At 31.1% G+C, this 72,089-nt stretch overlaps 2 protein-coding genes across 3 annotated transcripts; one reads left to right on the top strand and one right to left on the bottom strand.

The window, feature by feature from the left end:
• Positions 1-28,063: 28,063 nt before the first annotated feature.
• On the top strand, positions 28,064-39,686 carry LOC124919890 (TBC1 domain family member 10B-like). Its single transcript, XM_047460256.1, has 18 exons — positions 28,064-28,336; positions 28,801-28,870; positions 29,281-29,832; positions 29,920-30,081; positions 30,185-30,298; positions 31,770-31,828; positions 32,182-32,248; positions 32,911-32,962; positions 33,074-33,166; positions 33,307-33,390; positions 33,487-33,902; positions 35,531-35,592; positions 35,928-35,997; positions 36,119-36,199; positions 36,296-36,397; positions 37,070-37,194; positions 37,994-38,111; positions 39,327-39,686. The coding sequence occupies exons 1-18, from the start codon at positions 28,269-28,271 to the stop codon at positions 39,363-39,365; spliced, it is 2,334 nt and encodes a 777-aa protein (XP_047316212.1). The 5' UTR covers positions 28,064-28,268; the 3' UTR covers positions 39,366-39,686.
• A 2,640-nt stretch (positions 39,687-42,326) lies between these two features.
• On the bottom strand, positions 42,327-50,058 carry LOC124919889. Of its 2 annotated transcripts, none has more exons than XM_047460255.1 (4): positions 49,916-50,058; positions 45,342-49,757; positions 43,460-43,516; positions 42,327-42,602 (listed from the first exon to the last, which is right to left on the bottom strand). In XM_047460255.1, the coding sequence occupies exon 2, from the start codon at positions 49,721-49,723 to the stop codon at positions 45,344-45,346; it is 4,380 nt and encodes a 1,459-aa protein (XP_047316211.1). In that variant the 5' UTR covers positions 49,724-49,757; positions 49,916-50,058; the 3' UTR covers positions 42,327-42,602; positions 43,460-43,516; positions 45,342-45,343. The 2 variants fall into 2 exon arrangements, with proteins under 2 accessions (XP_047316211.1, XP_047316210.1); XM_047460254.1 differs by having other exon boundaries at positions 45,342-49,753; positions 49,916-50,046.
• Positions 50,059-72,089: the final 22,031 nt, after the last annotated feature.

Raw genomic sequence — 72,089 nt, 5'->3', positions numbered from 1 at the left:
ACCCGGCAGGTTTGTCTTACACACCGGAAGAACAGACCGCCAGGTCTGAGACATAATACCAGGTCTGAGATTGACCATCAGGTCTGAGGAAACGACCGCAGGTCTGAACCTCTGAAACACTGAATCACTGCACTTCTGATCAGCCAATCAGATTCAAGGCAGTGAAATATGACCGTTGGCATATTTCACCTATAAAAGGGGTAGCTGAAGAAGAGTAAATGCAGTGACTTAAGCGGGACATTAAGAGACAACAGTGTGATATTGAGATAGCGCTAAGAGCATTTACTACAAGTGATAAGAGTGTGCTGTTTTAGAAAGCCTAAGTGTTGAAAGTTAAAGTGTGTTTTACAATTTCGGTGTAAATTGTAAGAGTGTTATCGAGCAGGAAATAAGTCTCGATCGGCCTGTACTTGTATTCCTTAGTGAATATTCTTCTCGCAGTTTCGAGAGGAAGGGGTGACGTAGGAGTTTTATCTCCGAACATCCATAAAATCCGTCTTGTTACTTACTTTCTGTCGGCTTCATTATCTAACCGACTAACTTAACCACACCGCTCCAAACCGACTTTATACTAACCATACCGAATATCCAGATTACCGAAACCGACCCACCATTTCCAAATCCCCATCATCCGAAGCCGACCGTGCCTATCATACAAGAGTACCTCTTCAACCTGAAAGCAAACCTCTTCCGCGCTTGAACCTAGTTCAAGGGTTTGTGACAGGTTGTGTAGTATTGAAACCCCGGTGTTAATCTCTAACCGGATTAACCACCACCCTTCGAGTGTGAACCGCTAACCGGTCCAACCCCCGGTTCACCAGCGACGATCTAGATCCTAACAATATGTTATATATTCATTATACAAATACTATATAGGAAGTACATTAAAATACAATAATTCTTTCTCCTTTTAAATTAAAGATTTGGTTGGTTACTAAAATTATTATTAATATTAAATGAAAATATAAAAAAACTGAAAATTTAACTTTTAATTTTTATAGAATTTATTGGTAATTAATAATAACTAGCATGAATCCCGTGTATTTAAGAATATATACAAAATATTATTTACCTATAAATATTTTAGATAAAATAATATTATTCAAATTTAATTAATTTAAAATTGATTTTAGTTTATAAAAATCAAGTAAATTAAATACAATAATTCTTTCTCCTTCTAAATTAAAGATTTGGTTGGTTACTAAAATTATTATTAATATTAAATGAAAATATAAAAAAACTGAAAAATTAACTTTTAATTTTTATAGAATTAATTGGTAATTAATAATAACTAGCATGAATCCCGTGCATTTAAGAATATATACAAAATATTATTTATCTATAAATATTTTTGATAAAATAATATTATTCAAATTTAATTAAGTTGACCTTAGTTTAAACGTTTAATGTTAACATATATTTTATTCCCTCAACACCCACTCTTAGTTGACCTCAATTGATGACACACATATTATATCTCGTCAAACTCAACCACTAATCCCCTAATTGACCCTCATCACGTGACTTACACTTTTTTATATGTCTTTTTATACTCTCACAAACCACCCACTAATCATAATTTTGTGAGTCACATTTTTTCATATGCCTCTTTATCCATCGACAAAACATTCACCAGTCTTAGTCGACCTCTATTTTTTACTCTCACTTCAACAACCAATTTCAATTAATCACACATCTCTTATCCATTTTCAAAACCCAACCACTAACCCCTAATTGACTCTCATCTTGTGACTCACACTTTTTTTATATGTATAATACTCATATATATAATTTATGAGTATAAATTATTTATACTCATAAAGCATATATATATATATAAATAAAAATAAAAATAAAAATAAAAATAAAATGAGAGAGAAAATAACGAAGAAAGAAAAATTAGTTATTATTTTTAATATTTATAAAAGTTATATATATATATATATATATATATATATATATATATATATATATATATATATATATATATATATATATATATATATATATATATATATATATATATATATATATATATATATATATATATACTATAGCATTATTATATATATAATTATTGATATTATATATTATATAAATATTTATAATATATCTAATAATACTATATAATATATATAATAACATTTAATATGATAATCTCACAATAAAATTATAAATTTCTTTTTCCTAAATAATAATCATATATATATATATATATATAAATATAATAACGTTTAATATGTTACTCCCACTTCAACAAATCAATAATCAATCTCAATTGATCACAGACCTCTTATCCAACATCAAACCCACAATTAACCTCCAATTGACTTTCATCTTGTGACTCACACATTTTCATATGTCTCTTTATCTCCTCGATCGACAAACCACTCATCACATGACATTCATCTTGTGACCTCACACTTTCAAATGCTCGCCAAACCAACCACTATTTACGACCTCACACTCGACAAACCACACACTACATCACCTCCATCTCATTACCTCACACTTTCAAATGTTCTCCAAACCAACCACTAATTCTGACCTCATACTTTCAGATGTCTCGTATTATTTGTTTAAAAATTGTGTCATCATATATTATAGTCAAGAATGCATTCTTGAAAATCTAAATTTCCATGTTTTAAGATTCGAACTCTCGTCTTAAACATTAAATATTTTGAAATAATTTTATTATTTTGTGTATGTATATATATATTTTGTATTTAATATTTATTATCAATTGATTAATTTTTATAATAAATAAAAAATTATTTATACCCATCAAGAAAATTATATATATATATATATATATATATATATATATATATATAATTAATGAGAGAGAAAATAATATAGAAAGAAAAGTTAGTTATTATTATTAATATTTAAATTTTGTTTTATATATTATATATATATATTATAGTGATATTATATATATAATTAATGATAAGATAATATATATAATATAAATATTTATAATATACATAATAATATATATATATATATATATATATATATATATATATATATATATATATATGATGATGCTAAAAGTCAACAAGAACCTTATTAATCCACATCATCAGATTTTATAAAAGTCCTCATTATGTATTTTCTTTCTTTTCTCTTTTTCTTAATTAAATTTTATTTTTCATTACTATATATATATAAAAAAAATATATTGTTAGATTAAGTTAAATAAAGAAAAATAGAAAATTAATTAAAAAATAATAATTAATTAAGTTGAAATAAAAAATGTTTTTAATTCATTAAAATGAATTTAAAACAATAAAACTAAGTTTAAGCAATACAACATAGTTTTGATGATGAATTCATAAGTGAATAAAATTAAGTTGTGCAATTGTTTAATGCGCAGGTAAAGTATAAAGAAGCGCGAGCAGCCTTGCTTCAGTAGTAGTTTGAAAAAGCGCGAGCAGACGCTGAAACTAAATTATAAATAAAAAAAGTTAATGATAACATCAATGGTTTGAATGCAACTGTAAATGTACCAGCGATTAAGAATTCATATCAAAATTCATAAACAATGTATATAAAGAATGTAATTACTGTTTCGAAATTAAGCACAACAAAAATAACAGAGTTACTATCAAATAAAGTTCATTTTTAGTTATTCTAAATTTGGATTTTAAAAGCCTCCAAATTTTAATCTGAAAGATAATACAATAACATAATATATTAATTAAGAAAATATATCTTTTGTACATAATCATTTTGTCTATCAAAAACAACTTTAAATAAGAAAGTAGCAGCTACAGAGACAACAAATCCTAATCCTAACCCTAAATCCTCTATATATTATATTAAATCTAGAATTATTGTGCTAACCATAAAATGATAATGGATAAATTGAGAATTTAAACAAGGGTACAACACATACAAAGTTGTTTGTCTGAGCACTTTAAAAGAACTGAGACCACCAACAGCAACAACAAGCAGACCTACATCTTTGTCAATGGGTAGACGATATGATGGGGTTTAGTCTTTTTTTACTTAGAACATGTTTGATTCATCAAGGGAAGGGTGAGAAAAAGAAGTTGCTAGAGATTTCTCAAAATCTCTAGTAATTGAGCTGAGGCAAATCCCAAACCACAATGGAAGTTATTCTGAGAGAAGAGGCAGGGCAATGTCGGTTGTTGGTTGAAGCCTTCTGATAGAAGTAGTGAAGTTGGATAGGATGAATGCTTTGGCTTGGTATAATCTTGGAGTTCTTTATAGAAGTCATTCATAATATCACCCACTTATATTATTTAATTTGGTGAAATCTAAATGACATATCCAAACATATAATGATCTTTAGCTCATAGTATATCTCTTGTATGAACATTCAAAAATAGTTGAAGGAGACAACTAATTGATTTCAATTTTACAGTTTATTCAATAATCAATCATACATGAATAAATGTATTTTACTAAACAATAAATCCAAAATATAGTTAGATTCACCAATTTTAGGGAAATAGGAAAAATTTGCTTCCCACATACTTCTACTTCTAGATATGATAAATAAGAATTTAGCTGTAATTTGTATTAATTGTTTAAGTTGTCATTAGTCTCAAATAGTTTTTGAATAAGACAAAGAATAAGTCCTTGTGGACATTTTGTCAAACACTTTGTGGACATATAATTGACAAATATGAATAATCAACTATGGTAGAAACTGAAGAATATGAATATTCAAACTAGTATAAAACAAACAAAATAAACAGGATGGACTTTATTTTTGTATGACCAAGAAGATAGAAGAATAACAAACCTAACTATCATACCTTCGAAGTGATCTCTTCGTAATAATGTAGAAGTATTTACGGAACGATCTCAACAGAAAAAAATGTTGTCAGCTCTGACTGCATCTTCTGACTTCGTCATCGTCAAAGTTTAACCGTCGTCCGAAGATCAAAAGAAGCAAGAGAGAAGTTGGTGTTTATCACGCAATCAAGGAGATCGCGCAAGTAAAAATTGACGAATTGAACGATAGACAGAGAATCAAGGAGATCGCAACCTCTTTTTTTAACGCTTTGGAATTTCTGTTTTTCCTTCCTTCCTTCAATAACTCTAGATTTTGTATCATCTAAACGGCTGAAGTTTTTATTCTTAAGGAAGATCAAATAACCCCTAAACTTATATGTAAAGATAAAACAAATATGTAAGATTTACACAATACAAATTTCTATCTTATGTTTAATTAAGAATTGTTCAAATTAAAATAATAATAAAAAAACAATTTCTCACTTCTATAAAGTATATTTTTACAATTGATTGAATAATAAATAATTAATTACTTGATAAAGGGATTATCGATTTATGCGATATCATATTTTAATAAAATTAAAAAAAATGAAATAAAATTATTTTAATTAATAAATTTAATAATTGAATAATTATACATAAAATGTGACAAGGATGTTTTAATAAAAGTAAAAAAAAATTGTAAAATTTAGAAGCAGGATATAATAAATGTGGCTATTGATACATAGTTAATGTAACTATTATTATTTGTTTACCCATAGCGACAGTAAAAGAATACTGCTGTTAAGTTTCAATAAATTAATATTAATAAAAAATCAACATTAATAATATAATAATAATTCATTCATATATATATATATAATGAATTTTAGAAAAAAAAAATTATGAATTTTAAAAATAAAAGTTTAATTTAAATATATTAAAATAATAATTATTTATTAAATATTTGATATATATAAGTATTTTTTAATTGTTAGTAATATAAATTATATATGCAATACACAAAATTATAAATATAAATTTATAATCTTAAGTGATTTAATGGTTGAAGTGTTAATGCTACATAATGGAGACCATGATTCAAATCTCGATATGGTGGGTGGGTAAATGACATTCAACATATGGAAAGAGATGGTTTGTTGTTTGTTGATTTGATGGGAGTGAAAGTGTAAGGTCACAAGATTAGAGGTCAATTGAGGTGGATAAAAATATGGAATGAGATGGTTGGTTAGTCGAAGTAAGTATGTCATAAGATGAGAGGTCAATTGAGAATTGGTGGGACAAAGTGAGGGTAAAAGAGATTGATAATGTACCAAAGTAAAAGTTTAAGGTCATGGTATGAGATGTCCGATTAGGGTAGATAAATGTGAAATGAGATGGGTTGGTCAGTCGAAGTGATGATAAGTAAGTCGAGTTGTTTATTTTCAAATATGTGAGAAGATGAGTTTTTTTGTTGAAGTGATAATAAGGTCTTCAAGAGAAAAGATGTCGATTGTGATTGGTGGATAAATATGGAATGAGATAATTTTTGATTAGTTAAAGTGAAAATAAGATAAAGAGAAGAAGATTAGTTGTTTGACCGAAGTGAAAGTTAAGGTCACGAGATGAAAAATTTGATTTGAATTGATAGATAAATGTGGAATAAGATGGTTGGCCAATCTGAGTGTTTTAAGGTCACGAGATGAGAGGTCTATTGAGCATTGATAGGTTAAAGTGAGGGTAAAAAAGAGATAGGTAATGTTTGATATTTTTTATTTGATCAAAGTGAAAGTGTAAGGTCACGAGATTAGAGGTTCATTGAGAAAAAAAAATATGTGAGAAGATGAGTTGTTTTATCGAATTAAATAAAATGTGGAAGTTTTATTTTTTATTTTTAATATATTATTCGTGATTTATTAAAAACTTTAAACATTGAAATACATATTATTATAACTTTTTTAGTAATTTATTTTGTTTATATTTTTATCCGTGTGTATCGCACGAGAATCTTGCTAGTTATAATAAGATATATTGAAATTCAATACAACCCTTTTGTTGAAGGTGGTTCGAGCTTTTCCTGGTATTTCGTCGACTAATCCTGCCTAATTCATATCTTTGTTGAAAAAAATTCTTTTATAATTTACTTTTTCAATTATGTTGGTTCATTATTTAAACTATGACGGTGCCAAAATATTGGAAAACCGATAACCCAATTGAACCGATAGCTTACTGGTTTATTGGTTAACCGGTTATAACAATTTGAGTTAATCGGTTTTTTATCGGTTAAACGGTTCAGTTATCGGTTGAACTATTTTTCTACCGGTAAACCGGTAATAATTTAATCATATATTTATATTAGTTATTTTTGTAAATATTAGATATATTATAAATAATATTTAATAATATATATATGACTTATTTTTAATTTTTTAATTTTAAATAATAATTTCTATAGAATTATTTTAAAAAAAAAACTAATTTATATGCATATTAGTTTGAAAATGGAACTTTTAAAATATATTATATTATTACAATAATATAATATATTATAACATATTTATTTTATGAAATATTATTATAATATATATATATATATATATATTATAACAATAATATATAATATTATAATATAGATAAAAAAATATAAAATAACATAAAAGTACATTACAAACAAGAATTTTGAAAAAAATTTCTTTTAATAAGTTTAATAATTAATTTTAAAAATTGAAATATCAATTCACGGTTAACCAACCGGCCGGAATTCGGTAGAACAAAACCAGTAAAACCGATATCAATATTAGCCGGTTAATCGGTTTGTAAAATAAGAGATAAAATAAGATTTAACCGTAACCATTTCTAAATATAATAACTAATCATAACATTGAAATATAAGAAACACTAAATTAATCTCCACAAATATGGTTGAGAATATGCATGTCAATATTTAATATTTAAGCATAATATACTCAATATTTAAGCATAATATAACATCTTTGTAATTATATTATTGTCGTTTATTTCAGGTATATAAGGTTTTTTTGATATTATTTTTACTATAGATATTTCAACAATAAAATAGTTAAACTAATATTTTAAAGAAAGTTAAAATATATTATATATATATATAAATATTAAATAAATTCAGTTTTTATTTAACTTAAATGTCAAAATAATTTTTAAAAGACCAAAGGTTAATAAAAAAAAAAGTTAAATTCAATTTCTATCTTTATTTCAGTTAGAACTTAAAATTCAATATTATATTATATTATATTATAATTTTTTTTAGTATATATTAAATATTGATTATATTATATTATATAGTTAATAAAACTAGAAAAGCACATACTCTTTTTCTTTTCTATCTCTCGACCCTCTTCTAGTTTTGCTGTAATTAATTAAATGGACGATCAATTTAGAAGTGTATCAATTATTGAGGAGCAGATTTGATCCTACGTATCCTTAAATCCGACTGCTTGACCGTCTCTGATTTTGATTATCTAGAGATTGTTGGAATTAAATTAATTCCATTAATTAAATGGAAATGATATTTGGGCTAATGAAATTCACACCAAATTCAAATGTGAATTAAGTGTGAAATTAATCCAAATGAAATTCACATGAAATTCAAATGTGAATTAAAGTGAAATTAATCCAAATGAAATTCACATGAAATTCAAATGTGAATTAAAGTGAAATTAATCCAAATGAAATTCACATGAAATTCAAATGTGAATTAAAGTGAAATTAATCCAAATTAAATTCACATGAAATTCAAATGTGAATTAAGGTGAAATTTCATCCAAATTAAATTCACATCAAATTCATTGTGAATTAAATTTGTTAATTGTTACAATTAACATAAATGTCTTGAATGAGGCAATTAACAAATGATGTTAATTGCCATTGTAACTACAAAATATTTATTGTAGGATGTAACTTGCAAAGATGATGAAAAGGCAAGCAACGATAACCGTTGGATGAATGGATGATGGATTAGTGACCGTTGGATTACAGAATTGATTATGAGTTTAATTTTCAACTATAAATATCCCTTCACATTATATTCTTCTCCACACATTATCTTATCACTTCTCTCTCTAGAATTCTAAAGTCTTTCATTGTTCTTGTGTGTATTCTTGTGAGTGTTCTTGTGAGCGTTCTTCGAGTTTCTTGACTCGATCATTTCTGTGCGAAACCCGGTGATTGTAATTCAGGTACTTTTGTTTAGTTCGCTGTTGTAGTGGTTTTTCTGTGCTAAATCATTGCAGGTTCCGTTGTACCCTGGGAAGCAGCCACCGACGAAACTCTCCAGCACAAACGGGAGACGGTGAAACTGTTTTAAGGGAACTGTGATTCCACAGGCCTCGGAGCAAACGAGAAGATTTTTCTTCATTTCTTAAATAATCTGTTGTATTTGTTTTATTATCATTGTATTATTTTCATATATCATTTACGTGTAATTTTTATGAGATAAGATTACCAACAATCTTAAAACAGTCAAAAATATTACTTATGTTAGATTCTTACACGTTTCTGATTGTGATTCAGAAATGACTACCGAAACACCTACTTCTAACATGAGGATGTTAGTTCCAGCTAACCATCTGGATAAGCCAGAAAAGTTTGATGGCTCAAACTTTAAGAGATGGCAACAGAAGATGTTCTTCTACCTCACGACCCTAAGTCTTGCGCGATTCCTCACGGAGGATCCTCCCACTCCCAAAATCGATGAGCCAAACGTGGCTTCATCGTCGGATGCAAACGTGCATTCGAAAGTTGATGTGCAAGCGGCTTCGGCCATTGATGCTTGGCACCATTCAAATTTCTTATGTAGAAATTACGTGTTGAATGGTTTATCAGATTCATTGTACAATGTGTACAGTGAAAAGAATACGGCCAAAGAACTATGGCAATCTCTTGAACGTAAGTACAAAACAGAAGATGCGGGTGCAAAAAAGTTTATGGTCGGTCGATTTTTGGACTACAAAATGGTAGATTCAAGATCAGTCATTAAACAAGTTCAAGAGATCCAAGTAATTTTGCACGAAATTCATGCTGAGGGCATGAATTTGGGAGAAACTTTCCAAGTGGCTGCTATTATTGAGAAGTTGCCACCGTCTTGGAACGATTTCAAGAACTACCTTAAACACAAGCGAAAGGAGATGAACGTAGAAGAATTGATGATTCGTCTACGCATTGAAGAGGAAAATAAAAGCGCCTCAAAGAAATACTTTAGTCAACATGTGGCTAAAGCAAATGTGGTTGAGCATGGTAAAGACAAGAAGAAACATAATTCTTTTGTCAAAAACCGGAGCCTTAATCCTAAAGGAGGAATCTCTAAGAAGTTCACGGGCAAGTGTTTCAATTGCAATGGCATGGGCCATAGATCTTCCGATTGCAAGAAGCCGAGAAGAATTCGAGAGGCTAACTTGACTCAATGATTATCGGACATGGATCTATGTGCGATGATATCTGAGGTTAACTTGGTGGGATCTAATCCACGAGAGTGGTGGGTTGATACAAGAGCTACAAGACATGTTTGTTCCAACAAAGAAGTATTTTCAAGCCTCGAAGAAGTGAAGAATGGTGAAAAGCTGTTCATGGGGAATTCTGCCACTTCTGATATACAAGGTGAAGGAAAAGTGGTGTTAAGGTTGTCTTCAGGGAAAGATTTAACTTTAACTAATGTGTTGTATGTTCCAGAGATTCGGAAAAATTTGATATCCGGATCTCTTCTAAGTAAGCATAGTTTTAGAATTGTGATTGAGTCGGATAAAATTATTTTATCCAAAGGTGGAATGTTTGTAGGTAGAGGTTATGCTACTGATGGGCTTTTTAAGCTAAATGTAATGGCAGTTAAGCTAAGTATGAATGAAAAGAATAAGTCTTCTATTTATTTGTTGGAGTCTTCCATTTTATGGCATGGTAGACTAGGTCATATTAATTATGATTCGATGCATCAATTAATAAAACTGAATAGTATACCTACATTCGAAATTAATAAGAAACACAAGTGTGAAATTTGTGTTGAAGCGAAATTGACGAGATCATCCTTTCGAAACGTTGAAAGAAGTAATAGACCGCTTGATTTAATTCATACAGATGTGTGTGATTTAAAAGGAACACCAACACGTGGTGGAGGAAAATATTTCATTACTTTTATTGATGATAACACAAAATATTGTTATGTGTATATTCTTAAAAGTAAAGATGAAGCCATAGAAAAATTCACTTTTTATAAAAATGAGGTTAAAAACCAACTTGGTAAAAAGATCAAGGTGTTAAGAAGTGATAGAGGAGGTGAATATGAATCACCTTTTGCCGAGCTATGTGCTCAACATGGTATAATCCATGAGACGACAACACCTTATTCTCCTCAGCAAAATGGTACGGCTGAGAGAAAAAATAGAACATTAAAAGAAATGATGAATTCACTTCTATTAAGTTCTGGTCTACCACATAACATGTGGGGAGAAGCTATTTTGACAGCTAATTACCTTTTAAATAAGGTTTCACGAAAGAAGCTAGATAAGAGTCCATATGAATTATGGCATAAAAGAAAACCATCATATGAATACTTACGAATGTGGGGGTGTCTAGCTAAGGTAGCCGTACCATTACCTAAAAAGGTGAAAGTTGGACCAAAAACGGTTGATTGTATATTTATTGGATATGCACATAACAGTAGTGCTTATCGCTTTCTTGTGTTTAAATCGGACATTCCGGATATTCATAAGAATACGATAATGGAATCGAGAAATGCATCGTTCTTTGAACATGTACTTCCATATAAGTCTAATGAAGAACAACGTTCTCCAAAAAGATTTATTGAACTAGATGAACAAGAAAAGGAGAATGAAGTTGAGGTTGAACTTAGACAAAGTAAACGAGCTAGAACCGAAAAATCATTTGGTCCAGATTTTATTACTTTCATGATGAAAAGTGAACCTCAAACGTATAATGAGGCAATTAACTCGTCTGAAGGGCCTCAATGGAAAGAGGCAATTAATAGTGAGATAGAATCTATCTTACAAAATCATACATGGGAACTAGTGGATCTGCCTCCGGGAAATAAACCACTAGGTTGCCGATGGATTTTCAAAAGGAAAATGAAAGCTGATGGATCAATTGATAAATATAAGGCAAGACTGGTGGTAAAAGGATATCGCCAACGAGAAGGTCTTGATTATTTTGATACATATTCTCCAGTTACGAGAATAACTTCTATTCGATTGATTCTTGCGATTGCTTCTTTGCACAATCTAGAAGTTCATCAAATGGACGTAAAAACAGTTTTCTTAAATGGAGACTTGGAAGAAGAAATTTACATAGATCAACCTCAAGGGTTTTCTTCTCAAGGGCAAGAAAATAAAGTTTGTAAATTAGTTAAGTCATTGTATGGCTTAAAACAAGCTCCAAAACAATGGCATGAGAAATTTGATCATGCTATGATCTCAAGTGGATTTAAGATCAATGAATGTGATAAATGTATTTATATTAAAGACACAAAAAATGGTTATGTCATTTTATGTCTTTATGTAGATGACATACTTATCATTGGAAGTAATGATAAAATGGTTAAATCCACTAAAGATATGTTAAATTCAAAATTTGACATGAAAGATATGGATTGGCTGATGTGATTCTTGGAATCAAAGTGATTAGAACATCGGAAGGGATAGTTCTAAGTCAACCACATTATGTGGATAAAATCCTCGAAAAATTTAACAATGATGATTCTGCATTGGCTAAGACTCCGATAGATACGAGTCAACATCTATCTAAAAATCGCGGAGAGAGTGTTTCTCAATTAGAATATTCTCGAATAATTGGGAGTCTAATGTACTTAATGAGTTGTACAAGACCAGATATAGCATATGCAGTAAGCAAACTAAGTAGATACACGAGTAATCCGGGTAATAATCATTGGAAAGCCATTGTACGATTACTTAGGTATTTAAGAAATACTCGTGATTATGGTCTGCACTACACGAGACATCCTGCTGTTATCGAAGGGTACACTGATGCTAATTGGATTTCAGATATGAAAGACTCTAAGTCAACAAGTGGATATGTATTTACACTTGGAGGTGCAGCCATATCTTGGAAATCTTCTAAACAGTCTGTTATTGCTAGATCCACGATGGAATCTGAATTTATAGCTCTTGACAAATGTGGTGAAGAAGCTGAATGACTACGTCTATTCTTAGAAGATATTCCAATATGGTCTAAGCCCGTACCATCAATTTCTATTCATTGTGATAGTCAATCTGCGATTGGACGAGCTAAGAGTCATATGTATAATGGTAAGTCTAGACATATACGTCGTAGACATAATACCATTAGACAATTACTCTCTACTAGAATTGTCTCTATTGATTACGTAAAATCAAAAGATAATATTGCGGATCCACTAACCAAAGGGTTAAATAGAGAGTTGGTGTTAAAGTCCTCACAAGGATTGGGACTTAAGCCTACAATAAGTTAGTATGAAGGGAAACCCAACCTATGATGACTGGAGATCCCAAGAACTAGGTTCAATGGGACAACCTAATTGTACTAAACTTGGTAGATTGCTATGGGTAAAAATCCTATGATAAAATAGCATTTCGGGAAAGGATAAACCCACAGGCTTTTAATGATTCTTTATGAATAAAGAGATCACCTATGTGAGAGAGAAGTGGGGCCGCTTCGAAAGAATTGCACGGCTCAATTCTAGACCCTTTCACTAAACCAGGCGAGTGTTCATGGCCAAAACGAACACAATCATGAGAACTGACATGTATCAGGAAGAATTTTATGTGAAAGTGTGTAATCGTTTACACAAAAGGCAGAATAGTTCAAGGACATCGAGTCTACTAATCGGCTAGTAAAGTTATATACTTTCATAAGGGAAGGTTCAAAGGGTTACACCTACCTATCCTATGTAAAATACAACTGTTGAACCTTTCACCGGGTTAATCTTTCAATTTCCATTAATGTGGGGGATTGTTGGAATTAAACTAATTCCATTAATTAAATGGAAATGATATTTGGGCTAATGAAATTCACACCAAATTCAAATGTGAATTAAGTGTGAAATTAATCCAAATGAAATTCACATTAAATTCAAATGTGAATTAAAGTGAAATTAATCCAAATGAAATTCACATGAAATTCAAATGTGAATTAAAGTGAAATTAATCCAAATGAAATTCACATGAAATTCAAATGTGAATTAAAGTGAAATTAATCCAAATTAAATTCACATGAAATTCAAATGTGAATTAAGGTGAAATTTCATCCAAATAAAATTCACATCAAATTCATTGTGAATTAAATTTGTTAATTGTTACAATTAACATAAATGTCTTGAATGAGGCAATTAACAAATGATGTTAATTGCCATTGTAACTACAAAATATTTATTGTAGGATGTAACTTGCAAAGATGATGAAAAGGCAAGCAACGATAACCGTTGGATGAATGGATGATGGATTAGTGACCGTTGGATTAAAGAATTGATTATGAGTTTAATTTTCAACTATAAATATCCCTTCACATTGTATTCCTCTCCACACATTATCTTATCACTTCTCTCTCTAGAATTCTAAAGTCTTTCCTTGTTCTTGTGTGTATTCTTGTGAGTGTTCTTGTGAGCGTTCTTCGAGTTTCTTGACTCGATCATTTCTGTGCGAAACCCGGTGATTGTGATTCAGGTACTTTTGTTTAGTTCGCTGTTGTAGTGGTTTTTCTGTGTTAAATCATTGCAGGTTCCGTTGTACCCTGGGAAGCAGCCACCGACGAAACTCTCCAGCACAAACGGGAGACGGTGAAACTGTTTTAAGGGAACTGTGATTCCACAGGCCTCGGAGCAAACGAGAAGATTTTTCTTCATTTCTTAAATAATTTGTTGTATTTGTTTTATTATCATTGTATTATTTTCATATATCATTTACGTGTAATTTTTATGAGATAAAATTACCATCAGAGATAATATGCACTGCATTCGGTGGAATCAGAGAACAGCTTCACCCAATATTAAATTTCCGATCTTTAGTTGATTTGGCAGCTTTTCGTCTTTGTGAATCTCATCCAATATACTTACGTTTGAACGAAACTCGAAAACAAAAGCTTTTGTGTAGGATGGGCAACAACTGGAACCGAGCATTAAATTTCTTGCGATCTGTAGAAGAATACTCAGATATTGTTCAGAGTAAATCAGGATCAGGATCAGATTATATACAGGTCACGTCAGGAGTTTATTTTACATTTGTGTTAAAGGATTATTCGGTGTACATTTTGGATCGTCATTCTATGGATGCCGTTTTATTGGAGGACTATTTAAAGCAACAGTTTACTCGGATTAGCTTCGATCAACCGCCTTTAACAACATTGGATAATATAATCTCTGTCTCTGCCATGTACAAACATGTTGCTTTTATTACGCAATCAGGAAAAGTTTTTACATGTGGTGACAATTCTTCAGGTTGCTGTGGGTATACAACAGGTGGTGATATTGACAATCAAATCCTTAGACCTCGGCTTGTGGAAGGCGCATTGAAGGGAATCCCTTGCAAGCAAGTTGCAGTCAGTTATAAATTCACTGTGTTTCTTACTAGAGAGGGTCGAGTATATACTTGTGGGCGAAACCAATATGGTCAACTTGGTCATGGAGATATGGTGGATAGACCGACACCTATGATAGTAGAATCGCTTGTAGATTGTTTAGTACTTCAGGTTTCAGCTGGTATAAATTTCACATTAGCTGTAACTAGCGATGGCAACTTGTATTCATTCGGGTCGGGCGAGTATTGGTGTTTGGGTCACGGAGTTCAGCAGAATGAGTTAAACCCTCGTCTGATTGAGTTCTTTAAAAGAAGGGATATTCACATTCTTAGAGTCTCTGCAGGAGTTAATCATGTTGTAGCTCTCGATTCTAATGGATTTGTAATTATTTAAGTTTTTAACAAATTAATTACAAATTCTATTAGGCTTTCACTATATTATTTATTTAAGGTTTATACTTGGGGAAGAGATGCAATAGGCCAGTTATGCTTGGATAAAACCAAGCCACATTTAGTGAAGATCCCGAAGAATCAGATTGCTATACATGTAATTAATTAATTAATTTGCAATCAATTTCTTTGACATTAATTTAATGTATATTTTATATATATACAGGTAAGCGTTGACATGTTTAATACGATTATTTTAATGAACGACAACCGCACCATTTACGAGTATGGTATTGGATTTCTAAGAGAAGGGACTTTGTTGATTCTCGAAGACGGCTTAAAATTGGACGAACGCTTTTGTCAAGTTAACAGAGGCTTCCATCACACCGTCTTAGTGACCAACCATGGTCGACTTTTTGAATTCAGATCTAGTTATAAGGGAGAGCTTGGATACGACAGTACTGCTAGATTGTTCTTTCCCCTCACACAATTTTTTTTACAGGAATTAAAATCTTAAACCAAATCAAATTTTCACAACTTAAATCATATTTATAACTACTTTTTATTTTATTTTTATTTTATTTTTTAAGTTATTCATAAAAATGATTAGAGTAAATTTTGTTTTTCTATAATGTTGTTTTAGATATTTTAAAATTTAATTAATAAATAAATTGATTATATTAATTAGGAGTTCATAAATAATTTGTGATGGGGAAGATTTAATTGTTTAATGTGGATTTGTATATAAATATGCATTTTTTATTTTTATTTTTATTTTTGAGAAAAGTGGAATTTCTTTTTCTTTATTTGTTTTTAATTAACATTAAGAGATTTTCTCTTCTTTTGGCGCCATGTAAGACATTTTCACTAGATCTGTGTCATGCATGTTTGTTTTTCAACCAGGATATCGAACAAAAATATATTCATCATGGCTTATGGTTTCAATTTATCATTTTATCGGTTATAGCTGGTCTGATTAACCGATAATTTAATGGTTTAATGATTCATTTTATTAGTGAATTAATTTTTATAGTTAAAATTTAATAATATATTTATATTTTATAATTTAAATTAGTTATTTTATGAATATTAGATATATTATAATATTTAATAATCTATATATATTTGTTATTATTAAATTTTAAATTATAATTTATATATAATTATTTTAAAAAAAATACTTAAATAGTTTTATTTAAATATGGAATTTTTTTATAATATTAAAATAATGTGAAATTATAAATTTTAATTTTAAATTATAATTATAATAAAATTACTTATAAATATCGTTAAAAATACATTTAAAATCAAAGTTGTAATTTGTAAATGGTATATTTGCCTAATAAAATAGATAACTGAATTTTTAAATATAAAGGACAAAATGGGCTTAAACAACATCGTAATAATGTATTATATATTCATTAATTAAAGTGAAAACTTATAGATCAAAGTAAGCATTAATTAATGTAACAAACAAATTATAATACAATAATTTGTAAATTATTTTATTCTTAATTATATTATATTATAACGCTTAAAATAAAATAGGGCAACTTACTTGAGTGACCATCGAATTAATCTGATCGCTCACTTTTAGCCTTCAAATTAAATTTTGAAACAAATTCCCTTTCAAATTTTAGAAAAGTCACCAATAGCCATTCGGTCACCTCTTTGTTTAAAGATAACGGTTTAAACTTAAAATATTTTATTTTATATATTATCTTTAATATTATTTTTTATATTTATATATATAATTATTAAATCGTTTATATATAAAATTATATATATTATTATTATTTTTTATATTTATATAATTATTAAATCTCTTTTAATTTATATATATATCTTTTATCATTAATTTTTATATTTATATAATTATTAAATCTCTTTTATATATATATATATATATTAATTATAAAATCTTTCTCACTACTCAATTACTTTTAACTCTCAAATTACTTTTTAAAATATATATTATATAAATATTATATATAAATTAATAATTAAAAATAATATATATTATATAAATTATTTTAAACTTTATTTTATATAGATGTAAATAAAAATAAATAATATATATATATATATTATCTGTATATTATATAAAAGATTTAATAATTATATAAATATAAAAAATAATAATATAATATATATATATATATATATAAATAAATAAATAAATAAAAAAATAAAAAAAAATAAATAAATAACGGCTTAAACTTAAAATATTTTATTTTATATATTATCTTTAATCTTATTTTTTATATTTATATATATAATTATTAAATCGCTTATATATAAAATTTTATATATTATTATTATTTTATATATTTATATAATTATTAAATCTTTTATATAATATATAGATAATATATATATATATATATATATATATATATTATTTAATAATTATATATATAAATATAAAAAATAAGATTAAAGATAATATATAAAATAAAATATTTTAAGTTTAAGCTGTTATCTTTAACCAAAAAGTTGATGGAATGGTCATGGGTGACCTTTCTAAAAGTTGAAGTACGATTTGTTTTAAAAATTAATTTGAGAACTAAAAGTGAGCGATCGGAGTAATTCGAGGGTCGCCAAAGTCATTTGTCCAAAAATATAACATCTCCAGACTCCATACTCCACCACGTCATCAAATAATTTTTCTTTTTTAATTATTTTATCTATATATATATTTTTCTCTTAATTATTTTTAAATAATTTTTGTTTTTCAATCTCTCTAAATTAATTATTTTATAATCTATATAATTATATATTAAATATATAACATAATATTTTAAAACTAATTTGTGATATATTTAAATAAAAACAATATATATAATCTTAATTATTTTATCTCTCCCATTATATATTATTATATGAGAAATTATTATGGAAGGACATGGGTAGACGATTCACACAAAAATATAACAAATTTTCTCTTCAGCCTTTATCCTTTTTTGGTGACAAGTTATTTATCTAAGATGATGGTATAATGTGACCAATAATAACAAATTAGTGAGGGTGGACGAGTTGAGCAATGTAAGTGATTTGATTATTTAGGTTAGACAAAATAAATTGGGTTGATTCATTTAAATATAAACTCAATAGTAAGTTAATGAGTGGGTATAAGTTATACCAAATATCCTTTCTTAATTATATATTTAAAATAATAAAAAATACATATTAATTATTAAATATATATATATATATAACAACATGTTTCTTTCTAGATAGACAATCCACCGGATGGTGAGCGGATGTTGGGAACTACTTCTTAACAAATGACAACATTTTTCACAATGAACCCAAGCATTCTTGAAGTCAACATGCAACAGACAAACAGACCTTGGCATAACCCAAATCATCTGCATCGAACCCCATAACAAACCTAAACAGATGTACAATAAGGATAAAGGAGGAGAATATGTGATGCATTCTTCGCATATAACCGAGGTCATTCATCTTGAGGTGACTGGAATCCGTCAAAATACTATACCATTCAAAGAAAGACATCTTGAACAGGGACGGATCTATGTAAGCGAGCCCACCCCAAAAAAAAAATTAATAATAATAATATTTTTTTAACGGTTAAAACGTGACATTACCCCTATTTTTTTAAAAAAAATCCAATAGAATTCACTATTTTGTTTATTTAATTATTAAAAAAATAGTAACTTCACTGGTGAAAAAGGGGTCAAAACCGAGAGTAAACACTCTCGGTTTTGACCCTATAACTTTCGGTATAGACACATTACCAAAAGTTTTGGGAACTCTCGCCATCCTTCGGTATTGACTCTTTCGTTAAAAACAATTGGGCATTTACCGGATTTGCTCCATTTCCAGCGTCATATTTCTCACCTCTTCCTCACGTGCCGCAATTTATGTTTGTGCTAACAAATTTTGGTAATACCGAGACAGTTTTTCCGGTGTACGCAGAAGACTATGCAATGACTCACCCATCCTAAATGCATTTCATATATATGTATATATATTAATCAAACAAAATAACCGTAACCTAAATCTAATATAACTTAAATCAAACACAATAACAAATCTAACAAAATCATATATATTTAACAAACTAACCTAAATCTAATCTAAACAATAACGTACAAATCTAAATCAAACTACCAAACAAATAATTTAAACTAGCCTAAATCTAGATAATATAAACTACATGATAAGAAATCTAAATCTAATAATAAACAACAAAAAAACAAATGAATCTAACCTGAACGCGAGAAGACAAGAAGAGAAGCGGCGGTGGAGGAGGCGGTTGCGGCGCGGAAGAAAGAGAAAAGAGAGAGTCGAATGAAAAATTGTTAATTGAAGACAAGAATAGAAGGTTTTTTTTAAATTACTTTCGGTTTTGATATTAGTCAAAACCGAAGGTTTATTGAAAACCATTCTGAAATAACCATTACAAACTTAGAATTATTTTTAATTGTTTTGGGATGAGTCAAAACCGAAGGTTTATTGGAAAACCTTCGCAAACAAGAATTTCAAAAAGGGTAAAACCGAAAGTTCTTTGAATAACCTTCGCAATTAAAAATCTCAGGAATTGCAAAACCGAAGGTTTTTTTTAAAAACCTTCGCAATTAACCCACATCCAACACTTAGAATTATTTTTTGTTTTTTGGGAAGGTAAAAACCGAAAGTTCTACAAAGAACTTTCGGTACTAATTAGTAAAACCGAAGGTTTTACACCCCCCTCGGAATCTATTTTTAATACCGAAAGATTTGTTCCTCTCGGGAGTATTTAGGAGAGTTTTATAAAACCTTCGATAAAAACCGTCGGTAAAGGTCGATTTTTTACCAGTACTTTCATTTATTTACTCATTTTATTCAAAAAAAATTGTTATTTATTTAAGTCCATCCTAATTTTTTTTAAGCCCACCCCATTATCGAATCATAGGTCTCCACAAAAGAATTGATATTAATTTTGTAAAGATTATTATATTAACTATCTATGATTATCATCTAAGCGAATCAAAATAGTAAACCAACATGGACACCTAGATAGTTTAAGTAGATAGAGTTGTATAATAAAGATTGAAATCTCAAGTTGGATTCTTATTAAAAACATTTTAATTGAGGTGAGGATGAATGAGATGTTTCTTTCTTTCTGCCACCAATGTGTAATACTTGGAGAAAAATATATAGTAATTTGCAATTGTTGTATCTATAGTAAAATACTTCGGATGTCGTCTATCAAAATCGAGGCAATATTGGTAGATGATCAATTATCATTTGGGAGAACTTTTTTTTGGTGTTATTTATCAATCATCAACTAAGGATAATTTCAATTGTCGCTTAGAATATTTGGCAGAGATTCTTTTGATATTGTTTCATTGGACTTTTTTCGGCGTTGTTTATCAATCATCGACTAAGAATAATTTCAATTGTCGCTTAGAATATTTGGCAGAGATTCTTTTGATATTGTTTCATTGGTTCGGTTCGCTCTACTTCAACACTAATCGTTTAAGAACTCAAATGAGTTCGTTTTTGAAGTAACCCTTAATAAAATTACATAATTGTTGAATATTTTCTTGTTGAGAATTATAATTTTGTATATTAGTTTATAATTTAATAATTTCAATTGTTTGTATTAATTTACTAATTATTTTTTTATTTGTAACTCTAAGTTTCTAAGTTAGTACATGATAATTATCTTTTTATCAAAAAAAAAAAAATAATAATAATAATAATTATTATTATAATAATGATAAATCATTTAAATCTCATGATTGTAAATTGCATTAACTACACTAACCGTTGACAAATATTTGATTTGATACTTTCAAAAAGAAAATTGTATTTGTTAAATACTTTAAACCATTTCTAGGATTACATTAATGTATAAACAAAAAGGTGCTTTACAGCTCAAAGCAGATTACATAACCGATAAAAGATGTTAACAACCTTCAATTTCTCCTCTTCTTGCAACTTTAACTCATTTATTTGATTTATTACATATTAATGTGAAATCAAAATTCAAAAAAATAGGCTCAATGAAGACATTAATTTATTATTAAAGCTTTCTTAAAAGGTAAATAAATATACAGTAATTTGTAACTTTGTATGAAAAAGTAAAGTTTTGATAAATAATCAAACTAATGAAAATAGTAGATAATTACTCCAACCATTGACAAAATTAGCGAAAAAAATCTCAACTTATAATATAAAGTTTTTTTTATACTATATAAAAAAATTAAATAGAAATTTTTGATAGTATAATATTGAATTATTATGTTTAACATTTTCATTGACTGGAGTTTATTTTTTTGAGAAAAATTATAAGAGTGTTTTAAGTAAGTATCTAACTTCAAACTTGTTAAATAAGATTTTTGTTTTTTTATTTTGACCTTATCTATTAGAACATTGTGTAATATATTATTTATATTATAATGCATAACTTCAAATTGTTGGAACTAAGTTAATTCTATTAATAAATAGAAATAAGATTGTGAATAAATAAAATCAAATAAAATTTACAAAAATTCAAACGTGAATTAACGGTGAATTTAATCTAAATTATAATTAAATATTAATTATTTAATTAATATTTAATGCCTAATTAGAAAATTAAAATAGAATGTTATGATAAACATTTAACTTTAATTGCCTATCAACTGGCTAACGTTCAGATATTTCAATTTGCTAGCATTGAATGTCTAACATTGTATTTTAACAAATTAACATATAGGCAACGATGTTAATTAGTTACGGACTAATTGACAAATTAATAAGCAATATTCATTGCTAATAAACGTTTTGGATGGTTTTATTTGAAGGTTTAATTCTCAGCAATATATACCCATTCATTATTCATTTCACAAAACAACTTCATCATTTCATTTTTTCTCACTCTAGAATTCCAAAAGTCTTCTTCTTGTTTTGTGAGTGTTCTTCGAGTTCTTTGCTCGATATTTTCGTTGAAACCCGGTGATAGTTCAGGTACGCTGATCAAGTTCGATGAGTAGTGATTTTAGTGCAGAATCACTACAGGATTCGTTGTACCCTGGGAGACAGCCATATGCGATAAACTCCAACACAAACGGGAGACGATGGAACTGTTTTAAGGGAAATGTGCTAAGCACATGCCTCGAATCAACAATTTATTCGGTGATATTGTTCTTCATATATTTTATTTATTTTATGTATTTGTAACATCATTTTATATATATTTCTATAATTTATTTCAAGACAATATTTCTAACACAAATCACTCTAACATTTGACTTAGTGGGTTATATAATATTATAAAATTATTATAAATATAAAATCAATATTAATCTTTAACTGTTTACCGTGAAAATATTTATAGTTAACTGTTAAATATTAATGTTTGAATGAGAGTAATTAAACTCATGGTTATTTATATGAGAAATAATACAAGAAACGAATTGGGGGAACGAAACAAGAAGCGAATCCACCTGGCATGCCACGGAGGAAAGAGAAAAAAATTACATATTTTCTCTCTAGAAAACCCTAATCTCATTTCCCGCTCATCAAACAAAACCCTCATTATTCTTCTTCTTCCAATTTCTTCACCCTCGGCACGCTGTTTATCATCTTCTCCTTCCATTTTTAGATTCGTCTTTATCTGCGCCGTCTAGCTTCTTTTCCTTACGTTCTTTAGATTCGTCTTCATCCTCGTCGTCCGACTGTCCGATTAGTTTTTCTTCTAATGGTATATCTTTTCTGCCATCATAGCTTACTTTTTTCTTTGTTTTATTGTTCTTCTGTTTGTTTCAAGAGATTCACGTTTTTCTGTTGTTTTGTGATTGTTATGTGTAGGAACTAATATGTAGCTAGAACCTGTATAAAACTGTTAATATTTTTGTTGTTTTTAAGAGCCTGTATAAAACTGTTAATATTTTTGTTGGCTTGTGTTGTCCTCTGTTTTATTCTATGTTGTCCCGTGTGTTAAATTATGATGTCCCGTGTCTTAAACTATGTTGTCCCGTGTAAATATTGAATTTGCTCGAAATGTTAATATTCTGATGTCATTTGTGTTATTGTAATATGTTGTTCCGTGTTTTAAACTATATTTTTTTGCATTTTAATGCGTTTTATCCAATATGTCTTCCTGCATTTTATTCAATATGTTGTCATGTATTACTGTAATATGTTGTTAATGTGTTGTCATGTATTCTTTGTGCTGATTTCACTTTTTTGTCTTATGTAGCCCTATGGATGAACCATCATCACCAAGTACCGAAGACAAAATTCTCAATGTTGGGATGTCGTTTATTTATGAAAATAACCTACCAACAATTAGGGACATAAATAGGTATATCTTTTTGTTGTTTATGTAGTTAGACTGTTAATATTCTGTTGTTTTTAAAAACCTGTGTAAAACTGTTAATATTTTTGTTGGCTTGTGTTGTCCTCTGTTTTGTTTTATGTTGTCCCGTGTCTTAAACTATGATGTCCCGTGTCCTAAACTATGTTGTCCTGTATTTTTATACGCTGTTGTCATGTGTTGTAAATATTTAAGTTACTCGAAATGTTAATATTCTATTGTCATTTGTATTATTGTAATATGTTGTTCCGTGTTTTAAACTATATTTTAATGCGTTTTATTGTTCTTCTGTTTGTTTCAAGAGATTCACGTTTTTCTGTTGTTTTGTGATTGTTCATGTGTTGATTTCTGTTTTTTGTATTTTTATGTAGCCCTATGGATGAACCATCATCTCAATGTACCGAAGACAAAATTCCAAAGTTTGGGATGTCGTTTGTTTCTGAAAATGACCTTCGAGAATTTTATAGATTGTATGCACATAATAAAGCCATGTATATTGTATAGATACTGTGGGATACTTTTTAACAATCGTACAAGATACAATTCAATTGTATATTTCTGTTTCTGTTCGATTCATCAAAATTATGTGATTTTTTTGTAGTTACAAAGTGGAACTCTTTTTATGCAGGAATTGATGGAATTGAATATAATCAGCTGCGGTCAAATCTTCCATTTTACATGATTTTGTATGCTGTAGATGATCTGGACTTTAAGAAACTCCAGGTCTATATCAATCAATTATTATTATTATTATTATTATTATTATTATTATTATTATTATTATTATTGTTTGTTTGCTGGTTGGAGTGAAGAATGAACAGTAGTGTTGTTTCTCAGGACGATGGAGAAAAGTTTAAGAACCTGTTGACAGCTATCAGTGCATATGCAGAGGGATTCTCATTTGATCCCGTTATTAGAAGAGCCATCCATTTGTGGAAAAAGCTTGAATGAAACATGATGATGCAAAGACTGTATTCATTCATTCTTTTTACCCCGAATCGTATTTCTTCTCGCAGGTTGTACTGTTTTTGCTGGAGTTGTGGTCTTGCATTTAGAAACAGCCTTCGCAAACATTATTAAGGGGTCAGAGCAAGTAACCTTCCTGTTATTCCTGTTATATACCACCCCACTAAATTTTCTGCAAAATAATAAAGATGACATTAGTACTGTAATCAACATAGGACAACATAACTAAAAACACATGACAACATAGTCTAACACACAAGACAACACAATATTAACAATTTAAGCTTAATATTTATCAACTGTCTTTCTTCCTGTCTTATTTCATAATAACTGCTTGCTTGTTTAAACTGAAGAATACAAAGTGAGGTTGATAATATATTGACTGTGAGTTTTTCTTTACTTTTTCATACATCTGTTATCTTCTTCATTTCCTAATACCACTCACCTAAATTTCAAAGAGTTAATCATATACCTCTGCTTCATAAACAAAGAGTTAATCATTTCCTAATACCTCTGCTTCATAAAATGGTATAAATGTATCGACAGTTAATCATATACCAGAAAATAAAGAACTGATTCAATGGAGAATAAACAAGAGGAGATAGTTAACGCTGCAATAGATCAACAATGAACAAAGGACACAGTAAATGAAAATAGTGCAACAACGATAACTTACCTTTCATCTCTATCTGAAATTAACGTTGCATCTTTATCTGACTTTTTCCTTTTACCTAAAGTTTTTTTTGTTCTTCTCTGTCATTGTTTGAGCGGATTCTGTTTGAGCGGATATTTAGGGTTAGAGTTTGAGCGGATACTTAGGTTAGGGTTTAAACGAATTTGAGAGTGAGTTTGAGCGAAAATGGTAGTGAGTTTTAGCAGAGATAGATTGAAGATTGAAGAGAGGGTTGTTGATCAGAAATGAGAGTGAGTTTTAGCGGAGATAGATTGAAGATTGAAGAGATGGTTGTTGATCAGAAATGGGAGTGAGTTTTAGCAGAGATAGATTGAAAATTGAAGAAATGGTTGTTTAGACAATTTTGAGTGGTTTCCAGATTGAAGAGAGAGAATGATTGAGAGGAAATAAGAGAAGTTTGAATTGAGGGGATTATCCTACGTGAAAAAAAAACAAAATAATTATTATTTGACCTACCTGGCATGCCAGGTGGAGTCGTTTCTTGTTTCGTTCCCCAAATTCGCTTCTTATATCAACCCTCTATTTATATATGTGATGTGAAAGGGTAATGAAAATGATGATAAAAGGTGGAAATATCCTATTGTGAGATTTAAATTTAATTAATATTCATAATTCTGTTGACAAATTCATGTTTATACAAGAAATGTGTAACTATTTTTATTTTATTTAAATTATATTTTTGTAATGGTAATCATAGTAACATATTTTATATTTAATTATTATTTTATTTAAAATTATTATTTTTATTTTATTATTTAAAATTAATTGTATGTTTGTTAGTCACGGCATACATTTTTAAATAACTTAATTAATTTGACATCATTTTAATTTATATTATCTATTTTTTATATTATATTATTATTAATTTTAAATTATTTAGTAATAATAATTTGTAAGTTATAATATATACTGTTAAAAATAAAATATAATATATAAATTTAAAAGAAAAATATAATTTTAATTTTATATTAAAGTTAATTATACAATTATTTAAATAATATAATAATATGTTGGGTCTCCTATATATTTATTTATAGAAATGTTCGTGTTAATAAATGTTCTGTTTACATAAAAAAAATTATTTTATATATTTATTATTAAAATTAAATTGTTTTTTTTTTTTATAAATTTGAAGGTATTGTATATTTTAACACTTTTGTTTTTCATAAAATTCAAACAAATTTCCTTGCCAATTTTAGTTTAGTTTAAAGTAATAATATCATAGCCTAATTTAATTTCAGTAATATTTATTATTTTATAAAATAACATTGTTATAATCTCATTATATATTATAATTTGTGTAATATTATTAATTTAAAAAAAAAATTAAAAAAATGAAAGTAATTTTAGTTGTGCTTGAACTTGTATAGTTATCTGTAAACAATACTCTAACTGAATTATGCATATGGGCTCAAACTATCATTTTTTTTTTTTATTTAAGATTTTTCTTAAATGTAAAAACGTTAGTTATTTTATTTTAATTTATCATTTTCATTTTTAATAATTTGTCAAGTTTTCAAACAAAATAATATTTATAGACAATTTTAACATATATTTTTTTTTAAATGAGTATTATTTTCAAGATTTATGTAATCTAATTTGTCGAAGTTAATTTTGAGTGACTAAAATAATGTGTAATAGAAAAAATTATTTAAATAAATATTTTTTTATTTATTTTTCAAAGAATTTCGTAACAATATAACTGTATATTATCTATTAATATGAAAGTATTCAAAATTGTCAAATACTATTTGAATGACTTAAATAATATATAATTGGCATAATAATTAAAAATGTTTGAAAAAACAAATTGTTACTTTATTTTTACATATATGATAAATTAATTTAAAAAATAGAAAAATACTATTTTAATGGTAAAATACATCATTCATAATGAGAAAGTCTTATATAAATGTCTAATAGAGTGAAAAAATTGTGATTATTACACAATTTAAAATTTTAAAATTCGGAGTTTAAACTTTGTAAAAATAATAATGAAATTATGATATAAAAATAATAATTTATTTTTAAATTAAAAAAAAACTAACCTAATCTCCACTCCCAATTTTTATTGAATATAAAAATAAAAACTATCACCTAAAAGTAAGTTTTTTTTCTTCAAAGTGATAAAAGGAGATAACAAAAAAAGGTTTCCTTAATTTAATTTTTTTTCCTCTAATAATTAATCTTCTTGATTTGTATTGTTCTAACTTGTGACAATTAACATTACTAACAAATATCTTAAATTTTTTCTCTAAAAAAAACAATATAAACATAAATTTTATATCCTTTATTTAATTTTTGGTATATTTATTTACTTAATAAACCAAATTGGGGAAAAAGAATTATGTAATGGCTCCTGGATTTCAGCATCAAGAAATTCGCACATGAGATATTATAGCAGTAATGCGTCGCTAATCTCGCTGTATTCATGTGACGTGCTTCTCTCCCATCATAATTCTTACTGTAACAAGGAAGCCATGGAAATAGCTGGATGAATCTCTCTCTCTCTCTCTCTCTCTCTCTCTCTCTCTCCATCAGTCCAATTCAGTTGACTGAAGATCACAAATAACTTCAATTTTCTGAAAAACGCCGGTGATCTAACAAAATGAAGGCTAAATCAAGTGGAACAACGGCGGTTTTATGTTTACCTCATGTCACTTTCGAGCACAAGAGGTTCATAATCTCTTCATACACCTCTCTTCATCATTGATATTTAATTTCAGTCTTCTTCGCTCTATATATATATACTTGCCGCTGTTGCATTTAATTGCGCCTTTACTAGTTGCAACGGAATTTTCTATAAGTTACTTCACAGTCAATGCAGCGGATTGGAAGATCTGATTTCATCTTTAGACAGTTGAATTAGGATAGGGGTTTAAAGGTTTAAGCGTTAAAAAATCAATGATCTGATTCTATAAAGACTGATTGTGATTTTCATTTGATCTGTAGTGAAGCAATGGGGTGAGTTTATTTCTTTGAAATGAATTAAAGTCAATCTATTTTCAATGAAGATTGACTGGCGAGTTTTGGCAGGATTCTAGTTTAATATGCTATTTTATATTGTGATTTAATTTGTTATATTGAAGTTGTATTTGTATGTAGGTTCTTTTAGTGATAATTTTATTGGTGTGGAACAGGGATGCTTATGGTTTTGCTGTGAGACCTCAGCATGTACAAAGATACAGTGAATATGCTACTATATACAAGGTTTTCCTTTTCTTCTTTACTTAAAAGTCTCTCTTTGTTATGAAATTCTTGACAATTGTTTAGGTGTTAGGAATGATCATTAGTGAATTTTCTTAAGCTTGGTTGCTAGTTTTGAGAATAGTGGTTTGGGACAGAGGCTCGAGAGTATCATCCTCTTCACTATTCACATTGATAATGATCATGTCCAGGATAGCTATTCGAGGCACACATTTTCATTTGTATTTTACGTTTAATTATGACTCAAGTGTGGAAGATGTGAACAAAATTGTATTCCATGTTCGTAAATGGCTAAAATTCCAATTGGTTGGTTCTATACTTGGAAGATAGAACCATAGAATTTATTATGCTGTTCTTTTTTTTAGTGTAAAATTGTGATTAATGGTTGTTGCTTGATGATATCCATATATTAGGAGGAAGAGGAAGAACGATCAGACAGGTGGAAGAACTTTTTGGAGAGGCAAGAAGATTCTGCTACAGGTTTACAAGCAAACAACTTTAAAAATGCAGTAGAACTGGTATCTTCTATGCAAAGTGATTTGAACGAGAAGAAAATAACTGATGATGACTTGACTGAAGATGTATCCAGAACAGAGATTAAAAAATCACACAGGGTTCAAATATGGAGTGATATTAGACCATCCCTTTGTGATATTGAGGATATAATGAGTACACGTGTCAAAAAGACGAGTATTTTAGCAAATGAAGATCAACATAACATGCTAGAGAATTCACTTTCACCAATTTCAGAGGTTATAACATTGAAGGGAGCGTCTGACGAGGACTCTGAAGACGAGTTCTATGATGTGGAGAAATCAGATTCAAATTCTCCTTCAGGCGATAGTTTGAATGCCCCTTTTCAAGGTGCTGCAGATGGTTTTCAGTCTCCAGAATATTTATCTCCATGGAGAGAAGAATTAGAATGTCTTGTTCAAGGGGGTGTTCCTATGGCTCTTAGGGGAGAGGTAGGTCTTGGTTGTTTGATTTGTAGTGAACTTTTCTTTGTTCTCTCCCTACTTGGTTAACTAACAGTCGGTCACATTCAATTACAGCTTTGGCAAGCCTTTGTGGGGGTGAAAACTCGTAGGGTAGAAAAATATTATCAAGATTTGTTGCTCCCAGAAAGTATTCCAGCCAATTGTGTGGAGCATGATAAGAGGTCTACCATAGAGTCCATACTAATTCCTGAGAAATGGAAGGGCCAGATTGAGAAGGTTACCGATTATTGTAGATCATGTGATGTTATCTTTATCGTCTCGTAGGGAACTGATTAACTGTTATGCTGGGCATTTTTGAGAATGAACTTTCTGCATGCAGGATTTGCCTCGAACTTTCCCAGGCCACCCTGCTCTTGATGAGGGTGGTAGAAATGCTCTAAGGCGTTTACTTACTGCATATGCTCGACATAATCCTTCTGTTGGATATTGCCAGGTATCTAAAAATGCATGCAGTCATTCAACCGCCTGAATTAAGTTACAATTTATTGTTGATTTTACTATTTTATATAGTTTAAATTCAAATGCTCACAGAACTGATGCTTTATTTATTTATTTATTTATTTTTGCAGAAAATAAGAATCTGATTGCATCTTTAATCTTTGGATCTAAACTACATGAAAACATTGATATTAGAAAACCTAGTTCATGTAAAAGAACTCTGTTGTACTAGAAAAATGCAATAGAAATATGTTGTCATACTAGTTATAACTCTATTTTGGTAAATATTAAGGCATACAAAGACTTGTGACTTGTTCACAATGTTTTGTGATTTGCAGTGTTTATTTGCTGATAATATTTAGGTTACTGGTCTTCTGAAAAGCTTCTCAAGACTTGTAACTTACTTGCTATTGAGACAAGGCCCTTGAATCTGGAATACTGCTATAAACCTAACTTTAAATATGCAATAAGTGCAGTTTGGATAGTTGATCTATGTGATTGATAAAGATGTTTGTAAGTTAACCATTAAAATGAATGGACTAGTAACAATTTTTGCAATATCAAACCAGATTATGACTCTTAATGATCAGTTCTCTGAAATGCATATCAATTTAGCTACTCCTCCAGTGAGCTTACCAGGGGAGCACACTCAGTACAGCAGTAGTGGTCTTCATTTGTCTAAGTGGTCTTTTTGGTCTCAATTTTTTGCATTCAAACCAGTAGATTTTTTAAATATGAAAGTTAATAAAGAGAAACTGTGAAAAAATGATTTAGAAAATCATCCATTGTTTGTAAATTTGCTTGTCTTGTTTTGCTTCATAGATGTTTTTCACATGTTTTCATAATCTATTCAAAATGTTTTTCACATCAAATCAAAAATCACTTTTTTGTTACAATACCATTCAAACTTCTCTCTATAAACATCTACATTTTGATTACACAAATTTCATCAATTTACCTTAGAATCTGCTTACAGTATCTGGGCTTACTGTAATTAAGGTTAGGTATCTTAGTAGTGCTCCTTGACTTCAGCTCTATACTACATTGTTACTGTTTTGCCTCATCCAGCAGTTTAGTAAAGAGAGGAAAACCAATTGTATATTGGAGAAACCAGTTTATATTAGAATTTATTATAAGTTTTTTCTTGGTCCTCCATTGGTGTTCCACTTTTTGCTAATGGGGCTCCTCCACCATATTTTAGGAATACCAACGATTCAAAAATGACCTTTTTTGTTGTTTAGTTGTTCACAAGTACAAATTGATTTCCATAGGCATAAGGAGAATTTTGGTAATGTTGCATTTAGGAAAATAATTTTTGGAGCCCCATAAGCAAAAAAAAACGGAGTGCCTATAGGTGGACCCTAATAAGTCTGAATCATGTGCAAGATTTACAGTGTTATGAGTTCTGAACCAGATGAAATAATTATTTAATGTGAAATACTCATCTTGAGTTCATGTACTTGCAGGCCATGAACTTTTTTGCTGGCTTGCTTCTACTACTTATGCCCGAGGAAAATGCGTTTTGGTGAGTAAAACTGTTTCTAAGTTTTTTCTTTTTGCGAAAAAATATGTTTTTTCTAAAGGGTGAAATGCGCCAAGTATGGTTCTAATTCATGACCTTCCGCTTAAAAAGATGACTAACTGTTTTTGAGTTTGTAGCCTGTCAGTATATGTTAGTTTTCTTGCTAGTGGTAGAGACTTCCTTAGACAATTTAACTGGAAAAACAAAACTGTGTTAGTGGGCATAATCTTTATTAGGCTTGTTTGTGCCGCACCATGATACTTACATGTTTGTTATGAGACAGCTCGCACCATGTTTAATAACTTCACTTTATGATCAATTGTCACCTAAGATGTTGATCTCTGATATATACACAGGACTTTAGTGGCCATTATAGATGATTATTTTGATGGCTATTATTCAGAGGAAATGGTAGAATCTCAGGTATGCATGTACTTTCTTCATATTGGTTTAAGCTACTTGCTCTTTGTTCTCTCTTCACAAGTGTTTTTTATTTTCTTCACAATTTTGGGTGCTTTTTTTATGTCATAATCCAGGTATATATTGAAGAGTTTATTATAGGAGAAATTTAGTTATATTTATCAATTTATATTGACTTTTATTAATTTAGCTTCGATTAAGATTTGATATATTATCTTGTATTTCTGAACGTATCATAGTGCTAGCTCTATATAAAAACACTCAGTATATTTAGGCAACTCTCTTTAATTGAATCTTAAGTTCATTTCTCTTCAATTTGTGATTTACATAATTAGTCTTGATGTTGGCATCACATGGTGTATGATATTAAGTAAATGAGATTGACAAATTTGAACTGGAAGTTGCTTCATACCAAATAGTACATCTAGAAAGCCATAGGAGGTTTCTTTTTCATCATATTTTCATTGGTGACCTTTATGGAAACTAGAATGAAGACGTACTTTTAGTGTATATACATAATTATACAATCATAAATTTTTTACCTCATTTATTTTTGCGTGACATAATTTCTTTGTGGTTTTCCACTTCAGTATTAAAAGAAATTAAGGACAATCGACTAACAAAAGAATGCATAAGCACCTAAAATATTTTCCATTATTATCCAGGTTGATCAGCTTGTTTTGGAGGAGTTAGTGCGAGAAAGGTTTCCTAAATTGGGTTGGTATTACAAAAACTGGAATAGCTTTCTGCTTAAGGTGTATTGATTTTTACTTTATACTTGGTCCAAACCTTTTATTTGTTTCTGTATTTCTTCTATTTTGTGGTCAGTTAATCATCTTGATTACCTTGGTGTCCAAGTTGCATGGGTTACTGGACCGTGGTTTCTGTCAATCTTTATGAACATGCTTCCATGGGAATGTGGTCAGTTTCTATCTTCAACATTTTCTTACTCAAATAACCTCTCCTAGATTATACAACAAGTCTTATGCATGATTATTGCTCTTGGGATTATTTCTGATGTGTAATTTAATGGCCATCTAATGAATTGTTTCCTTTTTCAGTGCTTAGACTTTGGGATGTGCTTCTTTTTGAGGGAAATCGTGTCATGCTTTTTAAAATTACACTTGCTTTGATGGAGTTATATGGTATTGGAATAAAATTTCTCTTAATGTTGCGAAAGTAATTTAAAGTTGGTTGATTGTGAGGGGATAATCAACTTAATTTACTTAAGCATTTTGCAGGATCTGCACTTGTTACAACCAAGGATGCAGGTGATGCAGTAACACTACTGCAGTCAATGGCTGGCTCAACGTTTGATAGTAGCCAACTTGTCCTGACTGCTTGTATGGGTTACCAAAATGTAAATGAATCAAGATTAAAAGAATTAAGAAACAAACATAGACCATCTGTTAGAGCTGTACTTGATGAAAGATCAAAAGGACTTCAAGCTTGGAGAGAATCCCAGGGCTTGGCATCTAAGTTATATAGCTTTAAACATGATACAAGATCACCGGTGATAAAAAACGAGAAAGCAAAGTTGGTGACTGATAAAAACACAAATGGCATAAACCATACAGTTGATGATTCCGGGAACATGGATGGATTTCTTGTGACAGGCGATGCAGAAGTAGAGTCTGTACCAGATCTTCAAGAGCAGGTACCTGGGAATTATTATTTTTTGTTCAGAAACTTCAGTAATGTTTCCTTTGACCCTCTTATTTGGATGTAATGGAAGTTTGGCCTCATCCATATATATATTACTTTCTGCTTGTTGCTTTATTATTAAAAATATGCAAATAATAGTAGAATGCCCATCAGAAACTGTAGATGATCAGCCCTAGACATGAGTGTTTGGCAGTTGATAGATTCTCCCCAATAGGCTTGGGGAGCCTCAGAAGCTCACTATCAAATCTAGACACAAGAGCTAAGGAATGACAAAAATGTGTGAGTGGTAAGGTGAGTCCTGGCCAGAGATGTAATAGGTTAATTCTAGCTCTAGTTAAAGTGCATATGCTTTTGTTTTTGAGTAGTATAATTAAAATGAAGACAGTGGTGGATGCTTATGAAGAGCAATATGAGCTGAGAAAGTATATCCAAGGTTTAAATGGACCTAAACTTGTGCCAATTCATGTCGTGTTTAAGGAAGTGCTGATGAGGTCCATCAAACTCTTCCGTAGTTATTTTTTACGTTACGTGACACGAGGAATGTATGATCAACTAGTTCATTTTGCTTCGCTTATGGGGATGCAACAGGTCCTATGATGCGACAATCAATTTCAATTTAGTTCTTCCTGGTGATGATAGATGCAGTTTGTGCAATGCAAATAGCAGTTTGATTGTCACAGCCTCATCATTTGAAGCTCCCTAACTTAGACAATTTTATCTTCAACCAAACAAGTTCACATTTTGTATTCTTGCTCTATCTTATTCTTCAGCACTAGACCGATATGGGATATTCTTTTTTGGTTCTCCAAGTAACAAAAACGTCACCGATATATGTACAACACCTTATGAGGCGGAATGACTATTTTTGACTTGGGGTGATATTAGGAGGATCTAGTCTACTTAGCATTGAGACCTTCAATCTCTTAAGATGGAAGTATGGCACCGACGAAGGAATGTAGTCAAAAGTGGAATGTTGTAGATGAGATGGAGTTGACTGATAGAAAGTGATTCTAGTAGAAATGTAGACCTTTGTAGGAGGAATCAAACCATTTATTATATCCTTTTTAAGTCCCAGAGCATTCAATAAAAGATACATGTGATTGCTCAAGAAACTACTTTTTCAAGCCAGGCCATAGATTTGGACAAAGCAAATACACCCAAAACATTGGAGGCAGAGAAGAACGAGATTAAAAAATATGTGTTACCTCCAAGAATAAACAATGCAGTTCTTTGACTTAAGTAACTTGCACTCAAAGAGCTTATGACCGGCCACAAACATTCATTTGAAATGTAACTGTACATCCAATATCAAGGTGCAAATTTTACGTTAAGCCACGCCATGCCGTATGAAGTAGGACGTAAACTCATTGTGATGGGGAATTTAGTTAAAAGGAGTGTAAAATTAATAAACTTCTTTGAGCAATAAATCATACATCATGGCATCATTGACCAATTGAAATTTGAATTTCAAGTTAACAGGAATGAGAAATAGCAGGTCTTTGTGTGCTTAGTTAACAATTGTAGTACTTGTATTGTTTTTTGGTAAAAAGTTACTTGTTGGAGTTCATGTTTATCTGGATTGTTTAGCTTCTCTTTTGTTGTCATGTATAAAATGTGTAGGTGGTGTGGTTGAAGAATGAATTATGCAATTTGCTAGAGGATAATCGATCTGCAGTTCTCAGGTTAGCATGACATCCTTTATATTGCTCTGTGATTTAGCCAATTTTCTTCTTGTTGTAAACACTCTTTCCATGTATATAAAGAGCCCCTGATGTATGTGATACTACTATGTAGTATCTTATTTTTTCATTATCCACCATGCTAAACAATCTGATCATGGTGGAATTATATTCATATGAAGATCTTGAGAATCCATTGGATGAATTGATTGTAATGAGGGATTTATTTATTTATTTATTTTGGCAAAAAACAAATACCTTGTTGAAGTTTTTTTCTGAAAGAAGTAATGTGATGTTGTTTAGGATGATCCTTATTTCCACTTCTCTTCTTTTTTCAGATGTGAGGAGTTGGAGACAGCACTAATGGAGATGGTGAAGCAGGATAATCGGCGACAGCTCAGTGCTAAGGTATATGACAATCTACTTCATGCAACAGTTTATTCATCAGTATGTTCTTTGTTCAATAATTATGAAATTTGAATTGAAAATCATTAGATGATGCATACCTGATTGTTAACATATATTTAAGGTTGAATTGTTGGAGAGAGAGATTGTTGAAAATCGTCAGGCCCTTCAGGATAAGCAGGAGCAAGAAAAAGCCATGCTACAGGTTCTTGTTGCTAGAGGATGACTTCTCCCCTTAAGTTCTTAGCTTTTTCTTTCTCCGACCTTTATTAGATAATCTTTCTTTTCAACCTGTCTATAGGTATTGATGCGGGTTGAACAAGAACAGAGAGTAACAGAGGATGCTCGGAGATATGCAGAACAAGAAGCAACAACTCAAAGAAATGCTGCTCAAGTGCTTCAGGTTGTACCATATTTCTATCTTATTTTTTAAACAATGTTTGTTTCGGTGAACTATCTACAATTCATAATTTCATATATATACTGCATTTAAATCACATATATAATTAGCCTATTTGTGGTAATCATATATTCATAATCAATCATTGAAATTGATATCTAATCAGTCATGCAAGTGTATAATTATAAAATAATAGTAGATGACTTAATTATAAAAACTATAGTGACACATAAATAGTTAAGAACTTTTAATTGAAGAAATGCGATGAATGAATGTCTTTCAGTAAGAGTATTACTTTCTTCCCTCTCAGGCCTTTCGCAATGGAATAGGGCTTGTGTCAGCACAATCTTCTCACATGTTCTGATACCATGTTAACTACCGAATCAATAAATTAGGGTTTGAGGAGAATTTCTAGCATTGGTGTAAATAGAGAGAAATCAAAGAGATGAGAAGAGAAACTGAAACTTCTCCATTCATTCATCATATATACCGGCACTCTAGTATTTACAATTCGCAAGTTCATCTGTAAACACATTGATTACTATATCCATTAATTCAATAATTGTAGGCCTATCTATTATTTTGCTAGTTATCTTTGGCTTCCTAGTGGAAGTTGTTTTCATCTCTACAGAACTTTGTTAGTGTGCAGTATTAAAAGTATCTTTATCAATGTAGGAAAAATATGAAGAAGTAACTGCTGCACTTGCTGAAATGGAAGAGCGAGTGGTAATGGCAGAATCCATATTAGAGGCTACATTACAGTACCAATCTGGCAAAAGCAAAGTACCGCCTTCTCAACAGTATGTACTAATTCCTCCATGCATTATAACAATCTTTTTGTGGACATAGATTTTACTCTGATTCTTGGTGTAATGGTATTATGGTAAGAGCTCTATTTTTATTTGGAAGTTCTGATATGGAATGATTAGGTTACTATTGTTCTCCCTAGACAATACAAGCAAGCCTTGCAGCCTGATATCCATGTTTCCAATCAAGCTTATTTGATGTGAATTATTTGGGATTAATTCCAAATAACCCACTATCCAATCACCAATATACTGATCAATCACATCATTCAAATCACCAACCAATGTACCCTCTATTTTAAAAAATAACCCTCTATTTTAAAAAATAAATAATCAATTTACATTTATTTGAATTTCGTTATTCAAATAACCGTAGATCAAACAAGGCCCATGTCATTTTTCCTGTGCTATTATATTTTAAATCTCTCCTGTCTGTACTTATTTAGTAGACTAAAACTTATCATCAGAAGCTTTTTGTTGTTGGCCCAGTTGGTTAAATAATGAGCCTATTTGGAAATTCCTATTTCGTCACAATTACATGATTCAGACTCTAGTCTGAATTTTGGCTTTATTTGATATAATGATTTTTTTCGGGATCATGATCTAGGTGAAAAAAATGCATATCAAAAGAATCATTTATTTTTTTCTGCAAACAGTCGTATAAGTCATTCTCAACCACAAAATCTCCAAATGCCTTACCAAACAGGCTTATTATGTTGCCAATAAATGGCCCTATTAATCGAATTGTTTAATTTTGACTTTTTGGTGTCCGGTTGCATTGTTCTGTTCATAGATCTATACAGCAGGAAACTTCTCCATTTCGCAGCAGTCAAGAGCCTGTAATTGAGCCAGTGAGAAAGATTAGCCTGCTATCGAGACCGTTTGGGCTTGGTTGGCTGGACAAATCCAAGGTTAGTCTTACTTGATTATGCACTTCAATTCTTTTTCCAGTAAACATGCATTATAACCAGAGAAGCTACTAACTTCAGGCTGGCTATATTTATGACATATTGATAAGAAGATAAAACTATATACTCCAATTATCTCCTTTCATGTGAACCAAATAGATGGATTTCCTTTGGGGTCAAATCTCCAACATTTATATATGAGAATGACCAAAACACTCATCTTTTTTAAACATATCTATAGTCCTTATTGCATTTTTGTTTAAGAGGAAGAATTTGTCAAAATACATTAAAACTATGTTGTTAAAGTGGAATTGGAATTGGAATTGATGGTCCAATATTAAATTCCTTGTTTGTTCAGATCATTTAAAATAAGAAATTGGACCAGACCCATTTAGAAACACTTTTTGGGTCTGAATGAGAAATTTATTTGAATACAATTTTCTTGTCAAGTATCTCATTCTGAGGTGTTTTTTTTTTCATTTTTAATTGAACACATGACCTTACAGACATGATTTCTTACACTCTACCACTGAGCTAAATGAGTCTATGAGTGAAATAACGTTTTGAGACATAAATCCACATAATTATTGATGTATGTGATATATCTTGAACTAGAATTAGGTTTCTTGAACTAGAATTAGGTTTAATATTTAAAAACGAAGAGTATATAATTAGTGAAACAATACATTGAAGCAAAGAGAATTGTATTGAAATGAGAAGAGAAGAATTAGTGGAGAAAGATGGAACCCTAGATGTTAGGGAGAATACGATTGGAATGAGAGAGAAATAGAAACTCTAAAGAAGATTCAACTAATTATTATTTGTAACTGTCATTATCTTTACTAACAGCTACTTCAATCCCTAACTCTTTCCCCTCGTAACAGTCTGCTCATTCAAATACATACCTAGATTCAAACGCATATGCAAAAAAGTGTTTCCAAATGGATGCATAAAATTGAAATGAGTTTTTTGAAGTGTTTCAGAATTTTTTGCATGCCCAATTAGTATATGATTATTCGAGTACTCTCTTCAGCTTCTACTTAATAAATCCCAACATGTTACAATCAATTACCATATTTGTTCTTCTGAACACAGCATGCATTTCTTTCACTCTAAATCTTGTACACAGTTGCGACAAAAGAGTACTTTAAGATGCTCGATCTGCTATAATCATATGAATTTATACATGTTATAAGAGATCCCTATGATTGGAAGCAGGGAAAAGACACAAATGCAGAAATCTCCACTGAAAGATGAAATCCTGTTGGTGTTAACAATGCAACAGAAAGATGTTAATAATGGTGTCTTCAAGTGGAAGAGGAGAAAATAGCAAATGTTCAAAGGGGGTTGGTTTATCATCATTCTTATCGGTTTTTTTTTGCCTATTATATTATATTTTAGCGCGAGGACTCTAGTTGCAACAAGAAAAGGAACATTATATTTTTTTGGTTGCCAAATTGCATGTGATCAGATATCAAGATCAAGTTCTTTGTTAGTTCATTTAGAAAAGAGCCAAACCATAGCTCAGAAATGTAAAGGAAAAGGATTATTAATGGATATGTATTTGTTCTTATAGTTCGTAGAAAGGTAGCAACTTTGATTTATTTTGAAAATTGAAATTCGTTAAAATTTACATGAAACGCAAAGATATATAATAATTGTTATTATTAGAGGGGTTAAGCGATTCGATCAGTTTTTTACCAAAAAATTCATCTCAATTGTTGGTGTTGGTTATTCAAAATCTTTATCCGTCTGGTCGGTTATAAAATCGTTGAAAAAATAATCAATAAAAAATAAAAAATTTTGTTTTATAAAAAAAAATAACAAATATATATATAATATAATATAATATAATATAATATAATATAATATAATATTTAAAAATTAATCAAAAACATGTATATAAACCGTTTTATTATTTAAATCATCAATCGGTTATATAGTTACAAGAAATTATGATCTGACTAGAACTTGGTTCGGTAAGTATATAATTATTTTGGTTAATTTTTCTTTGATTTTTTTAGTTTGCTTACCCTCTAATTATTAAGCTATCTATGTATTTATTTATTTTTATTTTTATTTTTTTATTTTTTTATTTTTTATTTTTTCTCTTTGTTATCTTAATAACCTAATAATTTTCAGCTAGATATCAATAATTTTGGTTTTTAAATTTAAATTAATGTATACTTGTGGGAAGATAAGCAAAATTGTGATTTGTTCTTGAAAAGTTGAGACATTATAGAGGAATTACAATATTTAGTACTAAAAAATCATGTAAAATTGATTTATCAATATCTTTAGTAAATTGATTAACTATTATTTTTTTTGTTAAGGGAGATATACATTAAATATTTTAAATAATTCAAAAGTTGAAATGTAAATGAAACATTCCCTGTATTCAGATAAGTTTAAATAAAGTAATTGAATAAAAGGTATGAATTAAAATATTTGAGATATACTTAAAATATTACAATAATCTTTTTTAAAGGAATATTACAATAATATAATTATATTAAAAATTAATGATGTCATAATGAAAGGTTTAAATGATATCACAATTATTTTAAAGTATATCAAATTATAAAATATCATGGTGTGTATATAAACACTAACAATATTAGTTTTTTAGTCTGTAACTTCCTCTTCACATACAAAGGAGTTATGAAATCCATCATGTCTGCTCATTTAAGCATTTTATTTATTTTCCTTGCGCTTATTTGTCAAACAAATTCGACCATGGATACATATAACAACAAAAGAATTGTACTTTACACTACGGGACTTGTACATGTCATAAGCAACGTGTCAGATGTTCCTGCACCTTTACAAGTAAGATGTCAATCACATGATGATGATCTTGGCCTCCGCACATTGTATCGTGGTCACGAATTCAATTGGGGTTTTAAGTTAAGATTATTTGGAGAAACGCTCTTCTTTTGTCATTTTTATTCAAATGGCAGAAACACATCATTTAATGTGTTCAGTAGTAAAATAGCCCTTCAGTACTGTAGAGATGAAGATAATTATCTATGTTATTGGGTGGCTAACGAGGATGGTTTTTATGTAAGCAATAATAACGTGAAGTTTTTTAAAACAAGCAGTTGGTAAGCTATGTTTGTTGATACTAATATTGTTTCCTTTCTTATTTTGTAATGCAATGGAATAAAACTTGGTTGATATATAGTTACCAATCTTATTTTGTAAATGATGTATATTCAATATTTGGACTCATATATATTCATGAAACCAATGAGAGAGATTCAAGATGGACCTCTTAACACTTTAAAAATAAGCTTTGTCCAAAGTTTGAAAGTTTGTCCATGGTAGAGGACTCCCTTGATAAATTCAAGGAGACTTTAATGTTAAGTGGATATAAAAAAATGTCTTAAAACATAGCTTGTAGATAACTTTTCATTTACAAATACTTTAGGGTTTAAATTTTACATGTATAAAAATAAAAGTAACATATTGTAAATGAGCACATCATTCATTTTAAAATCATTAATCACAAATTTAATTTTTTGAGAACAATGTATAAAATTTATTATTAAAAGAAATAAAACACAATGAACAATGATATTATTTAAAGCGAACAAAAACTAGTTCTTAGTTTGCATACCATTCTCTAGGGTGTAAACAAACTTACCATAAGCATAAAACCAAACCATGCTAAATTTGATTAAAAGCGGTTGGTCGAGAAAACTCGTCTTGTTCAAATAGTTTGTTCGGGACATATTCAAATTACATTTAGATTGAAGGTTGTGTTATTCGTTCAATCCTATCTTGTTGCTTAGAGAAGTCTTGAATATGGAGTTTGAGAACAAAATCGATAATATTTAGACCTTTAAAATCTAAACACAAGCAATTCCTACCCGGAGAGTGAACAAAGCCACGAAGGATAAATGAAATCAAAGACTCACACGAAAGAAGAGTCCACACTCAAATGTAACTTTTAAAGCTTTTAAATATGACCTAAATTACCGACTAAATTATATTTGTAAACGCTACGATACAACTTTAAACCCAAAAAAATCTAGTTAACTAAACCAACAAGGGGACATACACAGGTCAGATAGACAAAACACTGATACTGATACTGCTACTTGCAGCAGCCCTCACTTATCATTGAAATGTGGGAATTACAATATCCAACAATCAGCATTGAAGAAGAAGCTAAACTAAACTAAATTATGCATGAAAGAAATGGTGCTTGTAAAATACAGGAAACAAGATAAATGGTGTCATCTAAACAGTGAGTGAGCAGATCAGAGTACACAACACAACAAACCAATCCTCCTCACATAGCCAAAATATTACATACTTTAGATCGTGGATTAGTAGAGAAATTAATACATGACCAATAGTAATAATGGATGGATAGATAATAAAGGTTACATTCCCTCTGTTCGTCTTCATTCTTTACCCATTCTGGACAACTAGTGTTACCTCTTCTTCGATAGTCATACCCAACAGCCCACATTGTCATCATCAAAACTGTTTTACCAAAAAATAAATTAAGAAAACCCAATTACTTAAGCTAATTATTATATTATATGTACGTATAGAAGAAGAAATGTAAATGAGTGGAAAGAGTTTGATAACACTATGTATGCCCTAAATTGAAGTCGATGCATTACTGTAAGGGTCGTGCTAACTTCTTAAATTTTTTAAAAAAAATACTTACGATTTCATTTGTTACTCCAAATAATACATTCTCTACTAATTGTAAGTTACTAACCAACTTACTCAATTACTTATTACCATATTACCCCTATATACTACTACTAATTACCATACTACACTCGTACTAATACAAATATATCCTATTTACAATTTTCTTTTCTTCTTTTGCTCAATGGAGATTTTAAAAATGAAGGGTTATTTGGATTTACCCCCTTATCCATCATCAACCAAATATAGGAGTTTTTGTCACTTAACACAAATAATCCACTTTTTAATCAAACAATGTCTTTTTAAAAAAATCATCCGATTATTTTTTTTAAAAAGCCTACATCCAACAAACTCTAGGTATAAAGATCAGTGAATATAAAACGAATACACCTATGGAAATGAATCTAAAGAAAAAAAATATAGTTAAGGATATAAACCTCCACCTAGTTTCAGCCTTACAATAATTGTTCAATTTTGATCAAGAATTAACCACCTAGGATATCTACAGCAAACATGAATTACATGCACTTAATCATCATAGAAAAATTACGAGATCCTGTAATCAATCACATTGATAAAGATAAACTAAACTATGCATAAGTTGGAGATAAGATATTATGATATTAGATTGTGTACGAAACACAAAAATGGATATTAGAGAGGTCACAGAGCTTGTATACCTTTAATAGCAGAGAATTGTTATCTTCAGTGTTACAGTATCTTCACTCTTCAATAACCTACATGATGATAACATTCACCAATTAGGACATATACTCAAGCTCGTAAAATCCAAATAACCACTAAGAAAAAGAAGAGAAAAATAAATAAAATGCATGTATTGCAGGTGCAACATTTCATTAAAAACAAAATCTTATGTGATCAAGAGTTTCCAGAATTTGGAGGATTTTGCGTCCATGAATAGCGAATGTTGTCAAAATGTATGCCAAGTTAGAGTTAACAGCAGATCACAAATGTTCATCAGCTGGAAACTAAAACCTATTTAACATAAAGAAGCATAATATACAAATGACAGGTATGCAAATATTTATCATTCTGCACCAGTAACTACATAGTTCATGTCTATGTGAAACAATCAATCAGATACAGCTCAAATTTCTTCTGCTATTGCAACTTTGAATATTCACTCCCACTGTCCCAAAATAAGTGGACAGGCTCAATAAAAAAGACTTGCATCTTTTAGTAAGTCTGTCTGCTTATTTGGAATGTTAAAAAGAATATATTATGATTTAGAAAGCTTTGGCTTTTGTCATTAATAAAAAAAATCCAGTATTATTTATGTTCCACAAGTTCCAGTTATGTTTGGGATGGTCAACATGAAATTATCAGTGGAATTAAGTGTACAAAAGAACACTATAGGAATATAAGTGAGGAAATTTAGAGAAACAATAAGGTGATTGCCTCACTAATATATTTATGCACTTTATGTGAAATGTAATATAAAGGAAAGAAGTCCATTTTGCAACCTGAACTTGCATCAAACTCCTGTTTTGCTTCTTCAACTTTTAAAAATGGGTCAAATTACTTCATGCTGTCATTTATTGCTTAACTTCATTAAGTATTAAATCATCTCCACATGATTTATATAGCTTCCTAATCTCAATCCGGCAAATATATTATGCTCTTTCTAAAGTGCATGTATCTGAACTAAGTTAACCAATAAATGACGGCGGAAAATAATTGAGCGAAGCAAAACGAGTCTTGGCAAGTTGCTGAAGCAAAACGAGCTATTGATGCAAGCTCAATAACCATAACGAGCTTCTTTCCTAATATAAACATAGATATTTGTATCTTCATATAAAAAGATTGTTAAAAAGTTAAGGATTTAGCATTATTACTGCCAACCAAACTCTTAACCTTTACTAGCATGCCATACTTGGATTTTTTCAGTTCCCAGATTTGCAAATTGGCACAAGTAAATGATTACTATTAGTGGACATCACACTAGATAAGTTGTAGGTCCTTGATTTATTCTCAACTCCAACCAAAAGGGTAGTCAATCAAGCTTTCACAGAATAATAATTGCATTACTCATGAACCAAGACCTATGTATAGGAAAGAGACAAAAATATGCTAAAATATTAAATATGATGCCTCCAGAAATCCATGCCAGATAAGTAAATCACCAATTACTCCAGAAGTGAAGATATCAAGAACAAACAAACAAACAAACAAACAAACAGGGCAGCCTAGCAAGATCATGTTCTCAAATATGAATGAGCATGTAAGGTGCAACCCTAATCAGGAAACAAATATCCCTAACATTACTTCATATAACCTATTCAGAGGCAAAACTGGAAATGCTTCTGATGTAGTCAAGTTATCGCAAAAACTATTTGCACACGAAAGGTATATAAATTAGAAGTGCAATTATCCATAACTGGTAAGTAAAACAGTTTTACCACTAGAGCAAAAACTGATCAATGTGCAACAGGCAGCAAAAGCAGCATATATAGTTAAACTGACAGTCCCTTGATAATTATAAAAATAAGAAAAGAAACACCATTTAGTGCATCATCCATGCAGAAAGCAACGATAACGTACCTTTAAATTGCATCCTCTTGCCCTTCTAACAATGCAAGGGGCAGGCTTTTAAAGTGCGGAGATGGTGTGTAGTTGAGCTGATAGTTAACAATCATTGGACCAAAAATGTTGAATGCTCCAGCACTGCTGAAGGCAACTTCAGCATCAGAACACTTCTTAAAGACAACTCTAGCTCGGCAGCTCTCTGGATCAACTTCAGTTTCCAATTCTTGTATTGGACCAAATCTCCTAAATATTTTATTTAAACTGGTTTCCACAGGGACCAAATCATTTTCAGAGAAATTCAATACAAGTTCTGCCGGTGCATTTTCTGCCTTCCTCCCAAGATCAACCTTTGCTGATCCGTCCATAGGCATCTCAGGGACCCCATTAGAAAATCGCTTTCTAGTGTAAGGCCTACGACCTGATTTATTTGATCCATTTAGGATCACAGGCTGGTACTGTATTCTGTCTTGACCATCTGGTGTTACTAGCTCTTCAGAACCGTTTTGGATTATTCTTTCAGCCCAATAAGAGTCATTCACTTCATCAAATTCAAATTCTTCAGGAGATCCGTTTGCATGAGATGTTTTCCTCTTTCTAACACCACCTGTACTTTGTCTTCCAGAAAAATGAACAGAAATTGAATTGCGGAAACCAGAGAAAAAAGTAGAGAGGGCACTCATGGAGTTGTGTCCTTTCTTAGGATTTGCTGCCACCAAGTGAAGTTGCAATAGCATCTCAGCTGCAGAAGAGGATTCCACTGAAAAGATAGATCCGCTTCCTTGAGGATTTTGAGCATCAGGCCCCATTGGTGATTCAGTACTTTCATCTATACTAAATGCATCATTATTAGGTTTCACGATGGATGTGTTTCCAGTCAATTGACTTGCTGCCCTACGTATGCAGTCACCAATTTTAAAGGATGGTTTAGGGGTCAAAGGGGATGTAGTAGATACTTTTGCAGAATAAAAACTTATTCTCCTCTCTTCACCCATCAAATCAGACAAGCTTCTGTCTTTCTTGCTAGGGTACATAACATCTTTAAGGTTGTGCTTGCGTTTATTTGAGTTGCTCTTTTCAATTTTCAAACTGATTTTGCTTTCACCTTCTGTGGCATATTCCATCATGTCTGCTGATCCAGGAAAGTCCATTTCATTCTCCTGTAATGCTTCACAAGTCTGGAACTCCGGAAGTTGCTGATAACCCCTTTGACGATTTAAAGCTAATAACTGGGCTTTAGCAACAACAAGGTCTAATCCATCAGATCCATCCAAAGGGAACTCGGCTAATTCTTTTACAAAATCCAAAAGTTTATCAGCTTGAAAAGAGTTAGCCTCCATAGACTTGTCTATGCCAGGCCTTCTGCTCGATTGTTCTCGAATGCCAGCATTCTCAATAATCTGAGCTTCAATCTTGTCAAAGACATCTTTTGGTAAACAAGGACAAGCTAGCCCCAATTCAACTCTTCTGGAAACCTCCTCCAAAGCACAGCTCACAGCATTCTGTAAGGCTTCTGAACTGCTATGCCTTTCTGCCTGTGAGAAATGTGCTCGAAATGGCTTTAGGACAGATGCTTCATTCCAGGCAAAGGTTCGATCCCCAAAATATGCAACTAAGAAACAATCTTTTTTATGGTATTTCATTGCTTTATCAGATGCATCGGCAGAATCAAATATCTGCCCAGGCCACCATGGGTGGCTCTTCACTTTACCCCAGACTAAGTCTGATACTGAAAACTCGCCTGTTTCAGGTGGCAGCAAATAACTAGGCTGGTGCAACCTAGGAATGTTTCCATCGTTCATATTTGTGAGCTTTGGGTCAATATCATCACCATCATTTGCCTGTTCTTCACCAGCATCTTCTTCTTCTTCCATCTCTAACTGCTCAAGAACAGTGCACTCTTCTTCCACATCAACCTCCAAGGTATAACCATCAAAATATAGCTCTGTGCCACTACCATCCAGGCCATCTGATACTTGCAAGCTCATCTCGCTTTCCATTGGCTGAATCTCATCTACAAAATGAGACTTATCCATAAAAGAAACATTTTCCTTACATTCATCATCAAGTGAATGGCATACTCCATCCTTGTTCATACATGTATCTAAATCCACAACCAAGTTGCATACTGTAGATTCATCCCGAACCTCCACTTCAAAAGTTCCTCCTGTTTCCTCGCTGGATGGGATGTTTGCTTCAAAAGTCTGTTCTGCTATAATATTAGAAGAATCGATTTCCATATTGTCATTGTTTGATGGTTGAACATCAGCAATTGTATGTTGTGATGAATGGCTATTAATTTTCTCATCAAGAGAGACACTAGAATCAATAACATCATGTGATGCGGAAACTACATGTGAAGCTGTATGTGTGTGTCCTTCAACAACTGTGTCAACATTCAAAGTTTCTGCTGGCTGGACTTCAGTAAATTTGCTGTCATCTGACAAATGCGTACCAATTTCAGGACATAACTCATTCTTTAAGATTGGAGGATCATAGTTCCCCTTCCCAAGCAACTCCTTGCCCACAGAAGAATCTCTATTGACCATGTCATCATCTGATACAGTATCACCAAATTTGTCAGCCTTCATCCCCTCAGAGTTTTCTGCAACAGAATCATTCACATCAACAATCTCATTTTTTTCACCAGATACTTCTAGGTCTCCATGCACTACTTTGATATCACAGCTTCCATCAGTATTTGCAACCATGGCATCCCCTAAGGAATCAACTTTGTTAACAATATTACTATGAGGTAGGCCCTCCACATTGTCCACTTCAGCAACATCCACCTTTTCAATAATAGAAACTTGTTCAGTTGAGGATTCTGAATGACCATGGTCTTCACCATTGCCAAGGGTTAACTCAATCTGTAGAGTTTTATCATCTTTTGATATGTCAAGTCTCATTTCATTGGAAATGTCAGTTTCAGTTTGTTGATTAGATGAATGTGGTTCCGCACATACAAAGACTTCACTTTTCAAGTCCTTGGTATCACTACCAATTGCATCACCAGACTTTAGAGTGGTTTGATCCACAATCATTTCCTCTTCATCACCAACAGTAACCTTGGTTGCATCTTGTTTTTCAGCTTCCATGGAAGACATGTCAACCTGCAACTGCTTCTGATCATCAGACTCTGCAGTGGTTTCATCCACAGCCATTTCCTCTTCATCACCAACAGTATCTCTGTTTGCATCTTGCTTTTCAGCTTCCATGGTAGACATATCAACCTGCAACTGCTGCTGATCATCAGACTCTGCAGTGGTTTGATCCACAGTCATTTCCTCTTCATCACCAACAGTATCCCTGGTTGCATCTTGCTTTTCAGCTTCCATGGTAGGCATATCAACCTGCAACTGCTGCTGATCATCAGAATCTAGAGTGGTTTGATCCACAACCATCGCATCTTTATCACCGACTGTATCCCTGGTTGCATCTTGCTCTTCAGTTTCCATGGAAGACATATCAGCCTGCAACTGCTGCTTATCATCTATCTCACCAAACAGATCGGTTTGAGGGTTTGTAATCTCTTCCTTGTTCATCATCCCAACTTCGCTTACAGTAACTTCAGCTTCTTGGACTAAGGAGTCCTCAGCCTTGGAACTGAAATCCTCTTTACGATCTGAAGATTCAGGAACCACTTCCACAGAGATATCCTTTGAAACAACCTGGTCCTGCACTGAAGAGGTTTCTTCCACAGGTGGAGCAGAAAAAATCACATTCTCAGGATTGGCTTCTTTATCATCCACAGAGCTAGGTCTGGTTGATATTGATTCTATAAGTTTAGAACCATTTACTTCATCTACAGACTTCCGAACTTTCTCCAGACCCTCCTCAATCATCTCATCGTCCCGAGTTTCTTGAACAACTATGCCTTCTACCTCCTCAGCAACACCAATATGGGTACGTTCCCTAGTTGATGAAGTTGCTAAACTTCCAGTCTCAGCCTCAGCCTCACTGTTCTGCACCTCATCAGCTCTCCGAGAAGCTAAAGCTTCCTTATCGACATTATCCACTTCTTCACAAATCTGTCCACCAGATGAAGCAGTAACCCCCTCCATACCTTCAAATCCACCCTTCAGCTCAGTGCAAGTCTTCCGAGAAGAAGAATCAAAAGCTCCAATCTGACCAGAATTACCCCCTTCATTTGATTCCACTTCATCCTTAGTATTAGTATCCTCCTTTAAAACTTCATCTTTACCCCCATCCTCCATGTCCCGATTTCCAGATCCACCATCACTGGCAACTCCATCAACAAACACATCAGAACCTACAACTTCAATCATTACCTCCCCAACATCATCTTCCCCGCCGCCCTGAACCTGTTCCTTGTGATCTATTAGGGCTTCGTCAGCTGTAGGCTCCGAAACCGAAGCCAAATTATCCCCATCACCCATGTTCTATTTTCACTCTCTGAGCAACAATACCTGGCTAATCAGATGAACAAAGACTCCATTAGCACAGGAAATTCTAAAAACTAGATCAATCCGAAAAATACAAAAAAACGCGAAATTGCAATGAACCCTAGATGTTACTGGTAGAAGATTGAACAACGGATTAGAGAAAACGAGCTGATAGATTAAGCTTACCTGGTTATGGTGTCCGATCTAGTCTCAGGTTTCTGGAAGCCAAGTGAGGGCTTTAGAGTGACATTAAGCTTGCATTCGATGAACCCAAAATGAGATTTTCTCTTTCTTTCTCTAAAATTGTTCTAAAAGACAATAAATTTTACTATTTGGAAAAATATCAAGTTCAATCAATAAAGTGGATCAAAAATATTAAATATAAAAAAAAATGTACTAATTTATTCAAATAAATTTTAAAAATTATGTATAAAAATTCAAATGTCTACAAAATTATACCCACTTGTTGGTCTAATGACATTTTGTATTTTTTAAATGTGTAATAATAAAATAATAAATTAAAATTATTGTCTTAAAATATTTTATTATAAACTATGATTATTTAATGGTTAGGTATTTGTTTAGTTAATATTTAAATAGTTATTTTAAATTAAAATGTATTATAAACAATAGTTGAATTTTTTATTTTATTAACAAATAAAATTATTATTTAAAAAGTATTTTATTCTAAATTATTATTAATTTAAATGTGAATAATTATATGTATGTATATTAGAATTATTAATTTTATTAAAAATAAATATAAATTCAAATATTTTATTATTTTTTATTTGAAAGTAAAATTATTATTTTTTAAAATAATATAAATTATTATTATTTTCAAAATAATTTTATATATTCTATTATTATCCAATCAAATTGATTAATTTGAAAAAATTTCAAACTCATCCCAACTTTAAGTTTATATTTCAAATGATAGTGGGATATTTTTATAATAAATTATTTAATTTTTATTAATTTTCCTCTATTATTTTTTTTCTTAAATTGTTATATTTTTTATAAAACTTTTATTTACAGATATTTTAATTAATTTTAGACTTTTATTTTAATTAAAATATAAATTATTTAGAATTTTTAATTTTTTTTAAATGTGAGAAAGTAGTATATGAATAATATAAGAATGATTTAACGAGAGATTAAAATATCTATAATTATGAGATTTTTTATTTAAAAAAAATGTAATTTTATTAAAAATCTCAAAAAAAGGAAAAAAGGACGTGACTTGTTCGTATCAATCTAACAAACATAGATTTGATATTTATCGAAAACCAAATGAGTTATCAATCAAATGAATACAAACAAAAAATACATTACGTACAATCTAACTAGCTCGCCTTATACAAACATAAAATCAATGACTTTCTCGAATATGATACCCCATTTTCGATAAAACGTTCAATTCTCCGGAGTGATTGAAATACGTCTTCACATGTGAATTAAAGCTTCTCTGTTCAAAATGATATTGTTCCATACTTGCTCTCTTCGTTTCGACGAACTCTAGAGAACGCCCTTGAATTTCTTTCGGCCCAAACGTGATATACAACCAAAGCAAAACAACACTTGAAGATGTTAGTCGAGAACCGATTACCCTTCGCCTTAGTGATGATTGATCGCTTGATTTATTCGTTGCCCTCTGTGATGTCTTGCCACTCTTTCAAAAATATACGATTTTTTTAATGATATATGAATGTAATTATTTAATGAAAAAATATATATATTTATCCATCATATTTAATAGTTATCTATTTCAGTATAATAATATTAAACAAACTAACACGGATTTACTAATTTTATTTTATAAAATTTTGTGAAATATTGAAATTTCATATTGGATTCTATAATAACAAATTAATTAACAATTAATTTTTGTTTTAGAGTTGGATTATTTATTTTACTTTTTTATATATTTTATTTTTTAATATAAAAAAATTAGTATGATTTCATATAATATAACATTTTTTTTTATTTAAAACGTTTTAAATGGGAAATGAACTATCATATAATATCTCAATATGAAAACAAGATTTTACATCATAATGGGTAAGAAATTAATTTATACAATAAAATTACATTAAATTCCACTTAAACATTGACACTTTGTTGTCAAGGCTATTAAAATCTAGAATGAGACTTTTAAATTCTTACGATTTTAGATATGATTAAGTAGTCTTATTTTAGATAAACTCTTAAATAGTTACTTTTACGAATTTAAATTTACAATAATAAGATTTTACGAGTTTATAAATAATTTTAATTTTACAATTTATAGAATTTTATGATTATAAAAAATAATTTTATATTTATAAATTAAAACAAATATATTATTTGTTCAAATAAATAAATAATTAAAATTAATTTTGTAAATATAATTTTTTATAGTTTCATCTATTTATTATTATTTTTAATTAATTGATTATATATATATATATATATATTATTGATGTATAAAATACTTAATTATATATATTGTAATAATAATATAAAATTAATATTTTTTTAAACTAAACTCTTATTATTTCAAATAAATTATAGATTTTACGAGTTACACTTGGTCAACAATTTTAGGTAAACTCGGAATATTCTAATTTTGACATAGCTCCCAATTTCATTCACATGCTGGAATACACCTCCAAGTATAAATGAATGATTTTAGCAACTTTCTCCACTGATTTATAAATTCTTGTAATGATTCTTGCGTTTCTCCATCCAAACATTATATAGCAAGACACAAAAAAAAATACTGAAACACATTTAAGTAGAATCTATTACCATTTACTTTCACAATTGCCAAACATCTGATATCATACCATGAGCAAGAGAAGAGAAGTTAGAGATATTCATATTTTTAAATAAATTATCTCATAACATAGCAACAAAAGGGCCATCCCAAAAAAGATGATCAATGCTTTACTCATTCCCTTCACATAAAAGACATTTAGAATCAGGAATATTCATTAATTTCTGAAGTCGTCACCAGTTGTCAATCTTTCTCGGTACGACAGACATAGAATAAATTGATGCCCAAAAATAACCTTAGGGGACCAAACCACTTGATGTCAGCTAACAACTTGCTCCATAGTATGAATGAAATCTAATGTCAGTCCTGAAACAAACTTCTCATTCCTTTTAATGTTCCAAGCCAATGAATCCCCACCATCCTAAAATTGAATATCATTAAGCAAGTTAAGAATTCTAACCCCTTCCGATATTCGCCTTAAAAGTGAAACACATTTTCCCTCCATGAAATCCTGAACCATAACCATCATACAATCTCTTCTAATTCTAACTCACTGAAAATCCTCCTTAAGAATGATAGGAAGACAATCCATTCAAGGATCATGTCAAAATAAAGTGTCACGCCCATCACCAAGAATACTATGAATCATTTGATAAGCTATTGGACAATGGGATAAAGGTTAAAGAGTCAAGTGCCACGAAAGGGGTCAAGGATATTACCATGTAAAAAGTGTTGACTCTAAATGAGGCTATGAAGTTAGAATATGGTTGTGATACTTCATAGACTATGAAGTTAGGATTCATTAAAGTCTAATATTTCGGACAATTCAGCTTCTAGAAATACTAAGAAGAAGGGGAAGACTATTAAAAGAAAGGAGGTCAAAATGATTATTGAGAAGCACAATTATGGTTATGGGTATTCTTGAGACAAAAGTTGGTCAAGGTCAGATTGAAAATGTTGTCCAATGTTGTTTTGTGGAAGGATGAGAATTTATTCACAATTATAATGGTGCAAAAAGTATGGTACAAGTTGGTTGGAATTCTAGGATGGTTGATATTTTGTAAGTTTTTCTATGATAATCAGGTTATTATGGTTGATGTTAGTTGTTTGGTGTCATATGTCATTCTTTAGTTTGTAGTTGTTTACGGTAGTAATTATTGTAGTTAACACTAGTGAAAAAAAGGGTCATTACCGAAGGTTTTTGAAAAATCTTCGTAATTATCCATTTAGGGAGAGTTAAAACCGATGGTTCTTTGAATAAACTTCGCAATTACCTCAAACCCAATACTTAGAATTATTTTCTGTTTTTTGGGAAGAGTCAAACCCGATGGTTATTTGAAAAACTTTCGGTAAAAACTCATATCACCGAAGGTTTTACACACCTCTCGGAATCTATTTTTAATAATAAAAGATTTCTTTCTCTCAGGACCATTACCAAGAATTTTATAAAACTCTCGGTAAATTCTGTCGGTAAATGTCCCTTTTTTACTAGGGTAAAGGAAGCAACTTTGGAAAGGTTTTAGACACTAGATTGATGAGGGTTCTCCTTGGGCCATCATGGGGGATTTTAATGTTACTAGATATAGTCCTAATATAGTGATTGATTCAGATATTACTCATGATATATTGGAGTTAAATGAATGTATTAGGGATATTAATTGCATTGAACCTTCTATTCTAGCAAACAATTATGTTGGTCTTCCATAAGAGGTTCTAAACATATGAGAAAAAGGCATATTGACAGGGTGATAAATGGGAAATGTATTGATTAGTTTCTAATTAGTCAAATTCATGTTCTTCATTTAGGTATTTTGGATCATTGTCTCTTGAAGTTGTTTTGGGATAAGGATAAGCGGGGAAGAGGTCATTTAAAATTTGTTAATTTATGTATGAAGCATGATGGATTTAGGGGACATTCTTCAAGATGTTTGGAGTGTTATTATTGATAATATGAAGATGTTTAGAGTTTGTGAGAAATTAAGACTTCTCAAGAGGCATCTAGAACGATTTGACCGTAAAAACTTTAGTAACATCTCTAAGCGGGTTGAGAATTCTAAAGTGGAGCTGTAAAACATTAAAGGTCAAATTTTGGATATGTAGTAGTCAGATCAGGTTCAAGAGGAGGAAAATCGCATTGGCAAGGTTTATAAAGCTTAATGTTAAAGAAGAAAGTTTTGCCAAACATAAATCTAAAGAGCACTTGCTCTCTCTTGGAGATAAGAACACTTCATTCTTCTTTAAAAAGTGCTCCTCCATAAATTTCCAGAATCAAGTTCTTAAGCTTATTAATATCTTGGTGAAACTATTATTAGTTAGAAAGTTGTCTATGAGGAAACTATTAAGTACTATAAGGAGTTTTTTTTTTGGAAAAACGACTTAGCGTAATTTCGTTAAAAATTCCCAAAAACGGGAAAAAAACCACGAGTTTAAGAGATCATTCTAGACAGCCTAGAATGATTTTGAAGTCGTAACATTCTGAATAAAAGCTAAAAACGTAAATGAATTATATGTTTACAATGATTTCAATTCTAGTGAGTTTAAAAAACGGTAAATTCCAGTTTCTGCAGATATTCCAGTTCTGCTCCGTGCTTGGAATTCCTCTCCACGTTCCCGCGAGGGCGCTGCAATCCGATACAATATCTTTCCATAACTCGTCAATGCTCCTGCGGGTTCTGTCATATACCCTTGCATTCCGTTCTTGCCAAATGTTATACACCACTGCTCCAAAGCCGCACTTGAACACGCTTGTTGCAAATCTATTTCCCTTGACTTTGAGTAGTGCCGCTTCTTTGATTTCATTCCATTCGCTCGGGAAACTGATCAGCTCCAGGCTTTTATAGAATCTGTCCCAAAGCTCCGAAGCAATACAGCAGCTCCCAAATAAGTGATCTATGGTTTCTTCATTTCCTATGCATAGAAGACAGCTCGCGTCCGGGATGCTCATATACTTACTGATACCCATGATGTTGAAGATGTCCTGCTTTGTTTCGTCCTTCATGCCTCCATAAAATGCCACACTTTTGCTTTCATTAATAGTTAAACCTGTTACCTCAGAAAAAAACGTTAGTGCAGCCCTAATAGTTTTAATGGAATCAACGTCTGCGTGCGCTAGAATGAACAAATCGTCAGCAAATCATAAATGTGTTACCTCCTCTACCTCACAGAATGGGTGAAAGATGTATGGACGATTCTTTCGAAACATCGCGAAGATGCTCTCAAAGATCGCCATGATAGCTACGAAAAGGTAAGAAGAGAGGGGGTCCCCTTGCCTTACCCCGTTTTCACCCTTGAAATAGCCTTTGTGGACTCTATTGACGCTAACAACAAAGCATGATGATGAAACACATTGCATAATCCAATCGATAAAAATCATAGGAAAAGTAGAAACAACCAGAAAGTCTCGAATGACTTCCCATCTAACAGAGTCGAAAGCTTTCTTGATATCTATTTTGAAAGCCACTCTCGGGGATATTTTCTTTTTCCCGTAGCCTTTTAATAGGCTCTGCATGAGAAGAATATTATGAGAGATTGTCCTACCGGGGATGAATACAGATTGATTAAGATTTATTATTTTTCCTATAACATTTTTAAAACGTTTAGAAATGATTTTTGAAATTATTTTATAAATCACATTGCAGTAGGAAATTGGTCTGAAATCTTGTACTTTCTCAGGTACCGCAGTTTTGGGGATCAAGGTTAGGACCGCTATATTCCATTGCTTTAATATCTTCCTATTTTTGAAAAACTCTAGAACCCCATTAGTAACATCTTTACCCACAACCGACCAATTATCTTTGAAGAACTGTGCATTAAACCCATCAGGACCCGGGCTTTTATTCCCATCAATACTAAACAGAGCTTCTATAACCTCAACCTTCGTGACCACCTTTATCAACTCGCGACTATCTTCTGCAGAGATTTTCCTATCAATAATTTGATACAAGGTATTCAGGTGACTTTGATGCTGCTTTCTTGTACCCATAAGCTGCTTATAGAAATCAATAGCCAGATCTTGGACACCCTTTTGACCCTGAACATATTCACCATCATCATTCTTCAGTCTGTACACATTGTTTCTCATGTTTCTAGCCTTGCATTTTCTGTAGAAGAAAGATGTGTTTTTGTCACCCAACGAAAGCCAACTCTGTCTTGATTTCTGTCTAACAAAATTCTCTTCAAGCAGACTCAGCTTCCTGAAGTTTTCAAGCGCATATCTTTCTGTTTCATTGAGTTGTTCATCACTATCATCCCTTAATAACTTTTTCTGAACCTCTTTCAGTTCTTCTCTAGCAGCCAGAACTCTATTGAAGATATTGCTGAACTTCTTCTTGTCAAAGCTTTGGAAATGATTCTTTAGGAGCTTAAGCTTCTCAGAAACCCTGTACATGTTGGAACCTCTGACATCTGTTGACCATCCGCTTTCGAGAATACCCTTGAATTTATCATTATCCATCCATAAATTGAAAAATTTAAAGGGCCTTTTGAACCTTTCTTCCTTTTCCTAGAACAATTTAATCGGGCAGTGATCAGATATACCCGGATTCAAAACATGAATTTGACTTCTCGAAAATTGGTTAATCCAGTTCTCATTACCAGACATCTGTCAATTCTACTTTTTCTAATTTGCTCATTCCCTCTCGTTAAAGACCAAGTGAAGAAGTTCCCAGAATTGGTAGGCTCGATACAACCCATATCTCTGATGCAGTCATTAAAGTCAATCATATCCCGAGTAATTTCATATTCTGGGCTACGATCAGATTCGTTTCTGGTTATGTTATAATCACTGAGGACAGCCCAAGATTTATCAATACCGATCCAGTTTCTAAGACAATTCCAGAGGAGTCTTCTGTCAGTACTTGAGTTGCTACCATAGACAATAACAAGATTAAACACGATTCTTGTTATTCTGTCTTTGACCTCCACCAGGATTGCTTGATCATTCGAAAAGAGAGTCATCACCTCAACAACTTTGTTATCCCAAATAACCCAGATTCTGCCCGTTTTGTCATTTGAGTTGTAAATGATTTCCCAGCTACTATCAATACACAATTTTCTAACCTTCTCAACGTTCCGACTTTTGACTTTTGTCTCAAGAATACCAATAATAGTGATCTTCTGATTCTCAATGATCCTCCTGATTTCTTTACATTTTAGAGGGTCATTGAGTCCCCTTATGTTCCATGTCACTATATTCATGAATGAATATAAGTGTTGGGTTCCTGACTTTCCAGACTGTCCTGGACCTCTTCATCAGAGAAATCATAAGCATCATTTGCCTCACTATCTTCAATGACTACAGTTTGATTACATGGAATACTATTGCCATTGAGTGAGGGTTGCCTCATGTAGATCTCATCTTCTCCCGTGATAGATTTAGTAGCTTCTGGATCCAGGATCTTTCTGCTTTGTCTTCGATTTTCATCTTGTTCTGCTTTAGTAGGTCTTTTCTGACTTTGAACCTCTTCACTACTGGATTCATGTTTGTTATCGGTTTTAATTCGCCCTACTTTAGAACTAAGGTTCACTGCCTTATTCAAGACCAAATTGTCTTCTTCTGTACTTGATCTTTTGATTTCACAAAACCCAAGATTTCCCAGTCCATTCTCAAGAGCTTCTTTATTACTTATTCCAAGATTCTCATGTTCATCATCTCGAAAGGTGGCTCTGAGCCCAAGGATCAGGTCATTTCGAATTTTTATGACATTGTTTTTTCGGTTCCTGCTTGCATTCCTAGAACTGTCAAGAGTAGACTCACGACCTATTGGAGTGCCTTCAGATCCAATTTTGCTTGTTTCATATGGGCCAAGTATTCCCCGTCCCATAGATCTTTGAATTTCAGAAACTTTGAAACTAGGACATGTAGTTACATCAAGACCAGTTCTTTGATCAGTATTTGGATCGGTGGAGTTAGGACCAACAATAGTATCATCCACAATAATAGGACTTGTGCCAGTATTAGGACCAATATAGCCGGGATCAACAATGGTTGCACATTTTTCATCAGGACATGTAGTAGCAAGTTCGGTAGCTTGAGTAGTTTCATGATCAACAAGTCCAAGACCGGGCTTAATATGGTCAATATGGCTAGAAATAGTAGCTTTATGAGAAGCTCTAGGGCCGGTATGTCTATGTTCAGCTTTATCAGGACCGATACCTTGACCAAGACTGACATTTTGAACAGGACCTATTCTTAAGAAAACAGAATCAATATGACCGGTGCCCTGAACATGACCAATATGATCAACGTTAGTAGGGCCAGCTTGTACTCTTACCCACTTCATTCTTTTTCCTATCTTCTTCCTTACCCTTATCTGTTCTTGCTTTTGGTTGCCCATTTTATCATCCTCAGTGCGTTCATTGTTGTTAAATTCAGACCTGTTCACATTTCTCTCAACCTGAGCCTAGTTAGAGTCATTGATATCGCTTACTTGAGTGTTGTTATTGGCCTTCGATTTTAGATTATTATTGACTGGACATTTATTCGTAGCGTGTGTGAAAGTGCTACACCATATACATCGATTTGGTTTCCATTCGTATTGTACTCCAATGTCAAATAAATTTCCCAGTCTATCTTTAAGTTCAAGCTTGATTGGAAGAGAGCTACTTGGATGGATTTCGACACTAACTCTGGCCACAGATGCACGCTCGTAACCTTCCATTGCTGGGTCAAACATAAGTGGTTTGCCTATAATGCTTGAAATATAGGTCAGGCCCATCGGGTTGCACATGTGTGGTGGAACATTCTTGAGATTCACCTAGATTTGTTCAAGTTCAGGCGGTCTATGATTAGTATTAAGTTCCTCGCTCCACTTGTACAACTTGAATCTTTTCCCCCTGATAAAAGTATATTCGCTCTCTATGATCGACTTTATTTCGCTTCCATTCCTGAATGATAGAAAGTAGAATCCGTGATCATTGATTGTGATCTTCTCTAGACCAGAGGATTCCCACTAACCCATCAACGTTATTTTAACCTCAACAAATGGTGCCTTCATGTTGCCCATAAAATGACCAACTATGATAAACTCCCATGCCTTGACACATTTTTCTTCAATTTCTGGTGGGAGCTCAAACCGGTGCGGATGATCAAGTGTAATTACCTTTGGGAATAAGGTGTCTATCTGGAATTTTCCCTTTTCTGGATCGCTCATGGTATTTCCATTCCACACCTTTCCTTCTTGCCATGTTTTGTTTGGGTTGCTCATGATTGTGTACACCTTTGTTTTATTACATTTCGAAATTTCCTTCATGGCGTCAACCGTCCACTTGATCACTTCATCATATTGGTCTTTGTTAAAGAGATTTCAATTCTTTAGATAGTGACTGTTGAACTGAGCATTCAAATGATCATTTCTTTCTTGGGGCATAGTAATCTCTTGTTTATTAATTTGGAGAAATAGCTTCTTCATCTGGTTTCTCAGTCCTGCCAAATTTGCTATTTCATTTTTCCTCATTGACCACGTTGGACCAGCAGTAGGATCTTTGTTATCAGCCTGAGTATTTTCTTTGCCAGGAATTGCAGTAGTAAGAGGAGCTGAGGAGATGACTATTTCAGGGATGCTATCTTTCCTGACTTGTTTGTTCTTTTCGGCCCATCTAACCCTTATATTTCCCACAAAACCGTTGCCTTCAATTGATCCGATCTTCTTTAGAATATCCCCTTTAGTGCTCTTCTCTTGTGTATCAGTTTTCCTCTTTTGAATGCTATCAATTGGCATTTCAGGATCCAGATTAACGAGTGGAGAAAACGCACCCAGGTTCATTATCTCAGGGTTAGCCTCGGGTGTCACAGTTTCCTTGGGATTTACTTCAGCATTCTTCTTAGAACTTGAGTTATTTGCCTTCATGTTTTTCCTTTCTTTGATTTTCAATTCATTCTTACCCTTCTTAGCTGTTTTAGAATTATTCAATCCGGTTTCTTGATCGATCTTTTCAATTTCAGCACTTGTTTTGGAAGAATTATGCCTCTTTGCTTTTGGTTTGATTATTGTTGTCGATATCTTCTTCATGGACTTATGATATTCGAGGTCGCATATTATTGTTTCATCATAGTCAGTGCTATCGTCTGATTCCAAATCAACATCTATGCTTTGGTTCTTTTGATTCGACCGGTGGCTCATAGCTTTGTTAGTAGATTTATTATCTTGGCGATTAGGACCGGTAGAAGGTGGATATGTGATGTCAGGACCGACATTTAAAGAGATAGGACCGGCATTAGAAGAGCTAGGACTGGCATTAGAAGATCTAGGACTGGCATTAGAAGAGCTAGAACCAGCATTTGAAGAGCTATGACCGGCGTTTGAAGAGCTAGGACCGGCATTTGAAGAGCTAGGACCAACATTTGAAGAGATATGACCAATGCCATGAGTAATTTTAGTGTGTCCAGGACCGGCGTGTTCAGGATCAATGACTTGAATATTCATGTTATCCACCCTTGTTAGACCCAACTTTTTTGCAACCAAATTATCTTTTTCAGACCCAGCCAAGCGAAAACCGTTGGCTAACCCCATATTAGACCCGGCCAAGCGAAAACCGTTGGCTAACCCCTCATCAGACCCGGCCAAGCGAAAACCGTTGGCTAATTCTTCTAGTTTCATACATTCTTCACCTCTTATACCCTGACTTATATTCTGACCCAACTTATTTGTAGCTTCCATGAGATACATACTCAGACCCAGATTGTCATTCATGATGACATCAATCAACGAATCAATATAATTTCCAGCCAAGCTTTCACCATTGGCTATACCAATCAAGTTCAGTTCATCATCCTTTAGATCTGTATTATTAGGCTTTTCTAATTTAGCTGAATTTATTTCCATGAATAGCTCTAACTCAGATCTAATTTCTTCAGTGTTTCCAGATTCTGTTAGACTATGTTCTTTAACAGTTTCAGCTAGATGTGTAGGCTGTTTAGAAGATCCTGCAATTTTAGCCTCAGTTTCAGAATCCTGGGCGCATTTAGTGTCTTTTGTCCAACCTTTTTCAAGCCTAGTACATAGTCTAGATATCTGACTTTCCATTTGATCCTTAGCAGGACAGGTAGACTTAACATTCTGATCATTAATGGAACCCGAGACTTTTAGATTTGCAAGATTTCTCATTGCAGAACAAGCCTCTGAAATTATATCCTTCTTTGGACCTAATGGACTTTGAGCAGCTGATATCTCCAACCCTGTAGAGGCAATTTCAAAATGATCTATTTTGCCCAGTTTAACATCCTCTCTAGCAGGACCGGTAAAATTTGTTTTCTGATCTTTCTCTGCACCTGAATTATCCAAACTGTCATGTTTTCCTACTTCTGAAACTGACCCCGACCTTGTAATATTCTTTGAACCTATTAATTCTCGATCAACAGTCTTATTCAGCTCTGTCATACTTACCTTAATAGGAACACCAGTACCAACTTCAGTAGGATCATTCAAAACATACATAAATCTCAGCATAATGTTTTCACCCGATTCAGAAACAGACCCCAATTTTGAGCTTTCAATAGGACCCAATAAACCTATACAATTTATGTCATTTTCCTGCATTACCTTAGAGCCTTTTTGACAGATTATCTCCAACATTGGGACCGAATTTTCAGCACAAGCGACCCGATTGTCATCAATTTCAACAAGACAATATTTCAAATCCAATTTCCCAACAGAATGACCGGTCAGGTCTAGGGTACCAACCAGCGACTCTAACGGTCCATTCTGTGCAGCAAGTCCAGTAACAACAGAATTTTCTGGAATTAAAGTCCTATCATTTTTATATGCAGTACTGTCTTTTTCTATCAATTCAATCCTATCATTTCTATTATGAACATGCATATTGTTACAGTATGAATCCCCAATAGAACTATTCTCATGTAATTCATCAGCATGTGGAAAAGAACTCATACCCGATGATGTATTTGGAATAGAATCAATAGGCGCATCTTCTCCGTTGTTTAGGACTTCATCCATGATTTCTGGCTTCTGGTTCCTGGGATTGTTAAGAGACCTGCGAGTTCGTCTATCAGACCTAGCCTTGCTGCTTGTCGACGGCCCCTTCAGCACCTTCTTAGGATCGTCAGGGCGGACTTGAAGGACGCCTCTTGCCCGAGTAACTACACTGGACGGGCGCGTACCAGTCATTGGAAAGATCAAGCACACAAAACTGCATAATCTTCAAAGGAGCCACAAAGGTTTGAATTCTGCAGCAAAGGGTGGGCGCAAACAGCACGATTGGAAACCAATCGCACCGGAACAGGGACTTGAAAATAATTGCTCAAACAAGAAAGGGTTTAAGCAATTTTGGAATGGTCTGTAGCTACGAAAGCTTCCTTCAGACCGAACACTTGATTCAAACGGCGATAAAGAAGTTCAATGGAGACCTACCCGCGCCTCGCGGTGTGGTTTGATGTCCCGACCGAGGTCCGAACTAACCTGTAAACGAAAAGTGAGAAGAGGAGGGCGACCGACGCCGATTTGACGTCAAGTCTCTGCAGAAGGGGGTTTGACGAAATGCTCCGGTCAACGGTAAGAGAAGATGACCGCGACCGTTCTTTGCACAACAAAACACGTTCCAGAGGGCACACGACAACCGATCGAAGGTGCTGGAGGATGGCGGCTGACTTCCGATGTTGAAGCGCGGTCGCGGCAAGAATCCGTGTCGTTTGTGTTGTTCGTGCCGATCGTGCCGAATGTTCCGATCGTGCCGATTGTGCCGATCGTGCCGAAAACGACCTAAATATCCGATCTAGAAACTATAATCGTGATTTCTCCCGATTCCTCCGGTCAGATTGTAGGGGGAAAGAGACGCACCTGCTGGAGAAATTTGAGATCATTCCGACGTTAAAAGCTCCGGCGGCGTTGATGTGCCGGTCGTGCCCGATATGAGAAAAAAAATCTCCAGAGAAAATTTCTCTCTCTAAGTGCGTTTTATATCTCAAGTACTACAAGGAGTTGATTAGAACTAGTTGGGGACATGGAGGATGTGCTGGTAATTTGATGATTCTCCATCAGATTGTTTAAAGAAGAGCAAACCATGAAGACAACAAGGATGTGTTTTTTGATATGAAAGGTTATAAGAGATAGGGGTCTGATGAGTTTAATGTTCCTTTCTTGAAAGAAAACTAGAATCTTGTTTATCAGTATGTGAGTGATGCAGCATTGGAATTTTAATGAATTGGAGGATGTTGAATTAGTGAAATGTAACTATTATGAATTTGATTTTCAAGAATTTCATACCTTAAAAGATTCGGAATTTTCGTCCAATACCATTTTTTAATGTTATTTATAAAATTCTTTCTCATCGCTTTACAAGAGTCATTTCTAAACTTGTGGATATTGGACAATCAACATTTATCTCGGGTCGTTCTATCTCTCATAGCATTCTCTTTATGCATAATTTGTTAAAATGTTATGGTAGGTGTTTCGTTTCACCACGCGTGTCTTTTAAAATTGACGTTAGAAAAATATTTGATTCGATAAGATGTGACACAATTTGTGAATTCCTTTTTGTTTATGGATTTTCGATTATTTTCATTGATTAGATTATGCAAGGTGTATCTACTCCTCACTTTATTGTTAGTGTTAATAGCAAGGATGCAAAAAACGGGATTAATCCGCGATTAATCGGAAATCGGAAAAAAACGTTTCGTTTTTTCTAAAAATCGGTCAACGGTCTGGTCAACGGTCAACCCGATTAAATTGGGTTTGACCCGATAGTTTAAGGGCTTATTTCAAAATAATCCCTTACTTGAAGGGCTTATTTCAAATCATCAATCTCTTGAAAACCCACTCTTTAGGTTACTCTACCATTTCACCGCAGCGTCTGCGACTCGCCGACTGAGAGGAATCCACTAACCGTCACCTTCATTCTCTCGGCTCAGCCATTTCTCCGCCTCGCCGCCACCATCTTATCCGGCTGATCTAATCGGACAGATTCATCTCCGCCGCATCAATTTCCACTTACAACCGAGATCAATCGCAGGTGAGGGATCTGCTTCAAAGGCATCAACTGGTAAACTTGAATCAACTGGGTTCTACTTCAAAGGCATCAACTGGCAACCGAGATCAATCGCAGATGAGTTTTGTTTTCCGAGGGAGTCGAGCAGATTTAGATAATGGGTTACCTGAATATTTTCCTCAAAGGCATCAACTGGTAAACGGTAAACCTATAGTAGAATTCTACTCTAGCAACTTAGCCTCTTCCATTTTCATAGTTGAATTTTGCTTTGTTGCATCTGAAAGTTCCTGAAACAGTTTTGCTTTCTTATTTGTACTAGCGTGTGCATTCAGCTCGACCGCCAAAAACTAATATGCTTGCTTTCCTAGTCACAGGTGCCCCATTTTTTATCTTGACATTTGTGATTTGAATAGCTAAAATATGTAAGAAAACAAATGCTATTTTATTATATGTGAGACTGTGATGCACTTGATTAACTGACATGGAGTGATCTTTTGAATGGGTGGAATATACCAATTTGTTCATTCTTCCTTATTTTGATGTGTCTGTGATTTACATTTAAGAAATGAGTGGAATATACCATATACGTCTGTCTTACCATATATGTTAGTTGTTACCTAAGAGACTTGCTTCTTGGAAGTTCTTACCATGTACCATATTGTCCAATTGAGAGAACCTTGCGAAGAAGAATTTGTATCGGAACCAGAAGACATTGATGAAAATAATGATGCTGAGTGTAGATGGGATGAAGATTGATGTGTTTGTGGATGTGTTTTAGACTTTTTAGACTTTAGTTTATAACTTTATATGCTTTTGGACGATAATTTTAGTATCCAATGTGACTCTGTATGAATTTGGGTGTGTTTTTATGAATGAAATTTACTAATTTAGTATTATTCTTAAAAAATAATGAGTTTAGGCTAAAAACGATTAATTTCGATTAATCCCGATTAATCCAATTAATCATTAATCCGTGTGTGTCGATTAATGTCCGATTACCGATTACTGCAACCTTGGTTAATAGTAATCATGAATGTTTCTTTAAATGTGAAAGGGGTGTCAGGCAAAGAAACCATTTATCTTCATACCTTTGTTTTTATCATGAAGATTTTTTATTGTGTTTTTAAAATGCTATTGAAAAGTCGTCCATACATCTTTTACCCACATTGCAAGGAGGAAGCCATTACACACATATGCTTTGCAAATGATCTTTTTTTTTTGTGTGACTCAAGTTGATGTGAAATCTGTCACTACAATTAAAGAAGCATTAACCATTTTCTCTATTGTTACAAGTTTATTCATCAATGAAGATAAAAGTTTAGCGTTCTACGGTGGTGTTAGTGAGGAAATCAAAGAAACATATTCAATATAATGGGAATCAAGGAGGGTTCTCTTCCAGTTGAATATCTAAGCGTTTCACTTTCTTCAAAACAGTTACAATGTTCGCACTATGAGCCTTTGGTTGAGAATGTTAGAAATTCGATATTGAGTTGAGCAACTAAGAAACTTTGTTAAGCTGAGAGGATTGAGCTTTAAGAAATGTCATTTTGGGCATCATTGGTTACTAGACTCAGCAAATAGTTATTCCAAAAAAGGTGATGATGGAGTTGGATCAAATCACGTGTGACTATATTTTTGGGGAAATCAAGGTAGTGGTGGAGCATTTGTGTACACCTAAAAAGAGAGATCTTGATTTAAAGAATTTATTTAAAGAACTTCTTTGAATAGAACAGAACTCTCACTCTTATCATTTATGGGCTCTAGAGAAAAGACTAATTCATGAGTTAGATGGATACATATAAGATTAATGAAAGGTGAAGCTAGTGTTTGGACTAGAGATGGGCAATAGGTTGGAGAAATACGAACCGACACGATCCAACACGATATTTGTACGTAACAACACGATACGATATTATCTCACTCGGATCTTGGGTTAACACGAGACGACACGATCACGACACGATTATGAATTTATACGATCGTAACACGGTTACGAGTCGACACAGACACAACACGAGTATAGACACGACACGAATATAGACACGACACGAGTATACACACGAAACAACATAAATACAATTAGTCACATGACCTAAGTTACTTAGGTTTACATTAACATTCTCTGAACATATTATATTTTTATTTAATTAATAAATTATTTAATTTCATAAATGTAATATTTATAATTAAAATACTAAAATATAATATTAAAATAAAATATTAACTTAAATAATATAAATTAAAATTAAAACAAATAAATAAATTATATGAATAAAAAATTGAATCTATTAATAATTCTTTTTTTATATTATTTTATTAATTATTTTTTAAATTTTAAATTATTTATAATTTTAATTATTATTAATACCTTAAAAATATATTAATAATTTTAATTTTAATAATATAATAATATAATAATATACATTTATAATTTATACCCAACTAATTTCCCACTTTCTTTCTCATTTTCTTACTCAAACTACCCACCTTTACACTAACATTATCAAATTATCACGTCTTTAAATATATTTACATTTTTATTTAATTTATAAATTATTTAATTTTATAAATATAATATATATAATTAAAATTAAATATATTAAAATAAATTATAAATATTAAATAAATAAATTATATTAATAAAAATTTGAGTCTTCATAATAATTATCTCACTACTTTTATTAATTTACATATTTATTTTTAAAATTTTAATTATTTTATCATATTTGATTATTATTAATACATTAAATAAAAAATATGATAATAATTTAACTAACTTAATATATTATTTTTTAAAAATAAATTAATAACTTTAAATTAATAAATTTAACTAATTTTATTTGAATAATTATTTATATGTTTTAAAACACATTTTAAATATTTTATATTTAAATTATTATTTATAAAACTATATGTTAAATTTATATCTACACATTTTACATATTAAATAACTTTTTAAATAAATTAAATACATTTAACTTATTAAATTAATTTAAATTTTTTAAATTAAAATAAATTAATAATTATATTTTATAATTTTTACTAACAATATAATTTAATATATATAAATAAATAACTAATTAATATAGGTGTATCAAGACACGATTGTATTGACACGATTACAAAATTTAGTCGGAATAACACGAAACACAAATTTAAACATGAGTTAGTACAACACAAATAAACTCGTAAACACGAATAACACGACAAAAGAGTCTGTGGATCATAATATTTTAAGTGGGTCAAAACACGATACGACACGCATAAGATTGAGGCACGACACAACACGACACGATTGAGAGTCTAACACGATTTATCCGAGTCGAGTACGAACGTTTATGTACGATACCCAGCTATATAAAATTAATTTTATTTTATTTTAACAAGAAATAATGAAAATTTTCTTATTACATTTATCAACCATGAAGGCTCCCAAGTTAATCCCGACAGAATACGTGGCAATTTATTCGCATATTCTGTACCTACAATTAAATTTAAAAAAAGTCAATAATATTAGTTGAAAATAAATATTTAAATAGCTAGACTGATATTATATATATATATATTTTAGAGAAAGAAAAGAAGAAGATATATATATATAAACCAAGGATGAAGATGATGGCTTTCCATCCTTGAGGCTTCCTCCTGATGAATTGTTATAGAATTGATTTTATGAGTACTGTCGACACTAAGGGAATGTAAATCTGCATCCTCCTCATGCCATGACCTAATCTCCTGATCATGATGCTCCATAGTAATAGTATAAGTAGGATCCACATGCATTAATTAAACTATTATTGTATTAATGTAATTAAGCTAACTAGCTAGTGTAAGGGTTTATTAATTAATGTCACATTAATACAAGTAAAATATGAATTAGATGTTTCTTTTCAAATTAATTAATTAATGTATTCTGACCGAACCCTGAACTAGAGTTGGGCATCGTACATAAACGTTCGTATTCGACTCGGGCAAGTCGTGTTAGACTCTTAATCGTGTCGTGTTGTGTCGTGTCTAAATTTTATGCGTGTCGTATCGTGTCTTGACCCACTCAAAATATTATGATTCACAGACTCTTTCGTGTCGTGTTATTCGTGTCCACGAATTTATTCGTGTCGTACTAACTCGTGTTTAAATTGTGTTTCGTGTTATTCCGACTAAATTTTGTTATCGTGTCAACACAATTGTGTCTTGACACTTATGTTAATTATTTATTTATTTATATTAAATTATATTGTTAGTAAAACTTATAAAATATTACTATATTATCAAAGTTAAATTATTATCATATATTTTGTTTGAATGTTTTAATAATAATTAAAATTTTAAAAATAATATGTAAATTAATAAAAGTAATATGTGAGATAATTATTATGAGACTCAAATTTTTATTCTTATAATTTATTTAATATTTATATTTATATTTTAATATTTTAGTATATTTAATTTTAATTATATATATTATATTTATAAAATTTAATAATTTATAAATTTAATGAAAATGTAAATATATTTAGAGAGACGTGGACATTTGATAATGTTAATGTAAAAATGGGTAGTTTGAGAAAAAAATGGAAGAGAAAGTGAAAAAGGTGGGTAAAATTTATAAATATATATGATTATATTATTAAAATTATAATTATAACCATATATTTATTATTTAATGTATTAATAATAATTAAAATTATAAATAATTAAAAAAGTAATAAGTAATTAATAAAATAATATGAAAGAGAATTATTATTTGATTCACATTTTTATCCATATAATTTATTTATTATTTTTATTTCATTTTATTTTAATTTATATTATTTAAGTTAATATTTTATTTTAATATTATATTTTAATGTGTTTAATTTTAATTATAAATATTACATTTATGAAATTAAATAATTTATTAATTGAATAAAAATGTAATAGGTTTAAAGAATGTTATCGTGGGTAGCTTAGGTCATTTGACTAATTGTGTTTATGTCGTTTTGTGTGTATACTCGTGCTCGTGTCGTGTTTATACTTGTGTCGTGTCTATACTTGTGTCGTGTCCGTGTCGACTCGTAACCGTGTTTCGATCGTATAAACTCATAATTGTGTCATGACCGTGTCGTCTCGTGCTTGTATCATGTCAACCCAAGACCCGAGTGAGATAATATCGTATCGTGTCATTCCGTACCAATATCGTGTTGGATCAAGTCGGTTCGTATTTAGCTAACCCATTGCCCAACTCTAGGTAGCTTAGGTCATTTGACTAATTGTGTTTATGTCGTTTTGGGTGTATACTCGTGCTCGTGTCGTGTTTATACTTGTGTCGTGTCTATACTCATGTCGTGTTTGTGTCGACTCGTAACCGTGTTTTGATCGTATAAACTCATAATCGTGTCGTGATCGTGTCGTCTTGTGTTTGTATCGTGTCAACCCAAGACTCGAGTGAGATAATATCGTATCGTGTCGTTCCGTACAAATATCGTGTTAAATCGTGTTGATTCGTATTTAGCTAACCCATTTCCCAGCTCTACCCGAACCGAACGACCTAGTTTCAAGGGAAATATATATATATGGATAGTTTTAAATTCAGATATTACGTCTACCACACTCTCTAGCTAGGTCAAAATGTCCATTAAAAAGTATATATGTCACTAATCATGCACAACAAATAATAGCTAGCTACCTAGCCGATTACATGGAATTTAACATTAGCCAGAGAGATTACATGACGAAAGTATAACAATATTAATAGTATTCATGATATAAATTAATTAAACAGATGTGGAATCTGAACCTACTAATTAATTAAGAAAATAATCTATACAATTGGAGATTCTTACGGAGTCATGTACTGCAGGTCTTCGATCGATCAAGGAATTAGTTAATTTAGTCCTGATAGACGACGGCTTGATTATACAATAATATTGATGTCTCCATAACATCATTAATCAATCAAGCAAGCTAATAATTATCTATGTATGAGATCAGAAGACATCATTTCAGTTTTTATATACATATATATATATATATATATATATATATATATATATATATATATATATATATATATATATATATATATATATATATATATATATATATATATATATATATATATATATATATATATATATATATATATATATATATATATATATATATATATATATATATATATATATATATATATATATATATATATATATATATATATCATCTGATCGATCTGAGTATAATATTAGTATTATTAAGTATAAAACAATGTTGAAGCCAAGTTGTTCATTTTATAAATTATTCAATGACTATGATACTTTTATCTTTAATTATTTGTAAATATTAATATTAAGAAATTAATATAATAATAATAATTTTGAAATAAATGTCTTTATTTTAACCCATGATATATAAATAAACATTAGATTAGAGTTGGACAATGGGTTACCTAAATACGAACCGACACGATCCAACACGATATTTGTACGGAATGACACGATACGATATTATCTCACTCGGGTCTTGAGTTGACACAATATTTGTACGGAATGACACGATACGATATTATCTCACTCGGTACTTAGGTTGACACGATACAAGCACGAGACGACACGGTCACGACACGATTATGAGTTTATACGATCGAAACACGGTTACGAATCGACACGGACACGACTCGAGTATAGACACGACACAAGTATAGACACAACACGAGCATTAGTATACACACGAAACGACATAAACACAATTAGTCAAATAACCTAAGCTACCCACATTAACATTCTCTAAGCCTATTACATTTTTATTCAATTAATAAATTATTTAATTTCATAAATATAATATTTATAATTAAAATTAAACACACTAAAATATAATATTAAAATAAAATATTAACTTAAATAATATAAATTAAAATAAAAAATAAATTATATGAATAAATGTGAGTTTATTAATAATTTTTTTCGATATTATTTTATTAATTATTTAATTTTTTAATTATTTATAATTTCAATTATTATTAAAGAAATGATTGGGAGAGAGAATTTGAGGGAGAGAATGATGTGGCGCAATTTGATTAGCCAAAAAAATAACAAAATTTCTCTCTCTTCGATCTCTCCTTACCTTTTATCATTTTTCCAACCAGTGATGTAATGACACATCATCCCTCCCCATTCCTCTCTCAAATTCTCTCCCCTATCACTCCTCTTATTATTAATACATTAAATAATAGATATATGATAATAATTTTAATTTTAATAATATAATAATATATATTTATAAACTTTACCCACATTTCTCACTTTCTCTCCCATTTTTTTTCTTAAACTACCCACTTTTATATTAACATTATCAATGACCACGTCTCTCTAAATATATTTACATTTTCAATAAATTTATAAATTATTTAATTTTATAAATGTAATATATATAATTAAAATTAAATATACTAAAATATTAAAATAAAATATAAATATTAAATAAATTATATGAATAGAAATTTGAGTCTCATAAAAATTATCTCACATATTACTTTAATTAGTTTACATATTATTTTTAAAATTTTAAATTATTTTAAAATTTTAATTATTATTAAAACATTCAAACAAAATATATAATAATAATTTAACTTTAATAATATAATAATATTTTATAAGTTTTACTAACAATATAATTTAATATATATAA

Source organism: Impatiens glandulifera, chromosome 1 (assembly GCF_907164915.1).
Source record: "Impatiens glandulifera chromosome 1, dImpGla2.1, whole genome shotgun sequence".
NCBI classification, from domain to species: Eukaryota; Viridiplantae; Streptophyta; class Magnoliopsida; order Ericales; family Balsaminaceae; genus Impatiens; species Impatiens glandulifera.
Note: the sequence above shows the minus strand (reverse complement) of the source record. Positions and strands in the feature narration are given on the sequence as shown.

Bases quoted from the DNA above. Each gene is read 5' to 3' on its own strand.
- LOC124919890 (XM_047460256.1), top strand. From the start codon at position 28,269: ATGAAGGCTAAATCAAGTGGAACAACGGCGGTTTTATGTTTACCTCAT. The intron at 30,299-31,769 runs GTATCTAAAAAT...ATGTACTTGCAG, and splicing joins CTTCTGTTGGATATTGCCAG to GCCATGAACTTTTTTGCTGG. The intron at 36,200-36,295 runs GTTCTTGTTGCT...ACCTGTCTATAG, and splicing joins AAGAAAAAGCCATGCTACAG to GTATTGATGCGGGTTGAACA.
- LOC124919889 (XM_047460255.1), bottom strand. From the start codon at position 49,723: ATGGGTGATGGGGATAATTTGGCTTCGGTTTCGGAGCCTACAGCTGAC.